The 72089-nt window shown below is 38.2% G+C and overlaps 4 protein-coding genes across 5 annotated transcripts; 3 read left to right on the forward strand and 1 right to left on the reverse strand.

Annotated features, from left to right (window-relative positions):
* The first annotated feature begins 1493 nt into the window (after positions 1–1493).
* On the forward strand, positions 1494–7123 carry LOC307116780 (uncharacterized protein). 2 transcript variants are annotated; one of them, XR_013815330.1, is made up of 5 exons: positions 1498–1688; positions 2361–2437; positions 5181–5483; positions 5830–6377; positions 6834–7122. XR_013815330.1 is itself a non-coding variant. In XM_079801147.1 (4 exons), exons 2-4 carry the CDS (start codon positions 2371–2373, stop codon positions 6054–6056), a joined length of 597 nt encoding a protein of 198 aa, XP_079657273.1. In that variant the 5' UTR covers positions 1494–1688; positions 2361–2370; the 3' UTR covers positions 6057–7123. The 2 variants fall into 2 exon arrangements, 1 of the variants encoding a protein (XP_079657273.1); XM_079801147.1 differs by having other exon boundaries at positions 1494–1688; positions 5830–7123.
* A 3645-nt stretch (positions 7124–10768) lies between these two features.
* Positions 10769–12999, reverse strand: LOC307143789 (zinc finger BED domain-containing protein 4-like; the record flags this gene model as incomplete). The annotated part of the gene is made up of 2 exons (XM_079845553.1): positions 10769–11032; positions 11422–12999. The coding sequence occupies 2 exons, from the start codon at positions 12997–12999 to the stop codon at positions 10769–10771; spliced, it is 1842 nt and encodes a 613-aa protein (XP_079701679.1).
* Positions 13000–26261: 13262 nt separating this feature from the next.
* On the forward strand, positions 26262–40928 carry LOC307143886 (uncharacterized protein). The gene is made up of 2 exons (XM_079845705.1): positions 26262–26860; positions 38076–40928. Exon 2 carries the CDS (start codon positions 38509–38511, stop codon positions 40027–40029), a length of 1521 nt encoding a protein of 506 aa, XP_079701831.1. The 5' UTR covers positions 26262–26860; positions 38076–38508; the 3' UTR covers positions 40030–40928.
* A 12689-nt stretch (positions 40929–53617) lies between these two features.
* On the forward strand, positions 53618–58406 carry LOC307143885 (uncharacterized protein). The gene is made up of 5 exons (XM_079845704.1): positions 53618–54142; positions 54737–54819; positions 55302–55595; positions 55692–55733; positions 56086–58406. Exons 2-5 carry the CDS (start codon positions 54747–54749, stop codon positions 56301–56303), a joined length of 627 nt encoding a protein of 208 aa, XP_079701830.1. The 5' UTR covers positions 53618–54142; positions 54737–54746; the 3' UTR covers positions 56304–58406.
* The last annotated feature ends 13683 nt before the right edge of the window (positions 58407–72089 follow it).

Genomic DNA, 72089 nt, shown 5'->3' on the forward strand with positions numbered 1-72089 from the left:
AATCATTTCTGTCCCCCATGTTTTCTCACATATATCATAATAATATTTCATAATCAACGTAGGCTAAATGAAATGAAAAAAATAACATTATAATATTTAAACATATGAAACTAAAACAAGTAAAGTAGGCTACAGTACAGAGAAATGTCATGTTGGAGCGGGATTTGAGCGCACGTCGTTTTACCAGTGAGCGGTGCATGAGCTCCTTCAGTCAAATGCTCTATAGGCTATGGTAGGCAGGTTTTTTGCGTTATTTTCCTTTCCTGTCGCTGTGCAGGCTCTTTTATTGTATATGACAGTGTAAACAGCTCAATAACTATTTTAGTTAAAGGTTTAATGTAGGCCAGTCCCTTGCATTACGATTGCTGGCGTCAGCATCGCCTTGCATCGCCCAACAAGGCTTTAGCTACAATCAGCGGATGGCGGGTGGGTGCAGCTTTGAACATTGGTCAAAAAACGTTGGGGCCGACGGATTTTGTGATAAGGTTGCGGATAAAATAAAAGCCCATCCGTGCATAGTGACGCACGGATAGTGAAAGCGTTTCGCTCACAGCCCAGCTTTAAGCACCCAGTCGTGATCATGTTCATTTAACTGCTTTAATTGTGAGGAAACCCCCCTAAAACGTCTATCATACAAAAGGAGAGAGTCCTAAGATTATATTTATAACAATACAATAATGTATTTCCTTGCAGATATAGAACACGTTATACTCGTATATAGCTCAACAGCGGCTGGCTGAACTGCGGCATGAGTCGCATTGGAGTGACGTCAACTTCTCTCTTCAATTGATTGGCTTGAGGATGAGCTGTCAATCTAAAACTAGTGGACCAATGGTGATGCTAAGACCCGCCCCTAATTTACATGAAACTTGAACTGCAACATTTGAAACCGCAAGCACAGAATGTGGAAACAAGAGCAAAGGAGAAAAGAGCACGGACATGCAAAAAATTTAAATAAGAGCAGAAAACATGATTTTGTGAGCGATTTGGATAATTTTGAATTCATGATTCAGTTTTGAGCAATATCATTTTAAACTTGTTTAAATATTTGATTTGCGCTTATTATTTTTATTTCCGTGACTGCGTTGTTTGTGATTCTGGTTAATTTTGCATTGATTTTTCAGTTTTGTGCGTTATATTTTCACATGTGCTTTTAACATTTTGATTCATGCTTAATATTTTTTTATGCGTGACTGCAATAAATTTGGCGGAAAACTGATCCCATAGATTTGCCTACCACTACTCGTACCACACTTTGAGAACCACTGTGGTCATTGGCGGTGGGAATTTTTACTTTACATATTACAGACATGGCCGATTCGCACGGGATTAAGATTACAGACGTTCTCTGCAATTATTAAAAAATCACCAGAGGTCCCCAGATAATACTAATCCCGTGTATTTGTTCTCGCGTGTCTGATCCTCATCCACTACGAGAAGAGAGAACTGTCCGTCTTGCCTGCACTTTTTTCACTCCTCCCCTCACTGCAGCCACCCAGTCTCGGCTGAATTTCAGACGAGACGAGGCGTATCTCAAACAAGCCTATTATTTTAATCACTTGGTGCCCACCTATTGGCTGTTACCTCAGGACACTCGCCCCCTAGTCCCGTTTTGGGATAATCCGGCCCTGGCTGTTTTGAGTCAGAGTGGAATGATTTCTCAGACGCTGAAGACACACAGACCTGAGGTGAGCAATAACTCTCTCTCAACAGGAAAATAATCTCCTTTATATTTACTAATCCATAACCAGACAGGAAAATCTTCCATACATGCACGTTGTTCTTGTATTTTTTTGTCTGATTTTTTGTCTGAAAACTTTTTTGTCTGATTGATGTTGCGGTTTAGATTTTTTTTGTGAAGACAAATAGACATAATTTTATATCATCTGGTTTAGATTCTGTCTCGGCTCTGTAGATTCAGCCGCAATATTATAATGAATAGAGTGTGTTCTCTCTGTGCTTTAGTAATAAATCTTGTGGGTTTTTTTTTTTTGCACTTGTGAGTTCCTTCAACGCCTCCAAATGAATGCATGATTCTTGTGTGAAACCTCGCCAAAAGTATTCAATAAATGCTGACATTTCTACTTAGCTTTCCTTAAATCGTCTTCTATTTTATCTCTAGCACTTCCCAGCAAACGTTTAATGGCCGTTTAAAAAAGACACGTCCCATTATGGTTGAAAAATAGTTCCTAAATGAAAGTTGAACGGACGCATCTGTGTTACATTAGATTTTTACCGCTTTATGCCGACTATTTTTGGCCAGGGAAACGACCATTGCCGTCGGACCAATGTTTGCTGGGTTAATCCTATAGTTTAAGTTTCACTTCTGACGCACATTTCTGTTATTTTTTCCATTGCAGAATCAGAACCATGAATGCTGTAAATGCAGTGCCGCTGTTGATTCTGGTTTGGACTTTTACTGCTGTCTGTGATGATGGTAAGAGAATACACTTCCCCTAGAAAGAGTGTGTGAGAGTTTTGAGGAGGGACTAAATAAGATGATGAAGAAAAAAGGTCAAAACTTATATAGCCTAAAGTGGCTGTGGCTACAAGTGGCTGTTTAAAAACATTTTGCTAGTGTATCCAGTTCAGTCCAAGTGTTTAAGGCTCTGAGTATTTCATCCTTCCAATGATTCAAAAGTAGATTCAAACAATTACGGTTTGAATAAGAGAAATCCATTACAGTCAAAAAATTCATTTTTTAACGTTTTGCCTCTTGTTCAGTTTAATTAATTAGAATGAGCTAAAGACACAAAAAATGTTTTTTAACATTTTTAAATTAACATTTAATTTAACTGTGTTCAATCCACCTAATATATCTAAAACTGATATTTACTTGAAAATGACCCCATGATTTACTCACCCTCAAGTCGTCCTAGGTGTATATGACATTCTTCATTCAGACAAATACAATCAGTTATTAAAAAAAAATCCTGGCTCTTCCGAGATATATAATGGCAGTGACTGGCAGCCCAAAATTTGAAGCCCAAAAAATCATCCATCCATTATAAAAGTGCTCCACACGGCTCCGGGGTTAATAAAGGCCTTATGAAGCGAATCAATGGCTTTGTGTAAGACAAATATCAATATTTAATACGTTATAAAGTAAAATGCGACAGCAGGCACAGTGCAAGTGTTTTTTTGCTAGTTTCAGCATGACGCAGTTATCATTTTCACATCCAGCGCCACATTGTTTAAATAGCAAATGCATGGTGTTCAGATGCATTCTTGGAGCGTTGCTATTTTGAGGAACTGAAAATAACTGTGCCATTGACCAACAAAAACCTGGTCTAAAGTCAATTCATTAGCGGAGTATTTGTTGTGTTATTTAAAGGGTGTGTTAATAATATGCACCTATAGGCGGGTGCACAGCACATGTACACTGTGCTTTTTACACACACAGGGACGCACAGCAGCACACAAACAAGTTTAAATATTCAAAATAAAAGGATTCCTCTGGAGAAGCGTTCAGTCTTTCCTCTCGCATGTCAGTGGCGTAGGCAGAATTTAATTTTTGGTCGGTCCATGTGAAGATTGTGCAGTGTGCATGAGTGTGAAGAGAGAACAGCGGCAAAGAGCACTCGCCATGATTTCAAAATCAACTTATTCCAGCGATAGATCGCCTCTCATTTAACACAAATAAACGAATTGCTAAACAAATGAAGAAGTTTCTTTCTATTAGTTACATCCATGCTGAGAGATGTTTCAAAAAGTGAAATACAAATATAATATTTGTTAAATAATTGTTGTTTAAATTATTTTTACGTAATTACAAAATTATTATAACATCTCAAATACTAAAAATAAATAAATGTGTTTTTGCATAATGCTTGATGAGTTTGATTGACAGCTGTGTTAGGCAATTAGGTGTCAGGTCTCATGTAAATTACGCCTATGCTTTCAGGTAAACAACGGACTCAATATTCAGGTCATTTCATTATTATTTTCTGTGAGTTATTCTTTAGACACCACACACTAATCAACTTTAAATAACGACTGAGCCCAAATTACATTCATAATTGCCCTGCCAGTGTGTTCCCGGCTTTACAGAATGAACCTGCGCTTGGAATTGAAACGTTTCTTGCAGGCTGAGGACGGGTTCTCTCCCGCATCAATAAACGCATAAACGAACACAAACTCACAGGCGCGACATGCATGAGACCTGACACCTAATACAGCTGTCAATCAAACTCATCAAGTATTATGCAAAAAACACATTTTATTTATTGTAGTATTTGAGATGTAATAATAATTTTGATAGCAAATCCGCCATGGTGCAAGCGCTTTTAAAGGGAATGGAAGATGAGACTCTGATTGGTTTATTGCACGTTACGCCCAAACACACCCATGACTCATTAAGAGACTAGGTACAACCCTTTAGATCATGTGCCGACCATTATTTTTACCGTCGTTAGAGTGCATTTTTTCTGCATATTACAAGTTTTTACTCTCTGTTATATGGGTTCATAAGCAAAAAATCAAATTTTCTGTCAGGACTACAGGATCTTGTGATGCACATGATTAAGGAAACAGTCAGGATGTTGCATGCAGAGACTGTGTTTACTATAAAATATGTAATGACCCTCTCATTACAAGAGATTAAATCCTGTTCAAAATATAATGTACAATGTTATTTATGACTAGGTTATCTAATGAAAGAGTCACTGTATGTTATATGACTGATATGGATACAGACACAAGAAGTCTGATATGATAAAAGTTTAATGGCACAATATGTTTTTTTTGCCACTATTCAAAACAAAGGCGCAGCTTGATGATACAGAGATTGAGTGTGGATTCATGGGAGTTGTGGTCTTCACCTCACAGCCGGTGGAAAAGAATCAGGACTCAGGCAGAAATCCTGTTCATGGATGAGATTATTAACGCTACTGTAGTATGAAGCAGAGCAGGGCCGAGTGTTGTGGAGCTGAACGAGGTCGCTGGAGCGATTGCTAATGAGAGACGAGCGACACACACCTCGACAGCAGCACAACTTTTATAAAGTACACAAGTCAACAAAATATATAACATTGTTCTGGTGGTGTTTGGATATTTTAATCCAAAAATCTTACATATTGTGCCTTTGAGATGTAAAAAAAAAAAAAAAGAAAGAAAGAAAAAAGTTAGATTTTTATTATTGATTAGTTGCTGTATTATTTGATATACATGTTATTTTTCAGTTCAAATCAGTGTAAGCTGTGAGGATGTGACTGGAACTGTGGGAGAAGAAGTAACTCTCACCTGCAGCGTCTCTCTGAGTCAGGAGTGCTCTGAAAGATGTATTACACGGTATAAGTTTAATTACTCTAAGAACTTTATTAACACGGAAAACTGTAGCAAAGAGTTTCCTGAGGGCTCCTGTGAACAGAGAAACAGCTTCACATGCAGATTCACTCCAACGACAGCAACGACAGGACAATTCACATTCTTTGTGCAACCAAAGTGTGGACCGAAAGGAACAGGATTCACTGTGAACATAACAGGTACTGTATATAACATAAAATTGACATTCAACCTCCTAGTAAGAAAGATATTACATTCTATTATAGTTATTGATTATTGAGCTCCAGGTTATTTATGGAGCACAGAAAACTGCTCTTTAGTCTCCTGTCAGCATATTTATGATTTAAAAAATCTCCTGTGAATAAATGATTTTAGAGTTTAAGGTCTAAGAAACGGATGCATTTTTTTAGTTTAGATTTGTCTGTCTGTCAAGAAATCAGCTTTATCAGATTCTCATCAGCAGAAGGGTTTTGTGAAGTTTGTGTGGAGAATCTGACTGTTTATGAGTTAAACAATAATTTAAACCGTTTAATTGCAACTTTCTAGCGCCAAAGGAAGGAGATAATAAAACAATAACAGGAGACAAACCAGAGGAGGTCATCCCTGCAGTTGTGGGCTGTTTCTTCATCATCCTCATCATCGTCATCGTCACACTGACAATCATTCACAAAACTAAACTAAACTACAGCAAACTTTGTGGATTCCAGATGAGGATCTGTCTGGGCCGCAGACATGATGAGGACAACAGCAACTGTCCAGAATCTGTGATCTAATATCACTGACTCAACAGGACGAAAACATTGAGTTTTGTTTGACTTTTAATGTGAAGCTCAAAGACTCAAACTTTATAGGAACTCCATAAACTATATCTGTGCACACATTACTCTCTGCTAAACCTCAAACCACTGATCTATATCACTCTGAGTGTGGGTTTAAAATTATATAAATTTCTGTGAAATAATGGTACATTATTGATCTCTTTGATCAGTGTGTGTGTGTGTATTTGACCTGGTTGAACTTAAAGGAACACGCCACTATTTTTGAAAATAGGCTCATTTTCCAACTCCCCTAGAGTCGAACAGTTGAGTTTTACCGTTTTCGAATCCATTCAGCCGATCTCCGGGTCTGGCAGTAGCACTTTTAGCATAGCTTAGCATAGATGATTGAATCTGATTAGACCGTTAGCATCTCGCTCAAAAATGACCTAAAACTTTCAATATTTTTCCTATTTAAAACTGGACTCTTATGTAGTTACATCGTGTACTAAGACCGACAGAAAATGAAAAGTAAGTGATTTTCTAGGCCGATATGGCTAGGAACTAAACTCATTCCTGCGTAATAATAAAGGAACTGCTGCCGTATGGGTCAGATATCACACAGCACCTGAAAATAGGCTAACTTCCGTTAACATAACCAACGTGACAACCTGCTTGCACAGGGAGCATGCTGGGGACTATTTTCAGGCGCTTTGGTCATTTTAGAGCGAGATGCTAACAGTCTAATCGGATTCAATGATCTATGCTAAGCTATGTTAAAAGTGCTAACGCCAGACCCGGAGATCGGCTGAATTGATTCAAAAACTGTAAAACTCAACTGTTTAATTCGAGGGGGGTTGGAAAATTAGCCTATTTTCAAAAAAAGTGGAGTATTTCTTTAAGCATGTGTGGACATTTCATTGTCAATTTTGTATTTGGTAAGTGGCCTTATAGCTTAAGTATTGAAATGTTATCTTTAATTTAATATTTTGTACCTGCAATTATCTAAAGCTCCAAACAGTGGGGCTTTGTAATGTTCTTTTATATAAAAAAAAAAAAAAATTAAACTCATGTGATGCTCTCTAAAGATGAATATCTGGAAACTTTTTCTAAGTTAAAAACTAGTAAAGTGGGTGAAGGGCAGCCGCTCAGATATTATCTGAATATATGCCTTATTTAAGTTACATTAACTTATTGTGCAGTTAATCTTTTTTAGAGTACAATTTTAGAGTAAGTTTGACATTTTACTGTTCTGATAAAGAAAACGAAACACTGATAAAAGCAAACAAGCGTCAAGCATTCTGTCACGATAGGAGGCTGTATATAAAGCACACAATGAGACACTCAGAATGTCTTTCAATCTGATAATAAACTGGAGAAACACAACCACACACACACTGCCATTAAACATGGGAGACTAAACAATCCAGGGCAAGGAACAAACTGAAACTGAGGGCTAAACTGCACAGGCCAACAAAGGAACAAGATAATTAACAAATAAAATCAAGTACAATCACATTATGATATATGTAGTTTAAAATGCATTATAGTGACCATTAATTTATTTTAAAGGGATAGTACACCCAAAAATGAAAATTACCCCATGATTTACTCATCCTCAAGCCATCCTAGGTGTATAATAATAATAATAATAATAAATTTTATTTGTACTGCACTTTACATTTGGAACAAATCTCAAAGTGCTACAGTTAAGATCATTTAAGAAGGATAAAATACTAATAGATTGAATGGTTAAAAGTCATAAGTTCTCCTAAAAAGAAATGTTTTTAGTCCTTTTTTAAAAGTCTCAGTAGTTTGAGGTGCCCTCAGATGGTCGGGGAGGGCATTCCAAATCCGAGGAGCGGCAGAACAGAAAGCCCGATCACCCATAGTGCTGAGCTTTGTCTTGGGGAGAAATGACATTGTATATGTATATGACATTCTTCTTTTAGACGAATACAATCGGAGTTATATTAAAACTGTTCTGGCTCTTCCAAACTTTATAATGGCAGTGAATGGCAGCCCAAAACTTGAAGCTCAAAAAAGTGCATTCATCCTGTAAGTGTTGTTGTGTAAAGTTCTGTGTATTTGTTTCATAATCAATTCATTTATAAGTAATTCATAATTTTATGTTTTTGGTTTCATTTCATTTGTTCATCTATTTGAGGTACAATTAAAAAATGTGATGTATGTGAAATTCATTCATGGCCCCTTTAAGACGTGAAGCTCGCGATAATGCGTCACTTTAGCGGAAATAATGAACTACTGTAGCTGTGTCTCATTTCGAAAGGCTGCATCCTCCGGAGGTCGCATTTGAAGGCTGCATGCGTCTGAAGGCTGTCTCATTTCAAAAAAGTAAGTAGGATACTCCGAATGCGACCTTCAAATGCGCCCTTCTTTTCAGGAATTCGGAGTGTGCATGAGATGTATCCTTCGTTGCTGCAGATAACCCACAATTCTTTGCGTCGCCATTAACAACCGTCATGTTTTTTAAATATTATTTGAAAAAATGGCGCCGCCGGCAGATATACATGCAAGCGAAGATGTGGTGTTTAAACTTAAGTAGTTTAAAGCTTGTTTTTGTTTTTAAGCTGTATATATACCTCAAAAAGATAGTTGTGGTAAACAGGATTACAAGTGTTGTGATTTTTTTTTTAAACGTTTAGAACAGTACTTTGCTGTCAAGGCAAAACATTTCATAGTCATTTTCAAGTTATAAATAATTTTCATTCATATAACTGGTGTGAGAGCGCAACTCCACGGTGAACGTGTTGGCATAGCAACGTGATACTTCCTGCCTGTGTGTCCTACGGAGGACGTCTCGTTTAATTCTGATTAAGGACTCTCCGTATACCGCATCCTTCATAGGATGTGTCCTCCAGAGGATGCAGCCTTCAAAATTAAATGAAATGAGACACAGCTTGTGTCGCCCCGAAGGACTAACGATGAGCAGACGCTCACGCGGCTCTGCAAAGATGCATTACGTTTAAAATGAGTGTTTTCACAAGTCAAACGGACTGTAAAGAGCAAAAGTAAGAACACAAGGACCTCTTTTCATAACAAGCAGCCAACGAGGTATTTGTTTCACTTGTTTAATGTATTGTAAGCATCATTTGTATCTCTTTTCCTTTAAGACTATGTATTGTATAATTTTCTGTCTTGTTTGTACTATGCTTATTTACAAATACAGTTCTCATGGCGTAAAGATGAGCCAAAGAATAAAAGGCCCGTTTAAAGGAACCGACCTGTGTCTGTGTTGTTGTGGAGAGAGCTACACATCCATTATAAAAGTGCTCCACACGGCTCCAGGGGTTAATAAAGGCCTTATGGAGCGAATTGGGTTTGTGTAAGAAAAATATCCGTATTTAAAACTTTATAAAGTAAAATATCTTGCTTCCGGCGGACCGTCTTCCATATTCAACTTATAAAGAAAGTGTAACTGGCGCGACGATGACGTCGGACGTAGTGTAAGCGTTTTGGACTGTGCAAGGCATTAAACTACACTGAAAATAATGACTTTGTGGTATGGTAAAATCTATTACATTAATTCATATAATTTATACATTGTAAAATCAAGATTAAGTTGGAACTATAATATATTAAGTGAAATTTACACAATTTATTAATCTAATAAGTTAACTGAGAAGAAAGAGAACATTTTATCATATATTTACAAATACTATTTAATGTTTTATAGTCACAGCACATTCACTTAAAAATACTAAGTTAATTTTAATCTTAAAAGCAAAGTGCGTTTGAATCTGCGCGCACGTTTACAAAAAGATCCCGCTTGTTAAGTGGTGGCAGAGGCGGTCGGTTTGGGATGTCGCCATGGCTGACTTATTTTCGGTAAGTTTTGACTTTTCTATTTTAGATTTGTGATAACAATGTGTTCATTTTGATGGTTTGGTTATTGCATAGACGTTACAGTTCAAAATTAACTGAACGTGAGTTTAAATCACAATAACATTAGCTAAAGCGCCCCCATTAACAGTTCCACTTCTATAAAGTTGAGACTGGTGGTTAGTCAAAAATAGAGGGGATTAAATGTAGTTAGCCGCATTCTTGTAGAAAAAGTCACCCAAACTGATTACCTTCAGAGTCATTTAATGTTAGCTGGCTGTGATTAAGCTCAAACTGTCATGTTACAGTCTGTAAGGAAATCGATGTAACGTGCTGGCTGCCTGTGTGTGTCCTTTAGCTAATGTTAGCCTTATTTTAGGGATGCACCGATATGGAAATTTTGGCCGATACCGATAACTGTTTATATTTAGAAGCCGATAACCGATATGTTGGCCGATAAATACAAATTTTGGTATGAATTTTTCTGAGCCTGATTACAAAAACAAAAGGCAAACAAATACAGTGGACAACTGTTTTTATTTTAAAACTTGACTGCGAAAACAAGGAAACCTCAAGGAAACATTGATTCCCAAAATCATATACTAAATGTAGCCAACTTTAAACCGATTTCTTAACTTTTCAAATGAATTATACATTTCTATGGCCAACTTTCTTTTATATAAATAAAATATATTGCCTGACAAAAAATAAATAAACTAATTTAAAAATAAAGTTTACAAGTCACTGAACAACATTAACATAAAGAATCAAAATATGCCATGGATAAATAAAATATGATGTTTACACAGATCCAGCATGACTTTGTATATATTTAAGAACATGTAGGCCAATGAGAAATGATATGGGATTGTCTGACCATTTGGCTGCTACTTATGTGAATGCAAGTGTGGAAAGTTTTTTTTAACGAAGAGAAGCATTTCCGCTTTATCACACGCAAGTCTGTTTCTCTTTTCATCAATCACGTTTGATGCAGCTGAGAAGAGACGTTCGCTGTCTACACTTGTACAGGGAGCTGACAGGTATTTGCGTGCAGCTTGGGCCAGGACTGGAAAACGGGGCATATTGCTTTTCCAAAACTGCAGTGGGCTCTCATTCCTGGAAATGGGTGGCTCGCTGAGATATGCATTCACCTACAAAGAGGAATACAATGTGTATTACAATATTTCCTTCAATATAACACACATAAGCATGCAAAGTTGAATGCATGCAAGTGTTACACTACTTGCAAGCATTCAACTTTGCATGCTTGTGTGTAAAAAAAAACAAATTAAATGTGTAAAAAAAAAAAAAAACTTGCTGCCTTAAATTAAGTACAGTACACTTGTCAAAGTAATTTTGTCTTAAATTATATTAAAATGACTTTAATAAATGCGTTGAATCTTGTATAACTTATAAAAAATGTGAACATTGCTTAACTTATTTTGTAGTTATAGAGTTACAGTAATGTAAAAACATGTTGTCATTTCTTTCTTAAATGGTTAGGTAAAGCACTTTTGAATATGAAGGGGGAAAAAATTACCTGTTGTCCTACTGGAGTGTCTTCGTACGTCTTATGTTCCTTGGTCATGTTTTCTTCAAGAATTTCACCATACATGTCAAGCAGGGATGCTGCGCCTCCGTTGCTCTCTGTGCGTCTCTTTTTTAAAGGAGACTCTGTCTCGCGTCTCTCTTTCTCTGCGTTGTTTTCTGGTGCTGTCATCTTGTTCAGTTGTCTCAGCAGCATTTCTTTGGCTCGTTGTTTAGTGGCTTGATCAAAAAAATGATCTTTATACCTTGGGTCCAAGGTCGTTGCCAAGACGTACAAAGGTTCGTTGTATATGCTGTTAAACCGCTGCTTCACAGCCTCCAGAAGAGTCGTTTTAGTTGTCTTCACTCCACTATCTGTACTGAGACTCTTGTTCAGTAAACGTTTCAGAGCCTCAATAGAGGGAATCACGTCGGAAGTCGTTGCCGTGTGTGAACTTATTTCTCTCGTCAGTTCTTCGAAAGGTGCAAGGAGTGTTAATGCATTTTCCATAAGGCCCCACTGGTATGCGCTGAATGATGTGGGAAGCTCGTATTCTGCCCCATAGGCACCAAGTGCCCGCTTCTGCGCTAACAAGCTCGACATCATATAAAATGTACTGTTCCATCGTGTCGGAGTGTCTTGTTGGAGCCTCTTTTTTGGCAATCCTAGCGATGTCTGTATCTCTTCAAGTCGGGACATGGCGAGCTGAGAATGTTTGAAGTGTCCGACTATCTTTCTCCCTAACGCCATACAGTCGGAAATGCTGCGCTGGCTCAGAACTCCTTCATGTACGGCTAACTGAAGAGTATGAGCCATACAGCCAAGACTGTTCAGACCACAATCATCCATGGCTTTTGCCATGTTTCGGCCATTATCTCGCATCACAACATGCACCATGTCTTTCGTTATGTTCCACTGAGCTAACATGTTCTCAAATGCACGCGCTATAGCAGCGCCCGTGTGAGAGCCGGGGCATTCTTGTGCATGCAGCATTACTCTCCTCATCTCAAAGTTTTCCTCAATCCACTGAGCAGTAAGGCTCAACTTACTCACTGGACTTACGTCGGAACTCCATATGTCAGTAGTAAAACTTATATCAGCCACATTTTTGCTCAAAAGCATGCGGATGTGTGTCGCTATTTCATTGTACAAAGCGGGGAGCGACACATCAGCGAAGTACCGCCGGCTAGGGAGGGAGTAGCGCGGTTCAATAAACTCGATTAGCCCACGAAATCCATGATCTTCAACAATGCTAAAAGGTTGGTCATCAACTGCAATCATTTCCATAACTTTGCTTGTGATTGATTTTGCTTTGACGCTGTTCTTGTCAAATTTCCTCGTACTGTCAAGTGTTTGTTGTACTGACTTGTTGGTAAGGGCTAACGTTGCCGCTGTATGTTTGGCAGTGACTTTTGTCTCATAGTCTTTATACATTTCGGCATGGCGAAACTTAAGATGGCTTATTAAATTTGTTGTATTGAAGTTTTTTGTTCTACTGCCTCCTCGCATTACCTCACATTGGCAGCTGTTGCAAATTGCAATTTTGATGTCGTCTTTTTTCACCGTGAAGAACTCCCATACTGCCGACATCTTGCCTTCACTCTAGCATAAACTCTTCCAAAGTGCGCTCGCGCGTGCGTCTGCTGCGTGCGACCTACCACGTCATGCGGAAGGCACCAATAAAAACGCTTGTGCCCCGCAGGATACATCTTTAGTAGCTCAACCGGCAGACATAATCCATAATTTATCGGTTTTGATATATCGACCTAATTTTCTTATCTGACCGATAACGATAACACTAAAAATAACCATTTATCGGCCGATAACGATATGGCGCCGATATATCGTGCATCCCTACCTTATTTAAAAGCATCTAGTCATTTTTATATTCACTGAAAATTTCGCAGCAATTAATTTATCAAAGCTGGTCTGCACCAAAGAAGGAAGGTTTGGAAAAATGCAGTATCAGATGGCAGGTGAACTTGGATACCAATGTGTAGCAGCAAGTGCCTTTGAGTGAGCTAACGGTATGAAGGTCCGGTCACCTTTTTAATGAAAATAAAATATGTAACGTTAATGTTTTTAAAACCTAACGTTAGACCACAGCCTTTCACGGCTAAAGTGAGGGAGGAGTTGGGCTAACTGTTAGCCCAAAGTTAGCATCAGTAGCTTCAGCCCTATGCATCTTAGGATGTTTTCACACCTGAAAGTCCGCACCAAGGTCCGAACCGAAGTTCATGTTTTGATACATTTGATACTTTCGGTTAGTTTTGGTTTGGTTTCATTTTGCAATTATGCGAGCGCACTAAAGAACTTTACATGACATACTTGCGTCCACTCGTCATCATCTATGTGGGCGGCATCTGGACATTGATTGGTTTGTAAACGGACGTGCGTCTGATGTCAGCGTCTTTGACAAGAGTGAATGAACGGACGCATATTATTGCCACTAGTGAACAGTGCGCATTGCTTGACTGTTTTCTTTTCGGACATTTCAAGCTTTATATACACATATTTCTCATGTTTGTGAGACAAGTAGCTGCTGAGTTTCGGTTTATTTGAGACGCGCTCAAGTTCATGTGCAAAGCATGTGATCGCTCCCACCATTATTGTCTGCTATCGACTATTTGCTTCTTATTTATTAAATCCAGGCAATTATCTGATTAAACGTTGAAAATTAAGATACAATTTATACAAAATTAAATCCACATTAAAGAAAGGCTTTCTAACCAAAATCATACAAAAATTCTTTCAAAATCATTTGTGACCTTCTGTCTTCTGACATATTGGCATCTTTTCACTTTTCAAAATCAATGTAGCCTAGATGAAATTTAAAAAGAACATTATAATATTTAAACATAAACAAGAACTTCCTGCAAATGGTCTGAAAGTCCGAACCATACAGAAAATGCTTTCACACTAGAAACGAACCAAACCTTTCTTCAGTTTGATCCGTTTGAACTAGGGATGAAACGATTACCGGTTTCACGATAAACCACGGTAAAATTTAGTGACGGTTAGTAATATCGTATAAAATTTAATTATCATTAAAACCGCATGTGATTATCACGATTTTAAAACTCGCGGTAAATCTTGTCCAGTCAGCGTCAGTCTGTTGCGCGCACCGCTGTTTTCTGAATGAGGAGAAATGTCAGAAGGCAGTGACAGCACTCTGGAGATTGTTCAGCCTCTAAAAGGACCCAATCTGAGGTGTGGTCATATTTTGGCTTTTACAAAAGTCCTGAGGGAAACTTAATCGAAGATGGTCACCTGTCTGCAGAACATGCCAGAATAAAGTCGCTGTAATAGAGGGAAACACTTCAAAACTACGAACACAAGGCAAGTGGACTTTGACCTCAATACCAAAACTACGTCTGGGAAATAATAACGTGAAGCGAACGAACAAGTTCAGACAAGACTAGGGTGACATTTAAGGGATAATAATCAGGGTTTGCCATTAACAACCGCCGTTTGCGGGTGTAACGTTATTTCGGCTGCACACTAGCCACTCTGCTGTTGAACTTATTATAGTCTTCTCAAAAGCCATCTGTTATAATCGCGTTGCACATTATAACCACTCACACGTGTTTATATTGAGTTTATGAATGCATGTCTCATAATCAGAGGCGTTCAGATTATCCGGAATTTTGTTCAGAGCGCGCGCCGCTCACACGCTGAAATCTACACTAAAAGCAGAGATGTGTGTGTGATGTACGCAAGAGATTCACTCATCATACAGAGGTTGACTGTTTTTGTTCTATTTCAGCAGCGAAAATAGTTTCAAACAAACACAGCAGAACCACAGCGCATCTGATGTGACTGGCATAAAGTTGGTGAATTTAGGGACCGTCTCTAAAGTTACACACAACATTGGTAACGTTATACACGTTTGAAACTTTAATAGCATTTGAAGACAATGAAAGTCATAAAACTGGCTGTAAAGTGATCATCTAGCTGTCAGGTATGATGCAGTCATTTTGATATTTAATAAAATAAACTGTCAAATCATATGGAAATATGGATATGCATTATTTCTCTAGGATACTGTTTGGGCTCTTACACAAAACATGCTAGATTAAAATGCATCATTGCTGAACACTGATGAGAATATTGCTTGAGAATATATTTACAGAGATGATATTAGAGATTATATTTACGAGAAATTATTATTATTTATGCGTTGCTATATTGACGACGGCCATTATAAGGAAGAAAATCCCACAGAATCTTGCTTAAAAAAGTGCATAGAGCTGCTTTAGTTTGTTTGTTGATTTTCAAATATAAAACTTGAACAAAACCGTGATAATATTGATAACCGTGATAATTTGGGTCACTATAATCGTGATGTTAAATTTCCATACCGTTTCATCCCTAGTTTGAACCGTGGTACGGGGGAGGTTTCACACCTGTATCCGGACCAAACTGAAAAGACAAAAAATCCGGAACAAACAGGGTAGGTGTGAAAGGGCCCTTAGTCTAGCAGTTGAAGCAGGAACAGTTAACGTTAACTTTGAATGCAATGGGCGGCAAGCCCCTCCGCCTTGTTGCCATGCCAATTGTCAGGTCCAAACTCGTCACAAACTCAATGCTGTATTAAAAGGCATTAAAACAAAATGTAAATGAGAACTCAATGCAACAATTTGTTTCTCTCAACGGGTAACAGAACAGTACAGCAGTGCGTTGTGATATCAGTGACTGGTCTGACAGGCAAGTAGAAATCTTTTTAACAATACTATTATATTGCTGCTCTTATTTTTCCCTGTTCTTTATTGTGTAATGTAATATGAATTGTAAATACATTTGGCATTAACTTTTAGAGTATTATTTTAACATCACAAATTGTCTGGTCTTTGTGTGTGTAATTCAGGCCTGTATGTAATGTGTGTAATAACAACAGAGTAAAAAGGTTGGAATGCGGGATTAATAAAGTATACATTATTATTAATATCTACAGGATTTAAACTTGGCATCAGACTATTTGGCCTACCGAGTAGTTCCTAATTTTGTACTTTTGTATGAATTCAGGAGAATAACTACGGTTTCACTGGAGCAGAGCTTTATGTACAAACATGACCACTACACAAAACGTATTGAAGTTATTTGGTCCTGTCTGAACTAACGTTAACAGAGATTAACTACAGAAGTTGTGTTCATGGTTAGTTCATGTTAATGAATGCATTAAATAATGTTAACTAATACAACCTTATTGTATAGTTTGTACCGTTCCAGGCAAAGTCACGCCAAACTGAGTTTTTTGTGCACAAGGAATTGTGGTAGCTAGATGTAATGATGTAATGATTTACATTAATTTCTATCGCCAAAGGTGCTTACTCCTTGCTTATTTGAGGCAAAGGGAGAAGAAAAAACAGCGCATAAGGCAAGAGAAGCTGTCAAGAGAAAAGGTCTAGTCATTATTTGAATCACTTGGTGCCCACCTATTGGCTGGTGTCCCAGGACACTCGCCCCCCAGTTCCGTCTGTGGATAATCCGGCCATGGCTGTGTTGAGTCAAAGTGGAATGATTTCTCAGACGCTGAAGACACACAGACCTGAGGTGCGTAATAACTCCCTCAACAGCAAAATCATCTCCTTTATATTTACTAATCCATAACCAGACACAGGAAAATACATGCATGCTGTTCTTGTGTTATGTGATTTACACTTTTTACAGATATTTCAAACATGTCTAGAATAACCTAGAAAACTTTTTGTCTGATTGATGTTGCAGTGTTGATTTTTTTGCTTTCTGCCAGTGAAGACAATAGTCATCATTTTATATCATCTGGTTTAGATTCTGTCTCGGCTCTGTAGATTCAGCAGCAATATTATAATGAATGGTGTGTGTTCTCTCTGTGCTTTAGTAATAAATCTTGTGGTTTTTCGGTCGCACTTGTGAGTTCCTTCAACGCCTCCAAATGAATGCATGATTCTTGTGTGAAACCTTATTTCAACAAATGCTGACATTTCTACTGAGCTTTCCGTAAATCGTCTTCTATTTTATCTCTAGCACTTCCCAGCAAACGTTTAACAGCCGTTTAAAAGACGTCCTTCCGACACGTCCCGTTATGGTTGAAAAATAGTTCCTAAATGAAACGGACGTTGAACGGACGCATCTGAATGCATTTTTAGGAAATGTTCTGTGTTACATTACATGTTTTTACAGATTTATGCTGATTATTTTTGGCCAGGGACACGACCATTGCCGTCAGACCAATGTTTGCTGGGTTAATCCTATAGTTTAAGTTTCACTTCTGACGTACATTTCTGTTATTTTTTCCATTGCTGAATCAGAACTATGAATGCTGTAAATGCAGTGCCGCTGTTGATTCTGGTTTGGACTTTTACTGCTGTCTGTCAAGCTGATGATGGTGAGAGAATAAACTTCCCCTAGAAAGAGTGTGTGAGAGTTTTGAGAAGGGATAAATATAAGATATAAGAGAAAGAAAAAAGGTCAAAACGTATATAGCCTACAACACAAGTGATGTTTAAAAATGCTTTGCAAGTGTGTCCAGTTCAGTCCAAGTGTTTAAGGCTCTGAGTATTTCATCCTTCCAATGATTCAAAAGTAGATTCAAACAATTACGGTTTGAATAAGAGAAATCCATTACAGTCAAAAAATGATTTTTTAAATGTTTTGCCTCTTGTTCAGTTTAATTCATTAGAATGAGCTAAAGACAAAAAATGTTTTTAACATTTTTAAATGAACAATAAATTTAACTATGTTCAATCCACCTAATATATTTAAAACTGATATTTACTTAAAGGGATGGTTCACCCAAAAATGAAAATGACCCCATGATTTACTCACCCTCAAGCCATCCTAGGTGTCCATTACATTCTTCATTCAGACGAAAACAATCAGAGATATATTAAAACATTTCCTGGCTAATCCAAGATTTATAATGGCAGTAAATGGCAGCCCAATATTTGAAGCCCAAAAAACTGCATACTTCCATTATAAAAGTGCTCCACACAGCTCCGGGGTTAATAAAGTCCTTATGAGGCGAATCGATGTTTTTTTGCTAGTTTCAGTGTGACGCAGTTATCATTTTCACATCCAGCGCCACGTTGTTTAAATAGCAAATGCATGGGTGTGCTGGTCTGAAAACCAGGCGTGTTCAGGCGCATTCTTGGAGCGTTGCTATTTTGAGGAACTGAAAACAACTGTGCCATTGACCAACAAAAACCTGGTCTAAAGTCAATTCAATAGCGCAGTATTTGTTGTGTTATTTAAAGGGTGTGTTAGTAATATGCACCTATAGGCAGTGCACAACGCCTGCAGCAGCACACAAACATGTTTAAATATTCAAAATAAAAGGATTCCTCTCTGGAGAAGCGTTCAGTCTTTCTGCTCGCAAATTCTGGCATGTCAGTGGCGTAGGCAAATTTTATTTTTTGGTCGGTCCATGTGAAGATTGTGCAGTGTGCATGAGTGTGAAGAGAGAACAGCGGCAAAGAGCACTCGCCATGATTTCAAAATCAACTTATTCCAGCGATAGATCACCTCTTATTTAACACAAATAAACGAATTGCTAAACAAATGAAGATGTTTCTTTCTATTAGTTACACCCGTGCCGAGAGATGTTTCAAAAAGTGAAATACAAATATAATATTTGTTAAATAATTGTTGTTTAAGTTATTTTTACGTAAATACAAAATTATTATAACATCTCAAATACTAAAAATAAATAAATGTGTTTTTGCATAATGCTTGATGAGTTTGATTGACAGCTGTGTTAGGCAATTAGGTGTCAGGTCTCATGTAAATTACGCCTATGCTTTCAGGTAAACCAACGGACTCAATATTCAGGTCATTTCATTATTATTTTCTGTGAGTAATTCTTTAGACACCACACACTAATCAACTTTAAACAACGACTGAGCCCAAATTACATTCATAATTGCCCTGCCAGTGTGTTCCCGGAGTTACAGAATGAACCTGCACTTGGAATTGAAAAGTTTCTTGCAGGCTGAGGACGGGTTCTCTCCCGCATCAATAAACGCATAAACGAACACAAACTCACAGGCGCGACATGCATGAGACCTGACACCTAATACAGCTGTCAATCAAACTCATCAAGTATTATGCAAAAACACATTTTATTTATTTTAGTATTTGAGATGTTATAATAATTTTGATAGCGAATCCGCCATGGTGCTAACGCTTTTAAAGGGAATGCCCAAAACACACCCATGACTCATTAAGAGATTAGGGACAACCCTTTAGATCATGTGCCGACCATATTTTTACCTTTGTTAGAGTGCATTTTTTCTGCATATTACAAGTTTTTACACTATGTTATATGTGTTCATAAGCACAAAATCACGTTTTCTGTCAGGACTACAGGATCTTGTGATGCACATGATTAAAGAAACAGTCAGGATGTTGCATGCAGAGACTGTGTTTACTATAAAATATGTAATGACCCTCTCATTACAAGAGATTAAATCCTGTTCAAAATATAATGTACAATGTTATTTATGAATAGGTTATCTAATGAAAGAGTCACTGTGTGTTATATGACTGATATGGACACAGACACAAGATATGATAGAAGTTTAAGGCACAATATGTCGTTTTTTGCCACTATTCAAAACAAAGGTGCAGCTTGATGATGCCAAGATTGAGTGTGGATTCATGAGAGTTGTGGTCTTCACCTCACAGCCGGTGGAAAAGAATCAGGACTCAGGCAGAAATCCTGTTCATGGATGAGGTTATTAACGTTACTGTAGTATGAAGCAGAGCAGGGCCGAGTGTTGTGGAGCTGAACGAGGTCGCTGGAGTGATTACTAATGAGAGACGAGCGACACACACCTCGACAGCAGCGCAACTTTTATTAACTACATAAGTCAACAAAATATATAACATTGTTAATCCAAAAAGCTTACATATTGTGCCTTTGAGATGTAAAAAAAAAAAAACAGTTAGATCTTTATTATTGTTCAGTTGCTGTATTATATGATATACATGTTATTTTTCAGATGACATCAGTGTAATCTGTAAGAATGTGACTGGAACTGCGGGTGAAGAAGTAAATCTCACCTGCAGCGTCTCTCTGAGTCTGAAGTGCTCTGGAAGATGCATTAAAAAGTATTCCTTTCAATACCTTGAGAAATATAATGACTCTGTAAATATAACGAAATATAAAGAAATCTGTAGACAAGAGTTTCCTGAGGGCTCCTGTGAACAGAGAAACAACTTCACATGCAACTTCACTTCAAATACAACAAATGCAACGACAGTACAATTCACATTCTTTGTCCAAACACAGCGTGAATGGAAAACCACAGGATTCACTGTGAGCATAACAGGTACTGTATATAATACTGCTGATTATAATTCAATACATGTTTGCAGCTGTACATTTATTTTCTAACAGTGACTTAAAATCAGTAATCAGTAAATCAGTTATCAGTAAACCTGAAATTGACATTCAACCTCCTAGTAAGAAAGATATTACATTCTATTATAGGTATTGATTATTGAGCTCCAGGTTATTTATGGAGCACAGAAAACTGCTCTTTAGTCTCCTGTCAGCATATTTATGATTTTAAAAATCACCTGTGAATAAATGATTTTGGAGTTTAAGGTCTAAGAAACTGATGCAGTCTGTGTGGAGAATCTGGCTTTCTGACTGTTTATGAGTAAAACAATCATATAAACTGTTTAATTGCAACTTTCTAGGGTCAAATGGAATAGATGAAAAGGAACCAAGAAAAGAAGACAATACTGCAGTTGTGGGCTGTTTCATCATCATCATCACACTTACAATCATTTACAAAACTAAACTAAACTACAGCAAACTTTGTGGATTCCAGATGAGGATGTGTCTGGGCCGCAGACATGATGAGGACAACAGCAACTGTCCAGAATCTGTGATCTAATACCACTGACTCAACAGGACGAAACATGGCGTTTTGTTTGACTTTTAATGTGAAGCTCAAAGACTCAAACTTTATAGGAACTCCATAAACTATATCTGTGCACACATTACTCTCTGCTAAACCTCAAACCACTGATCTATATCACTCTTGAGTGTGGGTTTAAAATTATATTAATTTCTGTGAAATAATGGTACATTATTGATCTCTTTGATCAGTGTGTGTGTGTGTGTGTGTGTGTATTTGTCCTGGTTGAACTTACAGGAACACGCCACTATTTTTGAAAATAGGCTCATTTTCTGTCTCCCCTAGAGTCGAACAGTTGAGTTTTACCGTTTTCGAATCCATTCAGCCGATCTCTGGGTCTGGCAGTAGCACTTTTAGCATAGCTTAGCATAGATCATTGAATCTGATTAGACCGTTAGCATCTCGCTCAAAAATGACCTAAAACTTTCAATATTTTTCCTATTTAAAACTGGACTCTTCTGTAGTTACATCGTGTACTAAGATAGACGGAAAATGAAAAGTAAGTGATTTTAGCCGATATGGCTAGGAACTAAACTCTCATTCCTGCGTAATAATAAAGGAACTGCTGCCGTACCATGGGTCATAAATCACACAGCACCTGAAAATAGGCTAACTTCCGTTAACATAACCAACGTGACAACCTGCTTGCACAGGGAGCGTGCTGGGGACTATTTTCAGGCGCTTTGGTCATTTTTGAGCGAGATGCTAACGGTCTAATCAGATTCAATGATCTATGCTAAGCTATGCTAAAAGTGCTACCGCCAGACCCGGAGATCAACTGAATTGATTCAAAAACGGTAAAACTCAACTGTTTAACTCGAGGGGGGTTGGAAAATGAGCCTATTTTCAAAAAAATATTTAAGAGTATATAAGAGTATTTCTTTAAGCCTGTGTGAACATTTCATTGTCAATTTTGTATTTGGTAAGTGGCATTATAGCTTAAGTATTGAAATGTTATCTTTAATTTAATATTTTGTACCTGCAATTGTCTAAAGCTGCAAACAGTGGGGCTTTGTAATGTTATTTTATATTGTTTAAAAAAAGAAATAAATAAACTCATGTGATGCTCTCTAAAGATGAATATCTGGAAACATTTTTTTAAATTAAAACTAGTAAAGTGGGTGAAGGGCAGCCGCTCAGATCACTAAAAAAAAAAGGTTCTATATGGCACCAAAAATGGTTCTTGGCTCGTAATCATAGGGGAACCTTTTTTAGCACCAATTTTGGTGCTTCAGTGGTTCTTCAGCGGTTCTTCAGAGGTGCTATATAGCACCTTAGTCAAAGAACCGGTGAAGAACCACTGAAGCACCAAAATTGGTGCTAAAAAAGGTTCCCCTATGATTACGAGCCAAGACCCATTTTTGGTGCCATATATAAACTTTTTTTTTTTTTAGAGTGCATGATCTGAATATATGCCTTATTTATGTTACATTAACTTATTGTGCAGTTAATCTTTTTTAGAGTACAATTTTAGAGTTTGACATTTTACTGTTCTGATAAAGAAAACTAAACACTGATAAAAGCAAACAAGCGTCAAGCATTCTGTCACGATAGGAGGCTGTATATAAAGCACACAATGAGACACTCAGAATGTCTTTCAATCTGATAATAAACTGGAGAAACACAACCACACACACACTGCCATTAAACATGGGAGACTAAACAATCCAGGGAAAGGAACAAACTGAAACTGAGAGCTAAACTGCACAGTCAAACAAAGGAGCTGACAAGATAATTAACACAAAATCAAGTACAATCACATTATGATTTATGTAGTTTAAAATGCATTATAGTGACTGTGGCGAGCAGCGAGGCTGAGGGGCCGTGAGAACGGGACGAGTGTCTCACGGAGGAGTGACGGGAGTATAAAGGAGGAGCGACGACAGTGAAGGACGAGAGAGGACCAGGCCTGGATTACGATTTGTATTTTGTTCACGTTTTGTTTATGTATGTGCGCGGCAGTCTTCCGTGAGGGGCTGCCACTTTTATTTTCACTTTGTTTATTTATTTGATTAAAGATTGTTGTTTATTGTTCGCCGGTTCCCGCCTCCTTCTTCTCTGAACCTACATACCTCGTTACAGTGACCATTAATGTATTTTAAAGGGATAGTTCACCCAAAAATTAAAATTACCCCATGATTTACTCATCCTCAAGCCATCCTAGGTGTATATGACATTCTTCTTTCAGACGAATACAATCGGAGTTATGTTAAAAATGTCCTGGCTCTTCCAAGCTTCATAATGGCAGTGAATGGCAGCCCAAAACTTGAAGCTCAAAAAAGTGCATTCATCCATTATAAAAGTGCTCCACACGGCTCCGGGGGTTAATAAAGGCCTTATGAAGCGAATCGGGTTTGTGCAAGAAAAATATCCATATTTAAACTTTATAAAGTAAAATATCTTGCTTCCTGCGGACCGTCTTCATTATTCAACTTCCGAAGAAAGTGTAACTGGCGCGACAATGACGTTGGACGTAGTGTAAGCGTTTTAGACTGCGCGGGGCATTAAACTGTCTGCATAAGTTGAATATGGTAGACGGTCCGCCAGAAGCAAGATATTTAACTTAATAACATTTTAAATATGGATATTTTTCTAACACAAACCCATCAATTTGCTTCAGAAGGCCTTTATTAATCCCCCAGAGCCGTGTGGAATACTTTTAAAATGGATGGATGCATTTTATTGAGCTTCAAATTTTGGGCTACCATTCACTGCCATTATAATATTAAAAATAGGATATTTGTTTATATAACTCAGATTGTATTCATCTGAAAGAAGATGGCTTGAGGGTGAGTAAATTATGGGATGATTTTCATTTTTGGGTGAACTATCCCTTTAAATCAGGGGTACTCAATAGGCGGACCGTGGTCCGGATCCGGACCCAGATGCAATTTGGACGGAAGCTAAAATCAACATTATAATTTAGTTATGATCCAAGCGAGTTTTTATTGGTGTGTGCGTGATTTCCTATATTGTTTTCCTACTAGATGTGGTTTATCTATCGTCTGTGTCCAATCCAAAGATCCAATCAGAAGCTGTGATCACTGTAACCACCATGACAACTCACTCACTCAACGCGGGTTGTGTGTGTCATTCACAACAACGCAGGTGCTAGTCCATCTGCTAACGGTACCTGTTTTCCTTGCTAGCGAAAATCATGGCATGCTCAAAACCTGACTAAAGCCGCATTTCCACCGCAGGAACTTTCCCCAGGAACTAGGAACTTTGGGCTGGTACTTGGTGTGTTTCGACCACAGGAACCGGGGTCTAAATGAAGTTCTGGGTAAATATTTCCCCCTCCAAACGGCCCTGCTCCTGGGGTAGTGCTTTTTCAAAGTTTGGGAACTTTCGGGGGTGGGACTTGGGCGCTGAACATGCTGATTGGTTGAAATCACGCAGCATTTTATTTCAACCGGCATTTTTAAAAGTCTTTTGCAAGGTTTGTTCGTTCTGCGTTCAGTAAATATCAGTCTTGCTCTTTCTGTCTGATGGCGCGCGTTCGCCTGAGCAATCTCACGGTCAATGTCCGTAATAGCTGATAATAACATACATTGTCTTATTTTAAATCTAGCTTTACGAGCTTTCAGAATACACTTTAGTGTCAGTGCTCGTCCCTTTTCCGCCGTTTTGTTAATGACCTCTTTATTAAACCAATACATAACTACCAAAAGCAGCGCTGCTTGCATCTCCTTGTTATTGTTGCAGACAGAATCGCGCAAAAATGATTACTGTCCGTCACTGACTGGGAGGAGCAGCCGCGTGCAGTCCTACATCACCGGACTAATTTGCCTAATCTTCCCGGTACTTTAGACCGCAGTGGAAACGCAGACAGTAGCAGATCTGAGGGGAAAAAGTTCCTGTAAAAAAAGTTCCTGGTACAAATTGTTCCGGGTAATTTCGGTGGAAACGCGGCTAAAAAGAGGAAAGTCAATTCTGAAAATCGCAAATTTAAGAATGTTATGTTATGCATTTGTGCTGCCGGCGGGGAGCACAAAACCAATGTGTTTAATTTGCAACGAGACGTTGCCGTTGTCAAGAGTGGTAACTGAAACGTCATTATGACTCAAAGCATGGACACTTTGACCACAATTACCCACAAAAATTGGAGGTAAGGGCCAGAAAAATCAAACAACTGCAATCATCATACCAAGCAGCAAGCAGCATGCAGTGTAATAGTTAGATCAGCCGCCCATCAAGAGCGCGCAACTGAAGCCTCATTAAGAGTGGCATGGGTCTTAGGAAAGCACAAGAAACCATTCTCTGATGCAGAGATTGTGAAAGAATGCATGAATGAAATAGCAATTGCCCTGTTTGAGGGAACTCAAAAAGATGACGTCATTCAAAAAATAAATCCGATATCTTTGTCTGACTCTACTGCTGTAAAGCGAACTGAAGTCCTTGCTGATGATTTGCTCGACCAAATGAAGTCTGCATTAAAAAAAAGCTAAATGCATTTCATTGGCTTTGGATGAATCCACAGACAACGCACAACTTCAGGTGTTTGTCAGATTTTTTTGATGAAGAGAAGGGAGAATTCTGTGAAGGTGTGTCTGGCCTCACAGCCCTCCATGGACACACAAGAGGGGATGATATTTATGAAGCACTGATGCAGATGTTGAGAGACAGAGAGATAGACCTGAAGCATGTTATTTCCATTGCTACTGATGGAGCTCCATGTATGACTGGAAGAGAGAGGGGATTAGTGGCACGCTTGAGAGCTCATCACCCTGACCTCATAGAATATATAGTGTTGGGGAAAAATTTAATCACAGAAGATTTTATTTTCCAAGACCTGTTTTCTCTATTGTGTTTTAAATGAGTCACATCAAAGAGGCCCCACCTGTAGAAGCCATACATTGTCCCTTTTATCTTTGTCCCTTTTATCTTTATGGCTCTTGGAATCTGAGTTCCTGGCTAGCATCTATGCGTTTGAATAGGTATGTTGATTAAGAGTAGGTGATACTCTGTCCGGGCAGGGTTTTCCCAAGACCTGTATATATGATTAACTTGCTTTGTTACAGATGAAGGACCATTGTGTTTCTTGCTTTGAATTCAAATGAGGTCCAAGACAGAAGGGGGACCGTTTGTGTATTGTCTCACCTCTTGCTCAAGGCGAAACCTTCAGTGGGTTTCGCCAGATGTATGGAAAATTACTGAGGGGGTTGTTAAAACATTGAGGGTATAAAAGTTTGTGCTTTCTTTTGTTTTAGCAGTTCACACTCGGTACAGGCTGCATGACTGTGTTGACTGTGGGCTCTTTCTTGCAAGAAAAATAAATCTTTATAAAGTGAATCTTTTTCATAAGGTTTGTCTCTTATTAGTGATGTCAACGAATTCAATTTTGCCGTAATAATTTTGGTGTCAGAAGCGGGACTCCTTGGACGGACCTTCTGGACCTGGAAAGCACCGGTGACTTGCAATCCTGATTCACGTCAGCCCTACCCCGTTAGATTGAGGGACGAGGGACCGACACGCTACAGGTCCAGGAGGACGACCACTGGAGTCGAGATAAAACGAACCCTAGACGGCAAGGGGCGATTCTGGTAAGAGACAAACTTGAAAGAATTCAAGGGGAGTTTTAAATAGAGATTTGGTTAAATTGAAATTTGAATTGGTAGGGATAAACCATAGGGGGAGTCTGAATCTGTGGCAAATGCAGCGTGAATTGAAGTTCTAAAAAAAAAAAAAAAAAAAAAAAAAGGGAGACTGAAATCACGTGGGCGAGGACCGAGTTGTGTGCGGTCCGGGGACTGAGTTGTGTGCAGTCCGGTGTGGGCGAGGACCGAGTTGTGTGCGGTCCGGGGACTGAGTTGTGTGCAGTCCGGGGACTGAGTTGTGTGCAGTCCCGAAAAGGGCACTATTGAGAGTGTCCGCCCGGCTGATCTTGGGTGAAGAGATCAGATCTGTACGGAGACGTCCAACAGATTAATAGCGCGCGCGCGAAAAGCCACAGAATCAGACTGCCAATATGGGGAAATCCCAAAGCAAGCTAGCTGAATATGAGACACCGGTATTTTGTCAAATGAGAAAATTATATGGCCAAAGATGCATGCTAGATATAGAAAAGTTGATCAAATATCATGATTTCCCAAAAGAGGGAACACTTAGTAGTACAAGGTTAAAAATGGTAAAATTGTCAATTGAAGAAGGGAGTGACATAACAAAGGGTTGTTCTAAGAAACATGTATGTGGGAAATGTGAGAAAACAATTAATTGTTGGGTGGAAGAGGCAGATAAGAGGGAGAGAAGAATGTTGAAAAAAGAAAACAAAAATGAAGAAAAGGCGAATGCGCCTCCACAGAATGAGATTAATATTACTAACACATCTTATGCTTGTGCTTTTCCACATGAAACACCGCCGAGATACACAATTTATCCCAATGCGGAGCTCCAAGGCCTGAAAGTGGACCCCGATCTCGACTGCTCTCCATTTCCACCAAGCCAACCAATTCTACCAGCCAGACCAACTCCAGCTCCCCAGCAGAGAGAAGAGGGAGCGCGCACTGCTGAACAGTCAGCAGAAGGAGGAGCATGCGCAGCTGAGCCAACAGCAGAGGGGGCGCGCGCAGCTGAAAGCTTCCGGAGCAAAGAAACACCGCCAAACGGAAGGAGAAAGAGACTAGCGATCCGGAAGACGAAGCTAAGAAAGAAAGGTACGCGATCATATGTTTTACAGTCCAACACACATGAACAGACCAGAGCGCCGGAGTCAGACGGAGACTCCGATCTGAATTCTGATACCATCTCAGAAAGTGACGAGGAAGAGGAAGAATTAGAGGTCCAGCGTCCGGAGAAAAGAAAGAACTGGGACAGAACTGCCAAGAAAAAGAGGGTGAGCATCACAGCACCTATGGTGGAAGTTCTGGGCATGAATTCTGTAGAATTAGTATATCGTCCTTGGAACATGACTGACATGAAAGAGGCGATGGCCCACCTGCCGAATCCCGACGACGCAGGGGACCGTTTCGCCACCGAACTGATGACATTCTGCCAAGAGTTCAGCCCGACGCTAAATGAACTGAAAAGACTCATGATGGCAAAGCTGGGAGGAATGAACTGGCACAAGATCAGCGCAGAATTACCAGCAGTTGATCACAGACGAATGAACGTTAACTGGCAACATGCTTTGAACAACGGATATTGAGCAGCTGTAACGGGACTGACTGAGACTGTGAGAAGAGCATTTCCGGCGCGCATTGATATGTCCAGAGTGAGCCACTGCCGTCAAGAACCAGGTGAGAGTGTTCAAACTTTCTATGAGCGACTCTATGGTGTGTTTTGCAAGCACAGCGGGCTGAAGGAACCGGCAGATCGTGGCGACAGACCAACTACGTGGGAAAGTTATTTGGCGAACAGCATTTTGAATGGACTGAGACCTGAGATTTCCCAAGCAGTGAAACACAGCTATATCGAATGGACTGAAGGACGAGTGAGTACCATCATGAAACATGCCTTGCACGCGGAAGAGGAGCTGAGAGCAAGGAAAGAAAAGCCAAGAATGAAAGAATTGCAGCTTGCAGCCGTGCAAAGACCAAACTTCGCGGAAGGCGGGCGCGCAAAAGGACGATTCGGCTGGAACAAAGGGGGACAGAATTCAAACAAAAAAGACTATCTGTGTTATCTGTGCGAAGCTGATGACCACACCGTTCGTGAGTGCACGAAATGCAGGAAGTGTAAAAGAGACGGACATTGGGCGCACAGTTGCCCTGAACAAAAAAGGGCTGATTGAGAAAATGGATGCGGAGAGCAGGAGGAGATCGGGTGGACCACGGCCAAGGATGCAAAGACCGCCGCAAAGGGAAGTAAACATTTACTAATATCACGCACACACACGCACCTACACAAAAACACATACACTGATAATGCTCTCTGCAATGAAAAAGAAGCTTGTACCTCTTTGTGCGTTTCTGAAACAAACAGAGAAGATTTTGACAAATGTTTGATTATGTATAGTAGTAAGGGATTTTTAAACATGCCTGAGTATCCCCTATTAATTGAAGGGACATTGATTTCATTTTTGGTAGATTCAGGTGCAACACGATCTGTACTGCGACCATGTGACTTGCAATGTGAACCAGCGTTAACAAACAAAACGCATGGTTCTTTGTCTGTATCAGGACATTATATAACAGAACGGTTCACTGTGCCATTAAAGTGTGAGACTGAGGGGGGGCACGTGCTGAAGCATGCATTTTTAACTTCAAAGACGTGCCCAGTGCCCCTTCTGGGCCGAGATTTAATGTGCAAATTAAATTTGGTACTAGTTGCAGATCCCTCTGGCATTGTAGTAAAAGAGGGTGAGCAAATGTATTTGAAAACAGAACCAAAATGGGTTTACAAATGGCACATAATCGAAACTGGGTGGGCAAAAACAGTCTGTGAATTGGGGGAACAGAGAACGCTGTCATTGGACAGAGATTTTATGATGCCTGACAATTTGCATTGCACGTCACATGTCGCAACAGAAAAAGATCAATTCTATGAGAGAGAATGGTTTGAGAAAGAAAAAGACACTTTAAAACTTGATCAAATGTTTTGGACTAAGAAAATGTGTGCGATTTCAGTTTGCTTATCAGAAAAACAGCTTTCTCTCTATTTGATAGCAGGAGAGTTGTTCGGAAATGACGTAGATACACGTACACGCTGAGCCATGCTCCCACAACTTAGGTTGCATTAATTACTTAAATCAAACTATGCTTGACTGAACTTCATTTAAAAACATAGGAAACTATACCATTTGGCTAAATCATGCCTCCAAAAGTTGGGAAGAGTAAAGTTGATCAGGGAGTTACAAGTCCTGACGACGGAGGAGAAGTGCTGACATTGGCGTCCATAGCTACCTTATTAGAAGAGAACCGAAAAGCCCTTACAGCTGATTTCAACGCCACCATGGAGAAACTTGAAAAAAAGCTTGATCGCATTAAAATTACGGTGACGGATCACGTTGTGAAGATCGGAGAGCTTGAATCGAATGCTAACCTGCAGGATGAACGCTTGCTAGCTCTGGAAACTACATGTACCAAGCTAACTGAGAGCAACGCTAAACTTGTTGCTAAAGTAATTGATCTTGAATCCCGTAGTCGGCGCAAGAACATCAGAGTGCTTGGTCTACCGGAATCTATTGAGGGGTATAATCCCACTACTTTCTTTTCAAAGATGCTGGCTGAGATCTTCGGCGAAAAAATTCTTAACTCACCACCAGAATGCGACAGAGCTCATCGGTCCCTCGCTAGGAAACCACAGCCGGGTCAGCGGCCGAGACCGGTTATCATACGCCTTCATAATTTCCAGGTAAAGGAAAAAATAATGCGTGAAGCACGGTTAATGAGGGGGAAGTTAAAGTACCGGGATAACCTTATCTCCATATATGAGGATTACGCTCCGGAGGTTTTGGAACAACGGCAACAATACCGAGAGGTAATGACTGAACTATATAAACTTGAACTTAAACCAGCCCTGCTGTTCCCTGCCAGGCTCACCATTAAACTGAAGGAGGGAGGCAGGAAAGGATTTACATCAGTCGCGGAAGCTAAAGATTATATAGCATCTTTTCGTTAAACTAACACCATTCACTAATCATTGTGCACGAATGCATCGGTCTGTCCCGGGGAGCGCGTGTGTAATCATATCCTTGAAATCAGACTTTCATCAGTCTAAGCAAAGTATTGATGACTACTGGCTTGATTCAAAGACTTTACTACTGAGACTTGTTTTCCAGAGGTGATCTACTCTTCCCCTATTATGTGTTCTGTTATTTCAAATTATGCATCTCAAAAAGGGGAGAGCAATTTCGTTTTTTTTCTTAAGTAAAGTCTAAAGTTGTATTTATTCAGACTATTATATTAATGCTGGCCCTAATTTATTTTTTCTATAAGCTCTCAACATAATGTTGTGGGTAGAGAGCTAGTTTAGTTTACTATAGCAGAAGACGTTATTTGTGTAAACTTGTATGTGTATGTATGTATGAGTTTTGTGTGTATATGTTATTTTTATTTTTATATGTTCCCAGCAAACTTTTTGACTAATCAATTTAAATACGATTCTATCTTTTCATATGGTCTTTGATGAGTTGAATTATGATGGAGAGGATGTAAAACATTGTATCGATATAGACAATCATTTAAATTGCAGATATTACACTCCTGAACAATTACAAAGCTTAAATAGTACAAACAGTTGCTCATTTCTGCACCTTAACATTAGAAGCTTGTGTAAACATCATGAAGAACTAGCTATTTTACTTTCAAATCTTGACTGTAGCTTTGATGTTATTGGTTGCAGTGAAACCTGGCTTAATGATAGGACCTTTACTGATATTCTTAACCTAGATGGATATAAGCTTATTATTAAAAATTGGCTTGGCCGTACCGGTGGTGGTGTTTGTTTATATGTTCACTCCAGATATCAAATTAATGTCTGTGATGACATTGTCTTAAATGACAATCATTCTGATTCACTTTTTGTGGAGATAAATCTCACTAATGCAAAAAAAATTATAGTAGGAGTGATTTATCGCCCACCTGACTCTGACCTTGATGTTTTCGAGGGTAAACTGGAGGACATATTATTCTCCATAAACAAAAAAAACAAAGATTGTGTCATACTTGGGGACTTCAATATTGATGTCTCCAAAGATGATGTTGTAAAAAGAGACTTTGTAAATACCTTACATTCATTTTCTTTTTTTTGTACCATAAATCAATTTACCAGAGTAACGCCCTCCACTAGGACAGTTATTGACAATATCATCACAAACATACGAAATACTAGATTAGAATCTGGAGTCGTGTTATCTGACATTACTGACCATTTTCCGATTATATTGTTTCTAGATATTGGAAATAAGAAGGAATTACCATGGAAAAAAACAAGAATTAAAGTACTAAATGAGAGAACCCTGAAACTACTGGGTGAAAATTTACAGGCTAAAACATGGAAGGCAGTCTATGACTGCAACAATCCAGATACTGCTTATGACAACTTGATAAATGAAATTACAAACTCTATTTGTTGTATTATCCCTGAAAAGAACGCCGGACATCGCGCGACTGGTCTTAACCCCTGGCTCACAAAGGGTATTTTAAAATCTATTACCCATAAAAATAAGCTTTATAAACGTTTCTTAAAATGCCCAAGTGTTATGAACAAGGATATATATACTAGTTATAGGAATAAACTTACTAATATAATAAGGAAAAGTAAAAATAGCCACTATACATATCTCATAAAAGCATCACAGGGTGACTCTAAGAAGTCCTGGAAAGTGCTAAATGAAGTCCTTAACAAGAGTAAAAACAACGTTGTGCTTCCTAATGCTGGGGGCTTACCCTCAAATTTGGATAATAAATATACGCATGGCATTAATTTAGCAAATACTTTTAATAATTACTTTAACTCTATTGGGGAAAAACTCTCTAACAAAATAGTTCAACCTCAGGGTATCACTTTCGACTATTATTTACGGGGCTCTTATGCACATTCTTTTTTTATGAAACCAACTAATTGTGATGAAGTCTATAAAATAATTACAAATTTACGAAGTTCATACACTGCTGGTGAGGATGGAATTTGTAGTAAAATTCTGAAAGCCATAGCATTTAATATCAGGGAGCCATTGACTTATTGTATTAATCTCTCTCTGTTAGTTGGAATTGTACCAGAAAGGACAAAAATTGCCAGAATGATACCAGTGTTCAAATCTGGGGATAAAAATGATATGTGCAATTATCGTCCAATATCAATCTTGCCCACAATTTCTAAGGTTTTAGAGAGAGTAGTGTACAATAGGCTATATGGCTACCTGGATAAATTAAATATAATTGCTTCTTCTCAATATGGTTTTAGAAGAAAAAGAACCACGTGCATGGCGGTACTCGATCTGATTGAAAAGATCAATGATGCCATTGATAAAGGTGATAGCGGTATTGGTATTTTTTTAGACTTATCTAAGGCATTTGATACTATTGATTTTGACATCCTATTGCATAAATTACAGCATTATGGAGTTAGAGGATTAGCCCTTAGCTGGTTCAGAAGTTATTTGTTTGGTAGACAACAGTATGTAAGTATCAATGAACTAATTTCAGTAAGGAAACCCATTAAATGTGGAGTCCCTCAGGGATCCATTTTGGGCCCTCTACTTTTTTTAATTTATATAAATGATTTTGAAAATTCCACAATGTCTTTACACAAGGTTTTATTTGCTGATGACACAAATTTATTTATGTCTAATAAGAGTCCAGACGAAATGGAAGAAATAATAAATAGAGAGCTAAGAAATGTGGCTATCTGGTTTCGGTGTAGTAAATTATCTCTTAACATAAACAAGACAAATTACATCGTATTTCATTCCAAACAAAATAAATTGGCAAATAAGCATTTTTGTCTTAAAATAAATGATCAAATTATTGAAAGAGTAAATACCACTAAATTTCTTGGAATCTTTATTGATGAATGTCTACAATTTAAATGTCATATCGATCAGCTAATAAAAAAATTATCAAAATACGTTGGCTTATTTTTCAAAATAAGAAATTTTCTCCCACAGTCAGCACTTGTCATCTTATATAAAACCTTGTTTGAGTCCCATATAAACTATTGCAATGTCATATGGTGTAACACTTTTACTAGTTATTTGAAAAAGATACAGTCTTTACAGAAAAAAATGATACGGGTATTAACGTGGTCTGAGCAAAATACCCCTTCGCGTCCCTTGTTTCATCGCCTTGGTCTATTAAAGGGGCTATATGCGTTTTTCTGAAATTTAAACTCGCAACTGACACCTGTGGCCAAAAAACAGAACTGCTCTCATTTTCTGCTCGCTCTCGCAGCGGTGGTGACGTCACATCCGCAGACAGCGCGGGAAAAGACGACCCGCCAGAAAATAGGAAAAATAGGATACAGGCTTATAGGTGCACCCACTGTGAGCGGACAAGGTGTCAGTATGCTCATCAGGAGATGTTTGAGTCATAAATGGTAAAATAAAAAGGCTATTGTTACGTTTATTTTGGGGAAAAAGTTGCATATAGCCCCTTTAAGACTTACTGAATATAATACTTTTCAAAATGCCTGTATGATATTTCAGGTTGTTCATAAGTTAAATTACAGGTTGTGTGAACTTGTCCCAATCAGCCAACCCCAGCATACATATCACACAAGGGAAAAACATTTAATTACTGGTAAAATACGACGATTGAAATGTACAAGCCTGAGTGTTGTCTGTAGAGGTCCACAGATTTGGAACGAGCTTGAGGAAAACCTTAAATTGTTGCATTCTGTCTCCGTATTCAAGAAAAACCTTAAGGATAAACTGATTTTAACATATACTTTTTGATCACTTTGAATGTGTTACATTTGTGCTGGGATCGTCTGTTTGTTATAGTGTTTGTCTTGTTGTATTTATATTTATGTATGTTTATGGATTGAGCTTTATTGTATGTTAAATGTTGTATGGTGTTATTGGGCCCCCTCCTAAAAGCTTTCAGTAGCTTCTTTGGGGTTTCCCTTTTTTACACACAATAACCTTTCTGAAACTATTGTTAATTGTTAATTTTGTCTTTAAAAATGATGAAGTGTGTGAAATAAAAAATTCAAATTCAAAAATTCAAAAAAGAGTGTGTCCCTCACATACCAATTTCTAAAGAAAACAAACAGACTTGGGGTGAAGTGGGAGTGTTTGTGAAAAGTTGTGTTGAAACCACTGACTGGAGAGTGTTTGATCAAACTGTGCAGTATAGTGAAAAACTGGGTGCATTTAAATCTGAATGCCAACATGAGATTGAAGCAGAGCGGGTTGTGACCGCTGTTGACAAACATGAAAATGACTGCATGACAGATATTTGTGCTTTGGACATACACCCTGCGTTGGCAGAAGTGCCCGCTGGGTTGTGGGCAAAGCACAAATATGATGTAGGACTGATAAAAGGGTGCGAACCGGTGATGATAATTCCAAAATCAGATTACAGACCATGTCAACCACAGTATCCGTTGAAAACGGAGGCAATTCTGGGCATAGAACCAGTTTTTGAATCATTGTTAAAGGAAGGCGTAATTGTGCCATGTGACACCTCACCGGTGCGTACTCCTATTTTTCCTGTGAAAAAGATAAGGGACAAGGGTCAGCCCACTGAATGGCGTTTTGTACAGGATTTGCAGGCTGTGAATTCAGCTGTCAGAGCTAGAGCTGCTACAGTTCCAAATCCCTACACAATCTTGTCACAAATTCCACAGAGCGCCACGTTCTTTTCAGTGGTGGATCTGGCAAATGCATTTTTTAGTGTACCAGTACACAAGGACAGTGCGTATTGGTTTGCATTCAATTTTAAAGGGAAAGGGTACACATTTACAAGATTGTGTCAGGGATATTGCGAATCACCAACAATTTACAATGAAGCGCTCAGACGAAGCCTTGAAAATTTGACTCTGACACCTGGATCAGCCTTGCTTCAATATGTTGACGATATTTTGATTTGTGCAAAAGACGAAACCACATGTGTAAAAGACACTGTGACCTTGCTGCAGCATTTGGCGCAGGAAGGTCACAAGGTCAGTAAAAGTAAGCTGCAATTTGTGCAGAAACAAGTCACTTTTTTGGGTCATGTAATATCTGCAAACACTAAATCACTGTCTGGAAAAAGGGTACAGGCAATAACTGAGGTACCAAAACCAACCACAAAGAAACAAATGTTGTCATTTTTGGGAATGTGTTCTTACTGCAGAACATTCATTCCCAATTATGCGATTCTTGAACAACCCCTGAGAGCCCTGACAACAGGGAAGGGGTTGAAGTCATGTGATAAAATTAACTGGACGGGGGAGGCTGAAAAGGCTTTTACAAACATGAAAGCACAGCTCGCCACAGCACCGACTTTAGGATTGCCTGTACCAACTAAACCGTTTGTCCAAATGATAGATGAAAAAAATGGGTTCATGTCTTCTGTTCTTTTGCAGCATCATGGAGACAGATTGCGACCAGTGGGTTATTTTTCTGGCAAATTAGATCCAGTAGCAGCAGGCCTGCCGCACTGTCTGAGGGCCGTGGCTGCTGCTGAACAGGCTGTGATGGCCTCTAGAGAATTTGTGGGTTATTCTGACGTGACATTAATGGTTCCGCATGCTGTTTCCATGATTCTGCAGGAACAGAGGACATCACATTTGTCAACAGCACGATGGCTGAGGTATCACACAATTTTGCTAGATATGCCAAATATCACAGTCAAGCGTTGTACAGTTTTGAATCCTGCCACTCTCCTTCCAACAAAGGAGGATGGAGAGGAAAATCATTGCTGTTTGACTGCAATCGAACAAATATGTACCCCGCGTCCTGACCTTTCGGACACACTGCTCGAGAACAGTGAGCATGTCCTGTTTGTGGATGGCTCTGCGTCCAGAGATCCACAAACAGGCCTGAACAAAGTTGGTTACGCGGTGACCACTGAGTTTGAAACGTTGACTTCTGGCACATTGCCATCAAATTTTTCAGCTCAAGCGGCGGAGCTCGTTGCCCTGGCAGAAGCATGTAAGCTTATGGAGGGTAAAAGTGTAACGATTTACACAGATTCACGATACGCGTTCGGGGTTGCGCATGATTTTGGGGCTTTATGGAAACATAGAAATTTTTTGAAATCTGATGGCCGGCCAATCCTAAATGCTTCTCTTGTGTCTAATCTTCTAGACGCAATTCTCTTGCCAAAACAACTTGCCATTTGCAAATGCGCAGCGCACACTAACAACAAAGATTTCATTTCAACAGGAAACGCAAGAGCAGATGCAGCTGCGAAGGCCGCGGCAGCACAGCAGTCAAAGAAACCAGAATGTATTTTATTGTCTGAAACTAACACAAATGCTTTGACTTCTTTACAGAGTATGCAGGCATTTGCCACAGCAGCGGAGAAGAACCTGTGGAAACGTTGTGGCTGCAAACTTGAGAATGATGTGTGGATGAGTGTGGATGGCAAGCCTTGTTTACCCCGGCATTTTTTCTTGCATTATGCAAAATGTCTCCATGGGTTAGATCATGGAGCCAAACAGGGGATGATAGCACAAATGAAAGATATGTGGTTCATAAAAGGGTTCACAGTAGTTGCTGAGAATTTTTGCAAAAGATGCGTCATTTGCAACACGCACAATGTGGCAAGGGGAGTAAAAATGCCCCTAGCATCTCACCCAGCAGCAGGAGGTCCATTTGAATATCTCATGATGGATTTTATTGAATTGAGTCCGTGTGAGGGAAAGAAATACTGCTTGGTTATGGTTGACATGTGGTCAAAATGGATTGAGGTTTTTCCCACGACCAAACAAGACGCAGCAGCGGTGGCCAAAGCCCTGCTGACTGAAATAATTCCCAGATGGGGAATTCCAAGAAAGATAAGTTCAGACAACGGAACACATTTTGTGAACGAGGCAATAAAACAAGTGGGTCAGTTTTTGGGGATAGACATGAGAACACATTGCAGCTACCACGCCGCTTCAGGCGGTGCGGTGGAACGTGAAAATGGTACGATCAAAAACAAATTGGCAAAATGTTGTGAAGAAACTGGACTCACATGGGTAAAAGCCTTGCCTATTGTATTAATGTACATGAGAATGAGAAAAAGGACCAGAGCAAATCTGAGCCCATTTGAAATTGTTTTTGGACGACCACCATTCATGGGAATGGAAGGGGGTAGACAACAGCTGCCATCCACAGATTTGTGTGAGCACAATATGTTGAATTACTGCAAAGAAATGTCTTCTCTGTTGTCACATGTCTGTGTGCAGGTGAAAGCTGCTCAGGGGAAACCGGCTGAAACTCCCTTGCACAACATCAAGCCAGGAGATTACGTGGTGATAAGAGACCTGAGGAGGAAGAGCTGGAAGGCGAAAAGGTGGCTAGGACCTTTTGTCGTGCTTCTGACGACACACACTGCCGTCAAGGTAGCGGAGAGAGCGACGTGGGTGCATGCGAGCCATTGCAGAAAGGTCCCACCAGTGATCGGGGAGGAGGAGCCGAGAGGAAAAGAGCAGGAGGCACACGTCCGTGCGGGCAGAGATCAAAAATAAACATCATTTACCGTTATCGTCTCCGGAGCAGAGACGCTGGCACAACGTGGTGCTGAGCCAAACAGTTTTTCAAAGAAGGCACATCAAAGACTAACCTTCCTCACACGTTCTGGACAGACAACTGTGCGATCCATTTAGCCAACTGTAAAGAATGGAGCAAGTGAGACCGTGGCACCGGTTTCGAGTGCCCGGAACGCGCAGCGTGAAGGTAACCACATGCATACTGACTGTATTCAGCTTGGTGATGAGTAAACCGGCACCACAACCAGTGAAACCACCTGTTACACCAGCCCTTAAACCTGACATTCCCAGCTGGGATGAAACCGCATGGATAGGAAATGAAGAAGTAGGAAAAGGGGGAGCAAAACCAGAAGTGGACAAGGCAATCACAAAATGCCAAGGGAACAAAGCCTGCACTCTGGCACTGCTGCAGAAACAGGAACTTGAGATAAACACCAGCTGCTGGCTCTGTCTGCAAATGTCTTACACATGGAAGGCAGTACCATTGACTGTTGCAACAATAAACGAAACTGACTGTCTGATCCCACAGCAGATGACAGAGGTGCTCAGAGCTGCAGCAGACATCGAGCAAGGGAAGATTCCAACAAAACATCCAACGTCTGCCTGCAAGAAAACGCAACGGTACAACCACACAGACATGTTAATTCCACCATTAAGGGTGACGCATGATCGAGGAGATGTGTGCGTGTGTTCACAGAGACTGAAGCTGAACGCGAAAACAGGGTGGTCTGACTGCAGAGTCAGAATTGACATCAAAAATTTGACGACAGGGAACTGCACAGCGATGATAGGAGGTATCACAACAGACTTTACCTGTCCGTTTAGCAAACCAAGTGACACTTCACCTGCGGCAGTTTGGGTTTGTGGTGACAGAGCATATCATTTCATGCCACAGAAAGAATGGACAGGTTGCTGTTACCCAGCTTTAATGAATGTGGGGACATCTGTGTACTTTCCAGGTAATGAACAGGGAGAAAAGACCAGACAGAAAAGAGATATTGGTTCTGAAATAGGGATGTTGCCAGACCGTTACAATGGTTATGTCTTGTCAAATCCATGGACAACACCTGGGGCAAATGTGGGCTGGTCTATTTTCCTGGGGGTGGGAACAGCAGTAACGATAAACAAAATTAATGGGTTAGCATGGAGTGTGTTAGCTTTAGCCAATAGCACTGAACATGCTTTGACAATGGTAAATGAGGAAATGAAACAAATCAGAGATGGAGTTATTCAGAACAGACTGATGTTAGACATGTTAACAGCAGAAAAAGGGGGCGTTTGCAAAATGTTGGGACTGTCATGTTGTTTTCACATCCCAGATTACAGTGACAACATCACAAATATTATAAACCATATGAGAGCAGCTGTAAGGGAACCTGAGAAAGCTGATGATTCATGGTTTGGGTGGATAACAAATCTGAGAGGTTGGGGATACTGGCTATGTTACACTGTATTGCCGATTTTTGCAATAGTGGTAATAGTATTGCTGTGTTTACCATGTATTTTTCAGTGCATTTCCAGAATAGTACAGAGAACAGTGAAGGCCAGCATGTCTCACCAAATGGGTAAACTGACTGTTTATGACGACTACAATGAGTGGATGAATGAATTTGATGAGATGATTAGCGAAGAGATGCCTAAAACAAATTAGGGATTTTATTCTATTTTATTTCTTTTAAAATGCTTTTTCTTCATTTACAAATTTAAGAGAGTGATCATTTATACGAAAATCCGAAATGAAGAGTGTAAATGTGATGAGTGACTTAAATTTGCCTGTTATTTTTTATTTATTTATTTTTTTTCTCATTTGTTTTCTAATTTTTTTTTTTTTTATCATTACTTGATTATCATTATTGTTTATTACTACTTTTCATATATATTTTTGTTCTCCTTTAATGTTTTATTGTTATTGTTTTATTATTACTACTTCTATTTTTATTATATACACATTTTAAATTTTTCTTTTTTTGCAAGTTATCAAAGAATGATAAAAGGGGGAAATTGTTGGGGAAAAATTTAATCACAGAAGATTTTATTTTCCAAGACCTGTTTTCTCTATTGTGTTTTAAATGAGTCACATCAAAGAGGCCCCACCTGTAGAAGCCATACATTGTCCCTTTTATCTTTGTCCCTTTTATCTTTATGGCTCTTGGAATCTGAGTTCCTGGCTAGCATCTATGCGTTTGAATAGGTATGTTGATTAAGAGTAGGTGATACTCTGTCCGGGCAGGGTTTTCCCAAGACCTGTATATATGATTAACTTGCTTTGTTACAGATGAAGGACCATTGTGTTTCTTGCTTTGAATTCAAATGAGGTCCAAGACAGAAGGGGGACCGTTTGTGTATTGTCTCACCTCTTGCTCAAGGCGAAACCTTCAGTGGGTTTCGCCAGATGTATGGAAAATTACTGAGGGGGTTGTTAAAACATTGAGGGTATAAAAGTTTGTGCTTTCTTTTGTTTTAGCAGTTCACACTCGGTACAGGCTGCATGACTGTGTTGACTGTGGGCTCTTTCTTGCAAGAAAAATAAATCTTTATAAAGTGAATCTTTTTCATAAGGTTTGTCTCTTATTAGTGATGTCAACGAATTCAATTTTGCCGTAATAATAGCATTGCATAATTCATCAGATGGTTTTGTGTGCCAGTCTTGAAGAAAAGTATGCAGAGGTCATGACAACAGTAATGAGACTTGTGAACTTTTTGAGGGCATCGTCTGCTCTGCAGCATCACTTGTTGCGCTCATTCCTAACAGAAGTGAATGCGGAATTTGATGATTTGCTCCTCCACAACAATGTCCGGTGGCTTAGTAAACTGGAGCGCTTTTGGACATTACAGAAAGAGTTGGACACCTTTCTGTTGGATCAGAAGAGTGCAAAAGCCAAACAATTCGTGGAGTTCATGCAGAATGAAGAAAAAATGGAAATTGTTGCATTTCTAACTGACATTACCTCCCATCTCAATGATCTGAACATGAAGCTCCAGGTCAAAAATAACACAGTGTGTAACCTCACATCAGCTGTCTGTGCCTTTCAGAAGAAACTGGATCTGTTCAAGTGTGACAGCAGGACCTGCTTCACTTCCCAAAGCTTTTGAATCAAACAGGAGGAACACATCATCATCACAATCATGCTGAATTCCTGGACAAACTGATTGAAAATGTCCAAACTCGCTTTGGGGATTTCCTTCTGGGAAAACAAGTCTTACTATGCATGGAAAATCCATTCCTTGTCAAAAACATCACAGAATTTTCTGAAGCCCTGAAAATCTGCTCATGGGCTAGTGCTGCTTCTCTTCAAACAGAGCTAATTGAGCTTCAGGAAAACCTTGCACTTCAGGAGTCTCTCTGTGACCCTACCATCTTCTGGACTAAGATGGTCCCTGCAGCAGTGTCCCTTTCTTGCAGAAGATGGCCCTTCAAATTCTCACCATGTTTCCCTCAACATACTGTTGTGAGTCTGCCTTTTCAACCATGAATATGGTGAAAAACAAACACAGGAGCACCCTCAGTAATGAACACTTACATCAGTGCCTCCGCCTGGCCCTCACACCTTTTATGCTGTAGCTTAAAGAACTGGTGGCACAAAAAAGGGGTCACTTTTCACACTAATAAGGCCAGACCACGTCACCTTTTGTACATAGTTTGAACGTTTTTGGGGATTTACCACCTTTGGTGTTGGAGTTCTGTTTTTGGATTTTGACCATCACTGTTCCGGACCCTGGACGTAAGGAAAATTTGGTGAGTGGACCTTTTAGGTTTCTAATTGAGTACCCCTGCTTTAAATGATATGGTTTATATAGTATAACTGAACCTATAGGTTGTGAAGTTGAGCATTTTTTCATTCTCACTGTTTTTTATTTAGCTTACATACTAGCATAGTATACATCTACCCAATTAGCCTGCTAGCTTAGCTTATACACTACGCATTTGAACTTACCCTACATATATTTGTGTTAAATGTCCAAATATTTCATTTATTATAATAACTGTGTAATAACATTACTCCCCGTCCCCCTCCCCTACCCTGTTGCAAGTCGTGTGTTTTCATGTTGTATGCACTTACGTTGCTGAGGTGTTTTTTACTGTTCCCAGACTGTACTCCCGAAAGGAGCATAGTCTGGGGGTTGTTGTTTTTTCTCCTCTCCTCACTTTCCTCATGTTACGCTGTATTTTTCTTTCCAACTCAAGAGGCGCCGTAGATGGCGACTCGGTGTGACTTGCACAACACCAAAAAAATTCCTGGTATGTGTAAAAATGTACTTGGCAATAAAGCTCTTTGACTCTTTGACTTTTTTTATTGTTTGTGTAATTTGTCATATTATTATTTTTAATTGGTCATCCAATGAAAGAATTTATGTTATATTAGGTATGTCATGGTATATATTTTATGTATTATTTACATTCTACATTATATTACATATATTACTATGCAATGATGTATTATTAATATTATGTTTATCAAGTGTAACTTACATTATAATATGTTTTTTGCTTCCAATATAGAATTACATGTTTCAAATTAATGACGTTTGTATGTACTTTTGATCAGGCATTACCGCTTGGGTCCTAAAGGAGACCCAATAGAGTGGTGCAGGTATGACATCACTTTTTAGGCCAAAACGCAGAAGCGAGTTAGCATTTTAGCCCTTCCCTCGTCCCGAAGTCAATGTGTTTTTTGAATGGGGTTTTGGTTAAATGGCTGAAATTAGGTCTGTGGTGAACACAAGCTCAAAACACTTTCATATTCTATTATGTGACATAAAATACATCAGTATTACCCCACCTGTGATTTTTTGAAGCTGTTACTTGTCTTGAAAAAGGCGGTTGCTAACAAATGGCTAATGGGACTACAGAGGCAGTAGAGGATATTAAACGTCATCACGCCGAACAGGTAAACTCAGTCCGCTTTTACAGCCTCGTTATGCTCAAACTGTGCTCTTATAAACTAGTCTAACTCAAATGTTCTGGGAAATGAGAGAAAAACTGGAAGTTGCCGGAAGCTTAGTGATGGTGACGTTGAAGTCGAGCGACCATGGTTTAGTTCTTTTATAGCCTACCTTTAGCTGTTTACTTCTGGCGACTGCATTTAGACTTCAAAATTCATAAAAGTTGTGTTCATCTGTGATAATGATTTTGATGGACAAAATATGCAAGTATCATAAACTTTTGTTGATCACAGAGATTGTTTTTAGCGATAACCCAAAAGCCTATGGGAAAATCCCATTGGGCTTTTCTCGAGGGAACCAGTGCGATGCCACTCTATTCCTGGGGGGACTCGACTTCTCATGACACCGGCTCATTATTGGCGAGATGGTCCTCACTGCAGAACATGAGATCCAGGGGGTGGGGTTGGATCCAAATCCAACTCCTCCCACTTTATATACTTTGCTATATATGGAGTAGCGAACTTCACATACTTTTGAAAATCCAGCGGTTAGTTTGTAACAGTTTTACTGTTAATTTTGTCCCATTAGCTTTCTGGGCATGCAATGTTTAATTATGTCACTAGGGGGGGCTCTAGTTAGTGAGCGACCTGTTAGCATAAAAGGAGAAGAGAAGAAGCATGATGTAGGAAGGATGTTTTAACCACATGGAGAAGCTTTCTCAGCAATGCAATCTTGTGTTTGTACCCTTGTTTTGAGGAACTTCTAGTTCTTGAACTCAAATAGGGTTCATCGTTTAAGCATGAGGAACAGCTCACAAGTAGGAACATTGGCTGTCTTCGTTCTGACAACAAAGTGTTCACTTCATGAGATACTGTCCATTCACATTACCAACAGCCGCTTGGAGACGCATCAGCATTGAATTTAAGTACTGTTTCATCTCACTACTACAACTCCAAAGACTGAGCTCTTGGTAGCCAAAATGCTACTATAAAAGACTGAATTTTTGGGGGGTTAATTTGCATCGGAAAAGCTATATACACTCTTAAAAAAAAAGGTTCTTAAATGGTTCTTTGGCAGGGTGTATGGTTCCATGAAGAACCGTTTAAATCCAAAGAACCTTTACAATGCATAAAAGGTTCTTTGTAGCACAGAAAGGTTCTTTAGACTATAAAATGGTTCTTCACACTCAACAATCTCATGTTGTATATAATGTATTTCTTTATTTTACTGGAAAGTGAGATAAAGTGACCTAAATAATCCTGTGTGGTACAGAATCTGTCACAGATTCTGGTCCAGTCAATTCAGACTCATTTATATTTATATATTTATCAGACTCAATATAGTGCAATATAAAGCTTAAATTGAGTTATATGAATTGTGTTAAGGCGTTTAACAGTAAAAAAAACAACAACATACAGACCCCCAGACCCCAGTGGGGCCGAGGTCCACCCACCACAGTTAAACAAAATCCTGTGAGAAACACTATGATTTTGTTGATTGATAGGAAACGTCAATGTATCTTAAGATAATTGTCATTCATATTAAAAAAAAAAAAAAAATAGGTCTATTTTACATAACCACAATCTGCCATCTGAGGTGGAAGCCTTTTGTAATAAAGCATACAATTAAACTTTATCTCAAAATGCCTTCCTGTGCTCACATAGTCCTTATTGTTTAAAAACACATGCAACATTGATCCGTCATTATTATCATCCTAATATGCATTTTAAATTATGCTGTTAGTTTGTGTGTTTAAAAACGAACCTGTTGAATTAATTCAAAAACTTCTCTCGTAATACTCAGACAGGTTGCCACCTAGCGGTGTTATGCTGTAATCTACAGAATGAGAATCACGAATGAATCAGTGAATGAATCTTTTTAGAGAACAGAATTGAACAAAATCCCCACTTGTCAGTGTTATGGTTCGTCTGATAATGGTTTAGTAATCGGGGAAATGCACTTATTATTAGTCATGTCATGCACAGGAATGACAGGTCAATGACTTCAATCTTAGTTTGGAGTCGATCCTCAATTCTCGAAGCCTTTGAATCGACCAAGTGATTCTTTTTGGAATCGACTTCCAGGTTCCCTCCCCCCTCCCATCAGTTTTTTCTTCGCGCGGTGCCGGTGACGAGGTGTGTTGGTGTGTGTCCAGACTATAGTTTTGCGAGAGCCTGATAAGTGGTAGGCCTAAGTACTTTTGTAACTAATTTCAATTTTAAATAGCTTATCATAATGAGTTATCCGAACTTGTTGATTAATAAATTATTATTTGTTGTTGTTTGCCAGATGTAGTTTCGAGGTGTTTCTTCCCACTCACTTTAGCGCGCGCTGACTGAAGACTCTTGACAGAAATCGACGGTAATTGTGCATATATAAAGCTATTTTAAATAGCCAAAAACAAAATATAAAGTATTGTTTGTTGCTGTTTTTCTATTTGGTGGGAAATGATCTAATTTAATGGTTTTATCTAACTTGCCCAGATTTAGTTTCGAGCAGTTTCTTCCCGCACCTTTCACCTCAGGACGACAAAGCGAGTTCGTTATTTTTTGGAAGTCTTCACAACGATCTACTGGTAAGTGAATTAATTTAATAATTATCATATGTGCTAAAATAAAACATTGTTCATTGATTTCTGTTTGTGTGGTCGTGTGTTGTGTAAAATACAACCTTAATCCAGTGAGGTAACGTTAGACTATAGTTTAGATAATGTTAACTGTAGTGTCCGATTAGGCCTTAGTTAAATTAGGACATTCAAGTAATCTTTTATAAATGTGATTTAGAAAAAAGGCTAACTTACTGGAATCATTGTTCATACAAGGTGCTTGAAGTACTTTAATTTGACTTTTTGAAATTGAAGTCCTGGAAAACTATGGAAGCAAATAAGAGACATAACTATTTGAAATTTAACAGCCATGAATACTTAGTTTTGAAATATTTTATTTTGAAAAACATTTATCTCAATTTATTTGCTCTGAATTCACCTCTTTGAAATTATTTTACTTTGGAAACCATTCGAATTTACCTCTAAACCTGAATTTCGATGAATATTTTTCAATGCTCACAAATTCAGATACAAAAAAAAAAAATAAACTTACAGAATTTCAGATAAAATAAATTCAGATTGATCAAGTTTGATTGCTCAAATTCAGATCTCAAATTTCAAGTTAATATTTTTCAAAGAAAACAGTCTAATTCGACTGCTCAAATTCAGATCGAAAAATTCAAGTTAAATATTCACATGGTAACATCCGGGCTACCCAGGATAGGGAAAAACAGTTGAGCGCCTATCAGAGCAAGTCGATCAGCACGGAGGATATTAAACCTGTAAAGATGACTTCCAGGGAAAACGAAGGCGCTTAACATCGAAATGTAACGCTCAGAAAAAGAATAATAATAATAATAATAATAATAAGTTTAATAGCAATATCAGTACAATAGTTTTTGTGCGAGAAAAAAAAAATCGAAATAACACCTTTATCCAACTTGTTCTTGTCTTCCGTGTGTGCCTCCATGACGCATGCGCGAGAATATGACGTAGCGCCGGGGTTCGGGAATCCATGAAATACACACTTTAACCCCATTTTGAGAACTACGCCGAGATGGACTTTGTAACGACGTTTTAAGTGCCTTTTATGGGTCTTGGGAGTATTAATGTACTGAATGCCAATGGAGGCCTGTCTGAAGCCTTTCTCAGCCATCAGCTTTACACTAAAATATCTTCATTTGTGTCTGAAGATGAACAGAGGTCTGACGGGTCTGACGGAAAGTAATTAATGACAGAATTTTCATTTTTGGGTGAACTAACCCTTTAAAGGGATAGTTCACCCAGAAATGAAAATTCTGTCATCATTTACTTACCCTCAAGTTGTTCCAAACCTGTATTAGTTTCTTTGTTCTGCTGAACACAAAAGATGATATTTTGAAGAATGTTGGTTGATTACATTTATTTCTTGCAAACCCTAAAATACTGTGTTTGTTTTCACAGGATCCTCCATACCCAACCCCAACCATCGTCCTAAAGGACTGTGAGAATGGGAACCCTTTAGCCAGTGGCAGCGTTTCCATTAGGATGGATGGAGAAGACATGGTTGAAGATGATGGGGGCTAGGGCTGCACGATTAACCTTTATCGCATCGATATTGAGGTTTTAACTCCCGCAATAACCTAACCTCAGGAGTCGGAGGTTTTTTCCCCGCCTCTGACATTTGAGTGACAAACCTATTAGCCAATCAAAATGGTCGAATCTCGCGTTCGTGGCTTGCTGGCCAATTAGAAATGGCAATGGAAACAAGGTTGTATGATGCGATGCACCGGGCGTGGCAGGCGGCTTTCTGTCAGCAGCAAAGCAGCTAACACACAACGTGTCGTGTAAGTTACCTCGAATTGTGCCAATAGAAAAAGCTTGTAACTAGGGTAGGTAGATAATAGGTAAATAGGTAGATAATATACTATCTTTACATAAATAGCTACTATTCTCTTAAAACTATAATTTCGTTATTTTTACTAACCCAAATAATGATTCATCCGCTAGTTTGCACGTGAGGGGGAAAATAGGTTCCTTCCACTTAAGAGTTGAGCTCTTTTTATTTTAATATAACTCTTTACATAAATTCTATTTTCTACTTTTTAAAAAATTACTTCGTTATTTTACTAACCCAGTGTTTTGTATGTGAATGCTGTTTGACGTGAATATTACCACAGGAGTGAAGCACAAAGCTTAGCCTAGAAAGGATATAATGGTCAGAGAGCACTTTTTCATTCTGTTTTGCGATCTGGATCTGGATCACTCGACTTTCCGTGAATTTTATCCCAATGGACATGGACATCTAGTTTCTTTTCCCAAATCTTCACTCGCGTCGCACCCATGTTAACAGGGGATTATAAAACGTTTCTTCCTTTCGTTTGCTTATAATTAAGTCTATTATAACTATTCACATCCTTTACTGTGGTAAAGTATAAAAAACACTGTAGGACGAATACCTTATTACTTCAAATTTTATTTAACACAGTTTGTTATTAAACTTGGTAAGGCGCGTCAAGTTTGGTTTATTTGAATAGCGCATTTCACACACACACACACACGCGCGCGCGCGCCGGTGATTTTAGTTTCGTTTTCTCTGGCAGTGAATAATCAAAGATTGCCTAAATGTCTTGACCCCGTGGAAGATAAAATCCGCTCTTCAGACCTTTTACAACAAGTGTTGCTTTGCAACATCAGTAGAACATATGAAGACGAAGATATTCGAGAAGGTGTCTATCCAGCTTGTGTCCCATTCCTCTCAAAACGCAGAGCGGTAGGCCTATATGACGCATCTTTGCGGGGAAATAGTATGAATCAAATATTTTTCTAACTAATATTTAATTCTCTTATATTCTTGAGGTTACCATTATTTACTGAAAATCGTTTAAATGTTTTATAGGCTGTGTTGTTTCACTGACGGAAGTGCTTAAATAAACAGGCATTATGGATGTTTCAGCCTCAAATGATTTCAAAATGTAGGCTATATATATATATATATATATATCTGGCATAGACTACAGTATTTAAAATTGCATATGCATTAGTTACATTCTCAATTTAATTTACAGATCAATCCCTGCTAAGTTTTTAGTTTAACTAATACTAGAAGAGGATTTGTGTGTGTCGGCACTCACAACAGACTCGCAACGGGGGCGTGGCATCACGATGGTTGCGCTCCATCGTGATGTCGGTCAGCCATCCATCGGCACAACCCTACTTGTAACTGCGCAGAAATGGCCGAAGGCACTTCTTCGGTGACGGGAGAGGAAGCGGAGCACTTGGTTAACAAGAAGGGTGGTTCAGCTGTTTGGACTTATTTTGGATTCGCGAAGAACGACGTGGAGCAAAAGAGTGCTAAATGTAAAATATGTCGACGTGCCGTGGCCAGATCCAGAGGAAACACTACCAATCTATACCAGCATCTTAAAAATGTTGGTGTTTTATAGTAAAAAACCTTTAATGTAGCACTCTGACACAGTTTCTGATTTTGCACTTTCTTATCTTGCAGAAGGCTGGATAAGGTGTTGTTTTTAATTGTCATTGTCATTTATTTTAAAATGTCTGCAATATAACAGTTTCATGTTCAGTAAATTGCAGTGGACTACAGAATAATTTTTTTTTTCTAATTGTAAATCTAAATCTAATAAGAATTCATTTTCTATTTTTCAGTGTTTAAGATTGTTAAATTTAAAAACAAAATAAATGACCAAGTGGTTAAGTTAATTTCCATTTTTCGTCTTTTTCTTTGGTATTTAGGTTCAGGTATTTAATAATCACGAAGCATCAAACAATCTCATTACCTCAATCACTATGTATGTAGTTTATTTAACCCTCTGTGCCGTAAAAGTAACAACATATTTTATTCATAATTTTAGGTTTTATGCACTTAAAAGTATCGAACGCAAAAATCGAAAATCGCACCGCAATCGCAATATTTGTCAGAAAAACCGCAATTAGGTTTTTTCTCAAAATCGTGCAGCCCTAATGGGGGCATTGATGTTTCCTTGGCTGTTAGCCTGCTCTACTCTATGTATCAAATCTACAATGTTGCTTACCCAAAGTGCCTGAGAAAGACTGTCATTTTTGGAGGTTTTTGTTTTTAAAAGGAGTGGACCTGTCCCTGTTTGTGTGAAAAGAGTTTATAATTCCCTGTAGTACAGATCTGTCTTCTGCTATTCCTCTTACAATTAAAGGGATAGTTCACTTTAAAATCTAGCATATCTTTAATAATTTCATTTGCACTGTTTTCATTTGGAGTGGATTGTTTATTTATGTAGAGTCTGTGTTATGCTCATTTCTGGTTTATTGTAGAGTCTGTGTTATGCTCATTTCTGGTTTATTGTAGAGTCTGTGTTATGCTCATTTCTGGTTTATTGTAGAGTCTGTGTTATGCTCATTTCTGGTTTATTGTAGAGTTTCTGCTATTTTCACATTTTAAAATTGTGCAATTTTAACTCGATTCATGAAATGTATGTATTAAATGGATATATTGCTTCCATGTGGCACAATGTATGAAGGCAATAAAAAAATTAAATAAATCAAATTCCTGGATTTTCTTTGTATGTTTGTTTATTATGGGGTCATAAAGAACCATTTCATAAATGGTTCTACAAAGAACCTAATAAAGCGACATGAAGAACTTATATAGGTTCTTTAAAGAACCCTTGAATAGGGTTCTTTGCAGCACTGAAAAAGGTTCTTTATGGCACCAAGAAACAGATAGGTTCTTCAAAGAACCTTACAGTGAAGGGTTCTTTGGGGAACCAAAAAAGGTTCTTCTATGGCATCGCTGTGAAATACCCTTTTTGGTTCTTCATGGCACCTTTATTTCTAAGAGTGTATGTGGCGTGTTTGCTGACTGTATTGTGATTTGAGATTAAACTTAAATACATTTGGCTCGTTGAAACGTGGAAGTCTCTGGTCCCTTAATTGTGTATGTAGCATCAAAAGTGTTTTTAAAGGCAGATGTTACAAGTTGATCCGGGTAAGTGTTCATTGTCACACGACGGCTTTCTTCTTCCACAAAGGAAGTTTGTCGTCATGGCATATGTTTCCAGGCAGACTGTTAAAGAATTAGTTAGCTTTTAAATAAACTTTTGCTGATAATTTACTCACCCCCATGTCATCCAAGATGTTCATGTCTTTCTTTCTGCAGTCGAAAAGAAATGAAGGTTTTGGATGAAAACAGTCCAGGGTTTTTCTCCATATAATAGACTTCAGTGGGCTTCAAACGGTTCAAGGTCCAAATGACAGTTTCAGTGCAGCTTCAAAGGGCTTTAAACGATACGAGACGATGAATAAGGGTCTTATCTAGCAAAACGATCAGTTTCTGCGAGAAACTGAGTAGTATTTATGCTATTATTTTACCTCTTAACAGAGGAACGTGAGGTCAAATTAGATCGTTGTCATAGATATATCGATAGCAGATGCCTCATTCTACTGATCTGTGCAGTCGCTAATGAGGCATCTACATATACATCTATGACCACGATCTAATTTGACATCACTTGCCGAAACGAGTTCTGCAAGTGTATGTGTTTGTTCTCGGTCATGAGTGGAAACTGCAGGCGGTGAGTGAAACTGCATCAAATATCTGTGTTTTGTTAGCAATTGGCGTGTAAGTCCATATAATGTGAACAACACTAACATATAGTGAATCGAAACAAAGTTCCTTGATTATTACGCAGGAATGAGAGTATAGTTCCTATCCATATCGGCCTAGCAAATCACAACTTTTCATTTTCCGTCGGTCTTCGTACACGATGTAACTACAGAAGAGTCCAGTTTTAAATAGGAAAAATATCAAAACTCTTTGGTCATTTTTGAGCGAGATGCTAACGGTCTAATCAGATTCAATGATCTATGCTAAGCTATGCTAAAAGTGCTACCGCCAGACCCAGAGATCGACTGAATGGATCCAAAAACGGTAAAACTCAACTGTTTAACTCTAGGGGAGACGGAAAATGAGCCTATTTTCAAAAATAGTGGCGTGTTCCTTTAAGTCACACTAGACTTTGAGCATGCTAAATTTCTTTGGACACTGCAACAGTCGTGAAATGACGTCACTCTCTAGAGCGTCTTTTTTATAAACATGAATCCAACATATAACAAATAGTAATACACTCAAAATGTAAAAAAAAAACAAAAAAAACAATCTACTTGACTTTACTGAAAAAATATTGTTCTTTTAATTCAGCCAAAAGGTCACACCATGACATATCGATCTTCTACTGGTCACACGAAATTCGCAACTTTTCGCATGAGCTTGCGTTTGAATAGAAATTAAAGATGGAATGAAAGTGCAGTGTGACTGCCCCTTTTTTGAAACGACATGAGGGTAAGTAACTAATGACTGAATTTTCATTTTTGGGTGAGCTATCCCTCAATTCACTCAGAGGCTACTTATTAATTATTTTGTATCAGGTATGTTTTCACTGTTGTATTATTTTCTCGTTTAATGTAATTTTTCTTAAATCGATTTACGTTTCATGCTCCTTTTTGGCCCTCCACAAATCTTTACTACGCAGAATAAAGTGTCTCATAACTAGGGTTGCCAACTTCTGGAAAAGAAAATAAGGGACAAGCGTGGTTCTTTATAGGAAAATAAGGGACCGAATAAGGGACACTCAAAATATTTGTACTGTACCACACATTGTATGTCATTTCAGTACCTGCAGTTAAGTGTGTGTATAAAAGGCTCCCAGACACACACATTTGGGTTATTCCGTGTCAAAATCAACCAAATTTCATAAACTTTCCCAGCTCAAATTTTCGATTTTGTTAATTTTGTTTCTAAAGAAAGACTAACATAAATGAAGAAAAAAGACAAAAATATTAAATGTAATGGATGTATATTTACTGAGTAATTCAATATTTCGCAGTGGGAGTCACAATGACAATTTTCACAGGAGGGTAAAATGGCTTTAGATAGATGGCAGCATCATTATTAGTAAATTCTGTTGACTTTAGGGATCTTTGTTGCATTATATGCCAACGGCAACCGTTCAAACATGGCAAAAAGAACCTCTTGTGTTTTTTTGATCAAAGTGTGCACACCTGTAACTCATTTTGAAAATACCTTAATATCCTTTTAGATTCTAATTCTTAAAATGCTTTTTACTTTTGGTTTCTTAATTTTTAAGGCCCAATAATTTACAGAGATACAGGGATCTCAATGTGGCTCCATGAGTAAATTGGTACACATTTTCAATGGTCACACATTTTCTGAACAACATGTTGAAACTTGAAATGTATCTTTTTTTTCTATCAACACAATTGAACATTCCTGTTGGAGTGCCATCAATACTATTTTTCCTCATATCGTGCCTGTAACTCTAAAAGTATTTAATATATCTCAATATCCTGCAATATTCTCATTCTTAATAAACTACTTTTGTAACCTTAATTTTAAAGGCCCTGGGTCAGTCCCATAGACATAATGTGGCTCCATGCTCAAATATATTCATATTTATTTTCTACACCAAAGGATATTAAATATCATCAACCTCTATTCAAAATGATAAACTTAAAAGGTTTGTCAGGAAGATAGGCTATACATAGATGGCATGAATTTTTTTTTAGACAATGTATTTTTTTAAACATTGGTAAAAATGTTAACTAAATGTTGTTGCAACCATGTATGATTAGGCCTAAATGAAAATGTATTTTTCAATTAGAGAGAACTTAGAGGACTGCTTTTGGTGCTTGAGACTTTATATTTGTTATTTTGTGTTTCAATAATGAGTTTATAGCGTAGCCTACGCTACACTTTATTTAACAACATTAACTGAATACTGAAAGACAACTTCCTTTTTTGATCACGTCTTCCCTCAGGGAAGTATGTTTGTTTTCTTGCATGGCTGATTGTTGGACTCATGAACAATATTTGCATCCGCCCAAACTGATTTGACGAAATCAAAATGCCAACGGTGAAAGGGATTTGCCGTTAGCGCGAGCCACTCGCTATGAAGCGGGAGCCACCGGCATAAGATTCTCCTGGGTCTAAAGCCTTCCGCGTACGGCTGTTCGCAAATCAAGCGATGATTGGAATTATGAATTCTCAATTTGCGTATGCCTGAACACGGGACAAACTGCTTTCAAACGGAACGGCTTTCAAACGGAACGCTTCTCTGGTGCCTTAAACACGGGACGATTCCGTAGCCTAGGGAACGTTTGCCAACCTACTCATAACTGGAGTCGCTGGCCGCGCGCTTGTTTACAACAACCGCACTGACTGCTGGATTGAATGAACGGCTGTGTGAGAGTCATATTGAAAGTGAAAGTTTGACAGTTGATCTTGTTAATGACTCGTGTGCGCTGTAGAGAGTCTCAGACGCTGACGACACACAGACCTGAGGTGAGCTATATCTCTAACTCTCTCTCAACAGGAAAATAATCTCCTTTATATTTACTAATCCATAACCAGACACAGGAAAATCTTAAATGCATGCACGCTGTTCTTGTGTTATGTGATTTACACATTTTGCAGATATTTCAAACATGTCTAATAGCCTAGACAACTTTTCTGTTTCTGTGCGTGTGTGTGATATTTTGTCTGATTAATGTCGCGGTTTGTTTTTGCGTTCAGCCAGTGAAGACAATGCCATAGAAATCGTTTTATTTCATCACGTTCAATTTCTGTTTCGGCTCTGTAGATTCAGAAGCAATATTATCATGAATGGATGAATTTCGTTGTGTTCTCTCTGTGCTTTATTGTAATTTTATTATTTATTGTAAATTAGTTCTTATTGTTTTTTGCACTCATGAGTCCCTTCAACACCTCCAAATGAATGCATGATTCATTATGTTTTGTGAAACCATGCACAATTTTTGATTGAAATCGATTTTTCTTTCAGTAAATCTATATCTACTGTTTAATCTCTAGCACTTCCTTATTAGTCCTACTTGGTTAAGTTTCACTTCTGATGAAATATTTTTTTTTCTATTGCAGAATCAGAGCCATGAATGCTGTAAATGCAGTCCCGCTGTTGATTCTGGTTTGGACTTTTACTGCTGTCTGTCAAGCTGATGATGGTGAGAGAATAAACTTCCCCTAGTGTGTGAGAGTTTTGAGGAAAGACTAAATCTAATATGATGAAGAAAAAGGTCAGATCTGATTAATAGATATAAAACACAAGTGGCTCTTTAAAAATATTTTGCAAGTGTATCCAGTTCAAGCACAAAATCATATTTTCAGTCGAGACTACAGGATCTTGTGTTTCTCTGATGCACATGATTAAAGAAACAGTCAGGATGTTGCACGCAGATACCGCGTGTGCATATTACTATTGAAAATATAAGCTATAATTCACAATAAATTATAAAATATGTGACCCTCTCAATATGATATTCAAAATCTAATGAACAAAAACACATAATGCTGTGGTTTTATTTATGAATATGTTCTCTAATGAAAGAGTCACTGTATGTGTATTATATGACTGATATGGAAACAGACACAAGAAGTCTGATATTATAAAAGTTTAATGAGATGTCAAAACATTGTTATTTTTCAGGTGTCAGTGTAATCTGTGGGGGTGTGACTGGAACTGTGGGAGAAAACATAACTCTCACCTGCAGCGTCTCTCTGGAGTGCACTGAAAGATGCATTAAAATGTATAAGTTTCAATACACTGAGAACTATAAAGACTCAGAAATCTGTAGACAAGAGTTTCCTCGTGACCCCTGTGAACAGAGAAACAGCTTCACATGCAGATTCATTCCAACTAAAGCAATGACAGAACAATTCACATTCTTTGTGCAAACACTGTGTGGTGGAAAATCATCAGAATTCACTGTGAGCATAACAGGTACTGTATATAATACTGCTGATTATAATTCAATACATGTTTGCAAATTACATTTATTTTTCAATCTACTAACATTGATTTAACCTCTGTTAACAGAGCCCACTAAACCTGAACGTCTCGAAGATCCTGGCAATGAAGGTATTATATATTCTATTATAGTTATTGATTAATGAGCTCCAGGTTACTAAACTGCTCTTTTGTCTCTTGTCAGAATATAATGTTAAAAGTCACCGGTGAATAAATTATTTTCAAGTTCAAGATCTAAGAAGGGAGATGATGTTTGATGATTGTTTCCAAATTGCGACACATCTCTCTAGATATTTAATTTTAGTTTTGAGTGATTTTAGAGATGATTAGACTTGTGTTAAGAAATCAGTTTGATCAGATTCTCAGCATCAGAAGTGTTTTGTGAAGTCTGTGTGGAGAATCTGACTGATAGGCTGAAGATGAGTTTATGAGTTAAACAATTCTGTTAATTCCACCTTTTCAGGTCCAAAAACAGCACAAGAAGTTAAAACAGTGGTGGTTCCTGGATCGAAGAAAACTTTCATCCCTGCAGTTGTGGGCTGTTTCTTCATCATCCTCATCATCATCACCCTACTGACAATCCTTTACAAAACTAAATCAAACCACCAAACCCAGGGGATTCCAGGGTTTCTGGGACACAGACATGATGAGGACAGCAACAGTCCAGTAGATATGATCTGATATCACTGACTGGATGAAAACATTGAGTTTTGTTTGACTTCTAATGTGAAGCTCAAAGACTCAAATTGTATAGGAATTAAATCTGTACACTGTATACATTACTCTCTGCTAAACCTTAAACTACTGATCTATATCACTCTGAGTGTAGTTATAAAAACTCTGTTTCTGTTTAATATTGATTTCTGTGAAATAATGGTTCATTATTGATCTTTTAGATCAGCATTTGGCTTTAATGAAGTGTGAACGTTAAGAAGTGATGCAGGAAAAACTCTGTTTAGTTTTGCTAAAGTAAGTCATATATAATGAATGAATAATGAACAATTTTGTATATGGTAATAGCTTAAGAGAGGAAATTATTTCACTTTTAATACTCTGTATACCTGCAATTTTGTACATGTCATTTTTATTATTTACAAAAAGGATAACACTTTCATTAATAAATATGTGTGATGCTCTCTAAAGAAGAATATCTGGAAACTTTTTTATTTACACATAATGATGGGTACGTTAGAGTAAACTAGTAAAGTGAAGGGTAGCCGCTCATGCAGAGATGATCTGAATTTATGCCTTATTTATTTAAGTTACATAAACTTGGCAGAAGTTTTTTATTCAAAGCGCTTTACATTTGATCAGTTCATGCATTCCCTGACAATTCAACCGATGATCTTGTCTAACCTTTACAGCCATACTCTTCCGTTTGAGCGATATTGTACTGTTCTGAGAAAGAAAACTGACTGATTTCAGACGTAAAACAAATAATGACATCTTCATGTCATCTTATTGTAAATGTTTATTGTGCATTTACTGATCAATATGAGTTTTTCACTGTCTGCTGATTGAAAGGGATGGTTCACCCAAAAATGAAAATTCTGTCATCATAAGCTTTCCTGTAGCTCAAGCAGTAGAGCATGGCACTAGCAATGCCAAGGCCATGGGTTCAACTCCCAGGGAAAGCAATAACTGACAAAATGTAAAATGTGTACCTTGAATGTAATGCAAGTCGCTTTGGATAAAAGCGTCTGCCAAATGCATAAATGTAAATTTATTCACCCTCAAGTTGTTCCAAACCTGTATGAGTTTCTTTGTTCTGCTGAACACAGAAGATATTTTGAAGAATGTTTGTAACCAAGCAGATAGAGCAACTATTGACTACCATAGTAGGGGGAAAAAAATACTATGGTAGTCAATGGTTGCTCTCTCTCTCTATTGCGGGGACTCTATTTCCGGTGATATCACAAAACAAAATGCACACAAACGTGTCCATGCTTTTAATATACAATCATTGAACATCTTTGATTTTAATGAAGGGAAAACTATTGAGGGTTGTCACCAGACCAAGCTAAATCTTTTAACCCTCAGAGCCCGACGGCATCGCCCACGACGTCACACGGCACCTCCGATAAATATCTATATTATTTCATGAAACTTTTATCGATTTTCTTACCGTTTTTTCCAGCAGAAAGCTAACGAGCTAGCCATCACGGGGGTGTCTTTGGTGTCTTTGTAGCCTTTACAGAAGGTTTTCTATCCAGCCTGGAACATGTGCATCTTTTTGGAGTTGTTCAGCAATAAATCAAAACGCTTACATCCAAGATAAATCCACTTGATGTCCATAATTTATACATTTTCCGTCATTTTTGCCGCTAGCGCGATGCTAGCTGCCATTTTGGATGAGGGTTTGACCAATGACAGGCTGATCCGTCATCCACGTTGGTGTGCGTCATTACGCATGAACCACAGCTCTTTTATTGTGGAGAGAGAGACGCACAGCTAGTGTTGAGGAGAGAGAGAGAGAGAGACGCGCTGCAGTTTTGAGTAGTTTTGTGGAGAAAGTTTGAGGAAAAAGTTTGAGGAGAAAGTTTGAGGAGAAGTTCCTGATAGGAACTGTTGTGAGGCTTGGCACCAGTAAATATCCAAAGTCCAAAGAGGCCAAAAGCGCCTGGACTTTTTTTGGAAAAATGTAAATAGTTTTGGTTCTGTTTAAGTTATCATGTTTATTCCTGAGTTCCAGGACTCTAAAGACTTGAACAAACTGTTTTCCAGAGGAAATATGCTTAGCTTTTATTTATTTGTGTGTGTTTTCAATAAATATTTGAGTGATTCAATTTCCGTTTTATGTTTTCATTTGTCTTTATGGTCCCATAACTTATTTTACATTCAGGTGACATCAATGCAACACAAATATACTGACAGAGCAACTTGTCTTGAAAAAAAAGAGGTGTGTCAATTGTCTGTGCACAACAGGGTTGATGTTTTACAAGCTTTTTTAGTAAATAACACCAGGCGGAAAATTAATTGTAAAAATACCCTTAGGTCTTAAAGATGGAACTTTAGTCTGGGGAGTCTGCTCTGTATTTTCTACTGCACAAGATCAACGGGCATAGTTCAAATGACTCTGCACGCAATTGGATTATCCTTCAACCAATCAGAGCAATGATCCGCTTCTCTCTCCGTCATTGTGTTAAACCCGCCAATAGCGCGCCAGGTGAATAAGCCAGTTCGTGATTGACCCGTGAACATTTGTAACAGAAGCAGGATAGAAATATGTACAGGTGTCCAGCCTGAGCTGCAGGGCGAAATCAAATTGCCGGCAGATCGGGCTGGAACCTGTAACCTTCGACACGGTTTACAAAAATTCTACCACCCACTAAGGAATTCAAATATTAACAGTGGATCCATGTATTTATTCACTAACGGGAAGAATCTCGAGACTAACAATATATTGTTTGGGACAAATAGTCCCAAAATTAGTATTTCCCAACTAGAATTAGACCTAGAACTTCTTTCACTGTTCTGTTTCTCCCCCACCCCAATGTTCAAGACATGATTACGGCCTTGATGTAGCTACACTACCAGTGGACTAGCCTACACAAAAATTTAGATATGCAGAATTATTTGTTTTATATCAATATTCTAATCAATATTTCAAACAATGTAAGTTTCATAAGACTGTATGAAAAACATTGAAAAAAAAGTATATTTAATTGTCTACTCAATCAAAAGATTAAACACAATTACAAACCAAGTATACTTTGAATACTTAATTATACTTAAAAGTATATCTCGATCAAAGGATTGAGTACAAGTATAGGCCAAATATATTTTTCTGTCAGTATAAGTCAAGTATACTTATAAGTGCAATTTTAAGTATATTTCTGAGAAGTATATAAAAAGTAGACTGAAAGTATACTCTGTTATTTTTAGTTTAAAAGAAGTATATAACACTTGAATAAACTTCTTTTCAGTAAGGATCACTAAACTCTTTTACTCCTCTGAACCACCTCTTGACTTCTGTTTTCTTTTTCTTGGATGTGTTTCTTCATTTCCTCACCAATCATTTACCCGAAAGTGACTCACACAGACTTGTGCACTTATAATAATAAAGGTTCTGGATAGAAACCTTAAAGGTTATGTCAGGTGCTTCACCATTTAGCGGTTCCCATCATTATGGGTCATTTTATGGATAATTTATTAATTTTGTTGGAATTCATTTTTAATTTCTAACAGCTAACAGCTCATACACATTCTTAATCACCAGCATTTTGCAAACTTTTTTGCAATTATTTATGACATTTCTCCTTATATATAACCTTTTAGCTACAAAGGGTTCTTTAAAATGGAGTCAAACTGCCCCACTGAATCTTTTTTCTAAGTGAATCTGTGTGATTATATAAACCTTTGTGGTGATTTCATTCTGTCTGAATTGGACAGTTTTTGTACAGTTCATGGAATGAATTGCTCGTTTAATGTTCCCACTAGCCGACTACTGAAAAGCTTTTTGTGAAGTCCTTTTTTTCATAATTTCCCGGCATTTCCCTCGAGTTTGAGTTATACAACATGGGTCTCTGTCTCTCTCTTCAAAGTTGGCAGAGAAAATCGATCCAGAATAAAAAACAGCTTGTGCTATTTAGAGAAGAAAAGTTTGAGTTATATTTCCTTTCACACACTCAATAGAATCAGTGTTAAATAAAACACCCACAAGGTGAAGACTTACAGATAGTATGTGCACAATAACTTTATCTCATATTAAACATTAACCAATGAACATTTTACATGCATTAATCTTTAACCACTTACAATAAAAGTTGTTTTTAGAATGGAACACTTTGTATTTTTGAAACATTTTTATGTACTTATAAATCAACATACTAAAAATGCTTTTAATCTTAAAAATGTACTGTGGAGTGTCTTAAAATATATTTAAAAGTGCAGAATATAATGTGCAAATAAGCAAAGTGACATGGCAGACAAATTAAAACCATGTGTGAAGACACTTACCCACAAAAAAAATGTGTTTTGCGTCATTTTTGACATCAAATAGAAAGACTACTGGCAGCTTATTACCAGGACATTACTCATTTTACAGACAGTTCTGCTCACCCTAAAACACAACGCAATGAAGTCCAAAATTCAAAATACAAGTAAAACACCTGTAAAAACATGTATGGAAAATTCCGTCAAATTAATACAGATAAATCATGCTGATTTTTTTAGAGTGCATGTCATAACAGGCTGAATACAAAGATTACAGACTATTTGTATTTATTTTGTTGTCATAAAGATAAAGCAAAACTGACTGAATCTGAAATCACTGTCATCGTTGGTGGTGTAATCTGCAGTATCTTCATCATAATGGTAATCATTTTACATGCATTCATCTTTAACCACTTACAATAAAAGTTGTTTTTACTCTCTGAATGGAACACTTTTGATTTAAATTGAAAAATGATTTTTATGTACTTCACTTATGTAGTTCACATACTAAAATATGGTATGTGGAATTTCTTAAAGGGGTGGTAAAACACGATTTCACTTTTCTAACTTTAGCTAGTGTGCAATGTTGCTGTTTGAGCACAAACAACATCTGCAAAGTTACGACGTTCAAAGTTTAGTCTGCACATTTCACGGAGGAAAGCTTCCACAATCTTCGCGAGTTCAATGCAGGATTCGCACAACGGATTGTCCTGAAAGATGGATTTAAAAACAGAAGCTGTTTACGGGCCACAACCTGTAAGTGTGGACACATTTTAGAATAAACACGAAAAACACGTGATCGCTGTTGTGCGGTGAATCTGGCCAATCGTGGAACGGCTGTGTCGTCATCAGAGTCCGTCGATGTGTTTTCCTGTAATAGTTCATATTGTTAATTGTACGTTGTAGCAAGGAAGTAAACAAAAAACAACGCTGTTTGGCTCTGCAAACCAGTTTGTTAAATGCTCATTCATACTTAGCGTTATCCGACAAACACCCAATGTTACAAACTTTTTTTTAAATCTCAACAGCGAACTTGGAATTAGTGTAAATTAATCTTTGATTAGAGCTTTTATATATTGTTTATCTACATGCTTGTTTATCTACAGGCATGCTAAACATGGTTCTCTGTTTGATTTGGCTACTAGTAAAGCCAATGTTTAGTGTTCGTTTTGGGTTAATAGTTCTTGCGACAGATATTTGGCTATGATCGTTCTAAAAATACAAAAGTAACGGAGCCATTCAGTAGCGATCACTATAGATCCGCAGTCTTTACTCAAAAAAATCCCTTTGAGGACTATAGTAGGCTATACAACAACAACAAAAAACAAACCATTCTGAAATGTTGTTTAACAGCCATTCTTAAACAGGTTCTGCTCGATCATCTTCACTAAAATTGTCTGGGTCCAATTCGGGCTCAAATTGGTATAGTTTTATTGACGCCATTGTTTCTAATACTACCAAAGCACAGTCTACCGTTAAAGGTAAGGGGCGTGACGTTTCCGACAAATGTGCACTAGGTGGTCAGCGAATCACAACACACTGGGCCAGCTAACCAATCAGAGCCCATTGCGTATTTTTGAGGGACCGGCTTCAAAGAACCCGGCAACCATCACACCGTTTTTACAAGGAGGGACAGAGCAGTGTAGAATAAAGGTAAAATATATGAAAAATAAGGCAATTTTTTAAAAACGAAGCATGAACACGTTACAGTGCACCCCATAAACACAATCAAGCCTTTGAAAGAATGTGTTTTACCACCCCTTTAAAATATATTTAAAAGAGCGTTTATAAAGTGCAAATAAGCAAAGCACAGAGTGGCAGAGAAATGAAAACCATGTGGGAAGACTTGTGTTTTGCACTTTCTAGTATAAAAAAAAAAGTGTTTTGCGTCATTTTTGGCATGTCGTCACAGCTCATTTTAAACCCAGTGGGCATATAAAACCTGCAAACAAACTAAAACCTGTTTTTTTAATGCTGTATATAAAACCAGCGTATTTGTTATTCATAATTCATTTTTGTGTGTAGGATAGTGTTTCTGAATAAATCTGATTATTATCGTTAAGCACTTGCATCATGTGTTTGGTTTTACATATGTACTTTCGGTCTCTTGTCGTGTTTGTCAGCACTTTCTGTCAGTTCAGCAGTGCAAGAAAATAAACTTGCTGGCTCAGTATCCAGCACTGGCACTGTTCCATAAAGCTGCCCTGCTAAGAAACTTGACTTTGCTAAGCAAACAAGATAGACTGAACATACTGTATATACTTTTCAATACTATTTGCTTTTTGGAAATATACTATTAAAAACTTTTCATTATTTGTATTGTATTGAATGAATTGTATTTAAGCATTTTTTTCATCTTGTTTTTTTTTTTTTTTAAAGGCTGCCAAAATGTGGCCAACAAAATGAATCATACATAAGTCATTTTATCACGTCATCTTGTCAGTTTTGTTTGAATCCCTTGGAGCTTATAGTGAAAGCCTGGGGTTGGAGATCACTACAGATTCTGTTCAGTAAGGTGTTGTTTATCATATTCCAACATTTTAGTTTACTGTTCCAGATTAGGCTACTTACATAAACACAGCTGCTATTCAACCTCTTATCAGCTGATCAAATGATTTCCGGAGTTAAAGTCCATATATAGACATATCTAATCATTAGCAGAACAGTATAAAGTGTTGTTACTTTCATGATTGCAAGACATTTCCATTAACCCTAACACACAGGACATTGTGCCGTTTTTTACAGATTTTTGTGCATGTCATAACAGAGTCTGAATTCAGTTATAAAAATTACAGACTATTTTTATTTATTTTGTTGTCAAATGGGTAAAGCAAAGCTGACTGAATCTTAAATCACGGTCATCGTTGGTGGCATAATCTGGAGTATCTTCATCATAATGGTAGTAATTTACAAGAAATGCAATTGCACAAACCCTTGTGGAATGTATTCCAGTGGGACTATAAAACATCTGACAGCTGTCATCTTTGTCTGAATTCAGAAGTCAGAAAGAGCCTTTCACCACATGACAATTGTGGCTATTGTCAATGGCAAGCACTCGCGTGAGAGAATGGGAGAAACCGCTTTTAGAGGGAAAATCTGCCCAACTGCTGGTCTAGGATCTGTTTCCTTCTTTCTAATGATAGCATATTATTAGCGAAAAAGAGTTGGCAAAGATCCAGTGCGTATCTGTACACTCTCAAAAAAAAAAAGGAGTACAAAATTTTACCTTTTAAGGTACAAGTGGCCGTCACTGGGGTGGTACCCTTAAGGGTACATTTTTGGTCAGGGGTAGGCAAGTTTGGTCCTAGAGAGCTGATGTCCTGCAGAGTTTAGCTCCAACCCTACTAAGCTATCACAGTATAAAACTCATGGCTCCCAGCATGCATTGTAGCATTAAAGGGTGAGTTTAATCTTCGTTCATCTTCGGAACACAAATTAAGATATTTTAGTTGAAATCTGATGGCTCAGGAAGGCCTTATGAATCAGTGAGTCAATTCAGCGGTTTGGATCACCAAAGTCACTTGATTTCTGCAGTTTGGCGTTTGACACGCAATCCGAATCATGATTCGACTCACTGATTCATAGCCCTTTGAAGCTCCATGATGCCATGTTTTGAAATCGGTCATCCCTATATAAGTCGTTATTTAGGTTTTTTTTTTTTTGCATATAAAAACTATTCTCGTCGCTTCATAAAGTTATTGTAGAACCACTATAGTGAGATGGACTTTGTAACGATGTCTTTAGTACCTTTTATGGGTCTTGATGAACGGAGTTTATATCACAGATTCAATTAGAAAAAAGGTTCAGTGGGGCAGTTTGATTCCATTTTAAAGAACCCATTGTGGCTAAAAGATGAACGGAGGTCTTATGGGTGTCGAACGACTGAAGGTAAGTAATTAATGACATAATTTTAATTTTTGGGTGAACTAACCCTTTATGTCACCATTGTTGAGATTAATTTGCTGATACTTGATATCTTTGTGCGTCTAAACTCAACCCCCCCCCCCCCCCCCCCCCCCCCCCCAGAATGTATTTAAAAGTCAAAATTCAGAATGCCTGATCTGTGGCAAGAAAATATTGTTAGTGAATATTATTTATTAATAGTTTTAGTCAGTGATGAGTTTAGTCAAACATTTTTCTTCATGACAATTTTTGTTTATGGCTCCATTTGGTTTGAACGGATCATGTGTTTTGTTAACACTGTAACAAAAACCACAAACTGACACTGATCACCATAATGGTGACCACATATTTTCAATAAAACCAACATCTAAACCTCTGTGGCATAATCTGTATCTTCATTATAATGGTAATCATTTACAAGAAATGCAATTGCACAAACCCTTGTGGAATGTATTCCAGTGGGACTATAAAACATCTGACAGCTGTCATCTTTGTCTGAATTCAGAAGTCAGAAAGAGCCTTTCACCACATGACAATTGTGGCAATTGTCAATGGCAAGCACTCGCGTGAGAGAATGGGAGAAACCGCTTTTAGAGGGAAAATCTGCCCAACTGCTGGTCTTGGATCTGTTTCCTTCTTTCTAATGATAGCATATTATTAGCGAAAAAGAGTTGGCAAAGATCCAGTGCGTATCTGTACACTAAAGGGTGAGTTTAATCTTCGTTCATCTTCGGAACACAAATTAAGATATTTTAGTTGAAATCTGATGGCTCAGGAAGGCCTCAATTGGTACAATGCACTTTACACTCTCAAGACCCATAAAAGGTACTAAAGATGTTGTTACAAAGTCCATCTCACTACAGTGGTGCCACAATAACTTTATGAAGCGACAAAAAGAATAGTTTTTGTGCACAAAAAAACCCCTAAATAACGACTTATATAGTGATGACTGATTTCAAAACACAGCATCATGAAGCTTCGAAGCGTTATGAATCAGTGAGTCAATTCAGCGGTTTGGATCACCAAAGTCACTTGATTTCTGCAGTTTGGCGTTTGACACGCAATCCGAATCATGATTCGACTCACTGATTCATAGCGCTTTGAAGCTCCATGATGCCGTGTTTTGAAATCGGTCATCACTATGTAAGTCGTTATTTAGGTTTTTTTTTTTTTGCATACAAAAACTATTCTCGTCGCTTCATAAAGTTATTGTAGAACCACTGTAGTGAGATGGACTTTGTAACGATGTCTTTAGTACCTTTTATGGGTCTTGATGAACGGAGTTTATATCACAGATTCACTTAGAAAAAAGGTTCAGTGGGGCAGTTTGATTCCATTTTAAAGAACCCATTGAACCCCAGTCAGTGATGAGTTTAGTCAAACATTTTTCTTCATGACAATTTTTGTTTATGGCTCCTTTTGATTTGAACGGATCATGTGTTTTGTTAACACTGTAACAAAAACCACAAACTGACACTGAAATATTTTCAATAAAACCAACATCTAAACCTCTGTGGCATAATCTGTATCTTCATTATAATGGTAATCATTTACAAGAAATACAATTGCACAAACCCTTGTGGAATGTATTCCAGTGGGACTATAAAACATCTGACAGCTGTCATCTTTGTCTGAATTCAGAAGTCAGAAAGAGCCTTTCACCACATGACAATTGTGGCAATTGTCAATGGCAAGCACTCGTGTGAGAGAATCGGAGAAACCGCTTTTAGAGGGAAAATCTGCCCAACTGCTGGTCTAGGATCGGTTTTCTTCGTAATGATAGCATATTATTTGCGAAAAAGAGTTGGCAAAGATCCAGTGCGTATCTGTACACTTTTTTTTTTTAAAAAGAGTACAAAATTTTACCTTTTTGTACATTTAAGGGTACATTTTTGTACTTCTAAGTCAGGGGCAAGTTTGGTCCTAGAGAGCTGATGTCCTGCAGAGTTTAGCTCCAACCCTACTAAGCTATCACAGTATAAAACTCATGGCTCCCAGCATGCATTGTAGCATTAAGTATGTCACCATTGTTGAGATTAAAAAAAATGACAATTTCTTCATGACAATTTTTGTTTATGGCTTCTTTTGATTTGAACAGATTATGTGTTTTGTTAACACTGTAACAAAAACCACAAACTCACATAAAAAGACAAGCATCAAACTGCACAACTAAAGGAAACACTTTAGTTCTTTAAATCTTTTCAATAAAACCAACATCTAAACCTGTTGATTCTCAATAAGAGCTTCTATAGATGTCTTTCAGGGTTGGAGCCAAACTCTGCAGGACAGCGACTCTCTAGGCCCGAACTTCCATACCAATGGTTTAATTGTACCCTAAGGACCAATTGACCTATCGGTAAGCCCCTCCCCTCGAACGCAGATGAGCCAATAGTAGTTGAGTATTAGTTGTGGACCGGAACTCGGACATCTTTAGGTGTCAGCGCCATAGAGAAAATCCGAAGCTCTCATCGGTTTGATGGTGTTTATGCTACAAAAATGCTAAAATGTCGTGCCTGAGGTACTGTAACACTGATTCCAGGGATCCTGAGAGGATTTTCTGTTTGTCATACTCTCGTTAAGTTACGATTAAAGTCCCTGCTAACATACAAACCGAAATAACTAACGTTAACTGTTCTCACGTCATGTAACACTGTAGGTCAAAAAGACGAAGGTCTACATTTCAGTGCCTCTCCATATTAAACTGGTTATATGTAAATTAATTTAGATATGTTTAAGGTCTACATTATCTGTCCTACTAAGGACGACTCCTATTTTGATGGGTATTATAGTCTAAGGGTAACGTAGTGAAAGGGAGAGCTCGCACGCAGTTTATCGGAGTTTTGCAGATACAAGTTTACCAGTTATTAACTGCACCCTCGAAAAGTCATAAGCTCTGTGTATCTGTTTGTTTACTGTTAGTTGTATTAGTGTTTTTGTGTAATTGGCTGTGTATGTTAATGTAAGTTGTAAGGAGTCCTTTACAACTTACATTAATTACAACCTTTAGTTTAAACTGATAACCGTTTGTTTTACTCATTTTGTTTTACTTGTTTTCCCCTATTAAATCCAGTAATGCAGCAGCTCTTCTGCCACTCATTTCGGCTGAGGGGGTGTGCTCCGGCGGGAAAGTGAAGTCGAAGCATACCGTCTATAATGCAGAATAAGTCCCGCCTGTCTTTAGATAAAAGCCAATCGCCGATTGGTAAAGTCATCACGTCATTGCCTCTGCCATTAGAAGCTCTGGTTCCTATAGAAACAGTCAGCGCTTAGGACTACGCATGCACATTAGCTTGGTCCAGCGTGAAAAATTAATTTTTTTGTCATAATTCGAGCGTTTAGAAACGAGATTCATGAGACAGTTGTTGTCAGATTTCATTGGTGATTACAAATATGGTAAGCTTGGCTGAGATTTTGATGTTTCCCCATTCAAAGAAATAGGACATGCAAGCCCAAGAGGCTTTTCAAATATGGCCGCTGAGTGAAATGACTTGTCTTAAAGGGACTTTTAATAAAGAATGTTATTGATCTGTTTGATCAGAGTTGATCATTTTCTGTATCTTCAAACTATTTTTGTAACATACACACATTTCATTTTGTTTTATGGCCTTTTAATTTCATTGCTTCCCTTTGTTTCTGTTCCTATGCCCTTTGTTCCATTTGGTGTATTGTTTTTTTTCCCTCGCCTCGTTATTGATTGTTTTACAGATGTAGTTTCCTTCTGTTTGTTGGCTATAGGTCTGATTATTTTAAGCCCTCAGTTTGTGTATGATCTGCACTGTTACTTAGCTGTTGTGTTAGTTTGTCCCTGTGATTTCACCTACGTTTCTGGTTACCTTTTTTTTTTTGGGCTGCAATTTGGATCCGCCCCTCCTACTCGTCTTTCTTGCCTGCCCTTTAATCAGAATACAGGACCCAGAGAAAATAATGGATAACAGACTTTCCATCCCCACTACCCAGGTCCCCTTATGCAATCCTCAAGGAAAATTTTAATGATTATGTCACGCTAGTGCTCTTCAGTAGTGGTTTCTCATTTACTGTAGGTGAGGTGGCGGAGAGCTTTGACCAGGGTCCTCCTGGCTTTGGCCAGAACTCTTTTGCCATTGAACCAAAGCCAGAGCCCACTTTTCCCACAGACACAGAGCCAGAACCCAAGCCTGCCACGGATCCCATGCCAGAGGGGGGCCATCTCAAGGGGTTTTTCCTCTTAACAATACATTTGAATTCATTTAAGATAAAAGGCAGATAAAAGTTACAATTGATGAATTAAAAACTCCAAGTCTTCGGGTGAAACGATGGCTTTGTGTGAAGAAAAAAAAAAACAGACAAAAAAGAAAGTTGTTAGTGCCTTGCTTTCAGAGAGGGAAGAGTTTCAGCGATTAAAACCTTCAGAAGACTAGACTTTGGATGCAATTTAATTTTATAGTGCTATTTTGTCAATTGTTTTGTTATATATGGAGCCCCTAAGGGTGTGAAACTTTACATTCACTCTGAAATATATATTTTTTCCCACCATAAATTTCCATCACAAGAGTTTTGCAAGCGAGTGTAAAGCATTGAAATATAGTAGTTTTCACATTTTTGAGTGAAACATGCCCAGTCTTTGCACAAACATTTTTCATGGACTGTCAATCAGCAGTAAATCTTGAGGCAGTTTGTTACTCCCCTCGAGGTTTAATAAAGGCTCAAGCCGTTCCTGGGTTTTAACGGGCATTTATTCCATGGCAAAGTCTTCAAACATGTCTTTACATGCTTCCTTATTTCCACATTGCCGTCAGAACTGGTATAAATAAAACACAGAAAACGTAAATTAACCTTAAATTCTTGACATACTTGCAGACAATACTAAAACGAAATCACATATAAAACTAAGAAATAAAGAATGCATTTATGCCATGTAAAATAATATCGTAATTGGCTATCATAATTAAACATGTCACAGTAAACTTAAAGGGTTAGTTCACCCAAAAATTAAAATTCTGTCATTAATTACTCACCCTCATGTCGTTCGACACCCGTAAGACCTCCGTTCATATTCGGAACACAAATGAAGATATTTTTGTTGAAAGCTGATGCTAAGAAAGGCTTCAGATAGGCCTTCATTGGCATTCAGTACATTTACACTCCCAAGACCCATAAAAGGCACTTAAAACGTCGTTACAAAGTCCATCTCACCACAGTGACTCTACAATAATTTTTACGATGCGACGACAATAGTTTTTGTGCGCAAAAAAAAATCAAAACAACACCTTTATCCAACTTGTTCTTGTCTTCCGTGTGTGCCTCCACGACGCATGCGCGAGAATATGACGTAGATCCGGCGTTCGGACACATGACACAGAAGCGATTTGTTTACAAGCAGAGGAAGTCGCGCGTGTCTAAGCTGTTGAATTCTACATTGATCGTGCTTTAGGTCTCGGCGTAGTTCTCAAAATGGGGTTAAAGTGTGCATTTCATGGATTCCCGAACGCCGGATCTGCGTCATATTCTCGAGCATGCGTCATGGAGGCACACACGGAAGACAAGAACAAGTTGGATAAAGGTGTTATTTAGATTTTTTTTGCGCACAAAAACTATTGTCGTCGCATCGTAAAATTATTGTAGAGCCACTGTGGTGAGATGGACTTTGTAACGACGTTTTAAGTGCCTTTTATGGGTCTTGGGAGTATAAGTGTACTGAATGCCAATGAAGGCCTGTCTGAAGCCTTTCTCAGCCATCAGCTTTCAACAAAAATATCTTCATTTGTGTTCCGAATATGAACGGAGGTCTTACGGGTGTCGAACGACATGAGGGTGAGTAATTAATGACAGAATTTTCATTTTTGGGTGAACTAACCCTTTAAGGGGTTTTCATCTTTATGCTTCACTGACAAATTTATAGATAACTTTATAATCTTCCGGGGACTTTCAGACAGCAGGCTCGCAAGCTACAGCACATATCTCTCTGATCTTAGGGAGTGCCCCCATGCGTCCACATTGCAACAAATTATAATTTCCACACGGAACAAAAAATAAGTTCCCCCCTTCTTTCACACAGTTTTTTAACCTTATATATATATATATTTATATTTTAACTGCAAACCATAGGCTATTGAACTGAAATATATGAGTTACCTTTGAGGTACACAATTGTTGAATTTGTTTGATATAACACAAGTTTTCGACTAGTTGCGAGTAATGCTTCAGATTTTACATTTGGAAATTAATTGGCGACCTATGCATTATTATTACTGAATGGATTCAACATTATATAAAAAAATAACATGATGTAGAGTGAATAGGAAAATGTTCTTATCTAGCCTCGTGTTTTTGAGGGCATGCTGGTATCTGTTTGTTTTGTCTGTCGTCTATAACATGTGATAGATGAATTTGTTTTTTTAAGCAAGACTTCAAGTCTGGAATTGAGCAGTTACAGTAGTTAAGTCCCCTTCAAAAGACAAACGACAATGGTGAACAAATAATATATCAGGTTAAAAGGTGCAACCGAATACACAGTCTGTGCTACCTGAACAAGTGCAAACATGTCTGGGTCAGGAGGTAATAAAAGGACTCATTTGGAAAGTGAAAGTATTTCATGAAGTATATTCTCACATATTGCACTAAATACAGTCACAGAGCTGCTCTATTTATTTGCGTTATTCATTGGTGAAATTTTTACTTTTATTTAATAGATTTTAAACGACACAAATGACACAATGGTCTGTAAACCGTATGAAATCTTGACTCCAGTCGCTTGCATGTGTTCTTTTATATTGCTTTTGTTTTATTAACAATTTAATAAAAACTGTACAGGTATGTGTGTCACGATACGCTCTAAAAAAAAAAGGTTCTATATGGCACCAAAAATGGTTCTTGGCTCGTAATCATAGGGGAACCTTTTTTAGTGCTATATAGCACCAATTTTGGTGCTTCAGCGGTTCTTCAGCGGTTCTTCAGAGGTGCTAAATAGCACCTTAGTCAAAGAACCGGTGAAGAACCATTTTTGGTGCCATATAGAACCTTTTTTTTTTAGAGTGTAGTGTTTCTGTTTTAATAAGGTACTTTATCAGCTGTTTGTTAGGATGCTTCTGAAATGTAGCCCAAAAATAACCTTTTGACAGTGACGGGAAATGCATGTTCCTTGATATCTCATCTGGTTGAACGTGCTTGAGGAAGGTTGTTCACATTCTTTTGTTATTGTAAGAAAGCACCGATACTTTCACTCAAGTTTCACTCAAGTTTTGTGTATAACTTCAATTATGCAGCCATGCTTGTGTTTGACCCGTTGCCAAAAGGAAGTATCCATATGGAAATGTAATATGGCCCTGTCCCAAATGACCCACTTCATGTGCACTTTCGGTCTTGTGGACTTACAAAGGCCGCTGCCTGCACGTGTCCGTTAAGTCCACGAAACCCGCAGGGTGTCCCATTTGTCATTTTAAGTCTCAGAAGGGTGCTTCTTGAGGTCGATATGCACCCTCGATGCACACTTCTGCCGAGCCCACACTGGTGCGAGCTACGCAACAGACTTCTTCCTGGCAGTCAAAGCGGCATTACGTCGTGAAAGTGCGACTCAGAGAAAGACTGCGGGTGTGTCTCAATCAGCTCCCTAGCTCAGTAGTCAGGGCACTGATCAGGACATAAGTCAATGGG

The sequence above is a fragment of the Gobio gobio genome, assembly GCF_949357685.1.
Source record: "Gobio gobio genome assembly, chromosome: 20".
Classification (NCBI taxonomy): domain Eukaryota; kingdom Metazoa; phylum Chordata; class Actinopteri; order Cypriniformes; family Gobionidae; genus Gobio; species Gobio gobio.

Excerpts from the sequence above, each read along its gene's own strand:
- LOC307143886 (XM_079845705.1), top strand. The coding sequence starts at position 38,509 with ATGGAGCAAGTGAGACCGTGGCACCGGTTTCGAGTGCCCGGAACGCGC.
- LOC307143885 (XM_079845704.1), top strand. The coding sequence starts at position 54,747 with ATGAATGCTGTAAATGCAGTCCCGCTGTTGATTCTGGTTTGGACTTTT. Across the intron at positions 54,820-55,301 it reads TGTCTGTCAAGCTGATGATG|GTGTCAGTGTAATCTGTGGG; the intron begins GTGAGAGAATAA and ends GTTATTTTTCAG. Across the intron at positions 55,734-56,085 it reads CGAAGATCCTGGCAATGAAG|GTCCAAAAACAGCACAAGAA; the intron begins GTATTATATATT and ends CCACCTTTTCAG.
- LOC307116780 (XM_079801147.1), top strand. The coding sequence starts at position 2,371 with ATGAATGCTGTAAATGCAGTGCCGCTGTTGATTCTGGTTTGGACTTTT. Across the intron at positions 2,438-5,180 it reads TACTGCTGTCTGTGATGATG|TTCAAATCAGTGTAAGCTGT; the intron begins GTAAGAGAATAC and ends GTTATTTTTCAG. Across the intron at positions 5,484-5,829 it reads ATTCACTGTGAACATAACAG|CGCCAAAGGAAGGAGATAAT; the intron begins GTACTGTATATA and ends GCAACTTTCTAG.